Source organism: Neomonachus schauinslandi, chromosome 12, assembly GCF_002201575.2.
Source record: "Neomonachus schauinslandi chromosome 12, ASM220157v2, whole genome shotgun sequence".
Classification (NCBI taxonomy): Eukaryota; Metazoa; Chordata; class Mammalia; order Carnivora; family Phocidae; genus Neomonachus; species Neomonachus schauinslandi.
In genome coordinates, this window is record NC_058414.1 from 79,267,842 (window position 1) to 79,339,930 (window position 72,089).

General features: G+C 35.8%; 1 non-coding gene across 1 annotated transcript; it reads right to left on the bottom strand.

The window, feature by feature from the left end:
• Nucleotides 1–47,611: 47,611 nt before the first annotated feature.
• Nucleotides 47,612–47,742, bottom strand: LOC123326431. The gene has a single exon (XR_006541091.1). It is a non-coding gene; the product is annotated as a small nucleolar RNA SNORA63 (small nucleolar RNA).
• Between the last annotated feature and the right edge of the window lie 24,347 nt (nt 47,743–72,089).

Genomic DNA, 72,089 nt, shown 5'->3' on the forward strand with positions numbered 1-72,089 from the left:
ACCAATTTTATTTTATTTTATTTATTTTATTTTATTACTTTATTTTTTATCTTGGATGATGGAGAGTAGTAAAGTGAATAAGCGAAAATAGCTCTTAGTGAACAACACATAGACTCCAGGTATCCTTCATAAACTGAAACAATGATCTAAAATTCTGAGGTGTATATACCCCCCCATTCTCCAAACTCCTATCAACACGTCTGTGAAAGTAGCACTCCTGGTCTTTACCAGGTAAAGGAAACATTTGTACAGGAGTAACGAAATTCTGAAAAGAGCCCTTTCTCCCCAACAAAGACTGCATGAAGCTTTCTGGCCGATGCCTCCTAAACAAGCAACAGAAAAGTAAACAGATGGGGCGCCTGGGTGGCTCAGTCATTAAGCGTCTGCCTTCGGCTCAGGTCATGATCCCAGGGTCCTGGGATCAAGCCCCGCATCGGGCTCCCTGCTCCCCTGGAAGCCTGTTTCTCCCTCTCCCACTCCCCCTGCTTGTGTTCCCTCTCTCGCTGTGTCTCTCTCTGTCAAATAAATAAAATCTAAAAAAAAAAGAAATTAAAAAAAAAGAAAAGAAAAGAAAAGTAAACTGAGCAAAATACCCGAAGCCCCCAAATGCAACTTGGCTAGAAACACAGACCTGTCAGGATCAGAGATGGAAAGGAGCATGAAGAAGTCATTCACAATATTTTAGGAGAAATGAACTGTTTAGATCCAGTGAGATTCAAAGAAATGGTCTCACAGGCATCCAAAAACACTAAACCACCCTTCCCAAAAAGAGATACAACATAGGAGACAGAAAAATTTTGAAAAAGATGTTAGCTCCAAAACAGAGAAAATGTTCCTACTAGTGTTTTATAGCATAGGAGAAATGAGTAAGAATGAGGATTTAATACATAAAAAACCTCAAACACAAGATAATAAAACAACAGAATGAGATCAAAACAAGAAATGACAGAATCAATTAAATGATTTGAGGGTCAAAATAAGACTATTACAGAAGTAAAAAAAAGAAAGTACAGAATAGATATGCCTTAAAACTGAGATAATAACATAGAGGAATGACTTGAGATAATTACAGTGACTGCAGACAAAAAGACTAAGCAATCAAAGCAATTTGCAAGAAAATCATAGATATTGAGGCAAGGCAAAAATGAACTAATATGAAGATAACTGGAGCTCTTAAGAGAGAATCCAACCAATTGATCAGAAAAAGAATTTGAGTATACAGTATCAACAAAAATCCCTGAGATGAAGGGATGTCTACATTAACAGATTAACAAAACCCACCTTTATCTCAGAACAGATGGTTCAGAATGATGACTAAGAGCTGGTATAATCTGATGACCTGAGATTCACAACTAAAGATGGAGAAGAAAGCAAAATTCTCAAGTGCAGTAGTATGGAGGCATTTAACAGGCAGGATAAAGAATAACTGCCCCCAAACCATCCTATGTATAAGACCCGGACTAGAATTCTGTAAGACTGGAATGCTGGTGAGACTGTCTCAGAGGCTGTGGGATGTTTAGACAATGGTGACCCAAGAGATGGTTTTCAAGATCAGAGTGGAAAGCCATGAGGGATACTGTGGGTGAGCCCTTTCAAGTTCCTTTACATCTTCCTTCTTCTTGGAAAAGTTGGGCAGCTATAAACAACATTCCAGAGGAATTCTGCTTCTATCATGCCCAAGTAACTGGTGCTAGACTTATTTTCTTGTGATAAACAAATAGAAAGCTGAAACCAGTAGTTTTCAGATATTGGACAAGAGGTAGCACAAGACTGTTATACTGGATAAAAAGGGTAATGAAGGAATGGAGTATTACAGTCCTCCTGGTTTTCTACCTCAAGGCAACTTCCTGACTACAGTGCAGGAACGGGTTGCCAGAATAAGCACAATCACAAAATAAGCACCATCTTCTGCTTCACCTATAAGAAGTGATCTCTAGGAAATCTGGTTTCTCCGAGCTTCAATTTCCTGACAAATATAATACCCTGGTTTAGAATTGTTGCAAAAATTACATTGTATACAGAATTAGACAGATGTATATAGATATACACCCAAGTCATGAAAAGTGCCCAATAAATCTTCACTATTGGGCGCCTGGGTGGCTCAGTCGGTTAAGCGACTGCCTTCGGCTCAGGTCATGATCCTGGAGTCCCGGGATTGAGTCCCGCATCGGGCTCCCTGCTCAGCAGGGAGTCTGCTTCTCCCTCTGACCCTCCCCCTCTCATGCTCTCTCTCTCTCTCTCAAATAAATAAATAAAATCTTAAAAAAAACTTCACTATTATTACTATTAATTAGATATCTCACAGTGTTTTTACTTATAGTGAGATTACTAAATTGAAGAAAATTTAGAATTTCATGAAACACATAGTATTTATCACAAGACCATAAAATTGGGAGAAATTTGTTAAAACTCACATGATGGCAAATCATAAGTGGAACTTTTAACAATTAGACTTTTCATGGGATAGAATAAAATGGAAATATTAAAAAATATTTGCAGTTGTGTTGCACAATTTATGAGCTGAATAATGAGGGTGTTTATTTGCAAATGGAGCCTAACAAAAAAAAATTCATACTACATCTTGAAAATAAACTGCACGATTTGGAACAAAACCCAGCAGCTGTGAGTCACTACTTGTAACTGAAAACACCAGGGTTGAGGCACTTGTGGAAGATCTGTACGTGAAGACTCCTTAGAGACACCATTCCTCTTAATTAGCCCAAGGAAGTGAAAGAAGGTTTTTTACATATTACTCTCAGGTGTTTGATAATGCTTCATTGACTGAAGAACCTAATCACATGAAAACTTTTATCTTCTAGGTGAGATCATTATCCTTCACAAATGGGTTACTCGAGAGCAATAATTCAACATTTAATTGTGTTTTCTTTATTTCTCCTAAGAGACAAATCTAGAAAAATATGAATTGCATTGTTGTTAAGTTTCAGCAGAACTTAGTATCAGAATAATGTTCCCAAATGACATCTTTCCTATTATTAGTCAACAATATGAGCTTTGACTATTTGAGTGCAATGTTTACGGGACATGGTGCCATAAGGTAGTATAGCTTTAACTCTGTACTCCCCTGTGAGGTTTTAACACCTTTGAAGTACTTCTGCCCTCTGGAAGCAGTAGAGCATGCATATACACATATTCTGCTATGGTGAATATGATCCTAAAACAATCACAACTATAAATTGCAAAATGGCTCAAATTCTTCACCCTTTACTAAGTCCTTGCCCTTTGCCAAATAGCCTTGTAGGGTCCTTCTACTTTGATTCTGGGGTCAAGCAAGGGTCTTGCTCAGACAAACAGGCTTGAAAACCAGTTGCCAAATTGGGTTTGTTCTCTTGCTCCCTGCCATCCATGAGAAGGACATGCTAAGGCTAGTTTGCTGGAAGATGGGACACATGTAAAAGAGATGAAGTATCCCAGTCAAGGCCATTCAAGATCACCCCAAGTCCAGTCCACCCCAGATATGTGGGACAGCCTAAGCACTAGTCAAGACCAGAAAATCCTCCCAGCTAACCTACAGATTTGTGACCTAATAAATGCTTTTTTTCTTAAGCCACTGATTTTGGAGAGGTGTGATATCCAAAATTTAGAGTGGTTAGCTTTCATCAAACCCAATTTTGGTCAACTGAATTAAATAGGAAATACAAGTCAGTTTCTTGGGGTCTTTCCCATCTTCAGAAACTACGTTCCTGCATGCCAGCCTTGTTTGCTTAGGTGCTGGTTGTAACTCAAGTACTCTGCAATTAATGATTTGGCAGAACAAATACATACTTCCTTTCCTATGTATCTCCAGCTTGATTTAAAAATGTTTCTATTGGCCTAAGGAAATCTTTCCAAATGGGGTTAAAAAATAAGTTGGATTATATTCGAAGAGAGCAGGGTAAACTAAAGCTGAGCGATCTCAACAAATATTCATCAAAAAACTGTAGAGTAAATTGGATGTCAAAACAATTATGTGGATTTTGGCATTAACTGAAAGACTTTTGTATCTAAGAAAGAAGACTTTCTTATTTATAATATGAAATTAACTCTGTTTCTAAAAATCTTGGGTAAATAATAAATACCCATAAGCAACCCATAAAAATTTTGTGAATTTAAAAAATAATATCTCAAAGTTAAATGCTATAGTTGAAGCATGTTGAGTGTGCACTCGCCCACAATTTATATAACTTCAGTACTTGATCTTATAGTACTTAGAGTTTATTTTTTAAATATTTTTGGGTATTTATCTTTTAAAGATAAGTATGGATGATATGTTCAGCATTAAAGTTGGAATATGTCTTTAGCAAGTAAAAAACACACAAATGTTTCTTAGAATTTGCATTGATGTCCTACATATAAATGTTAATCTCATTCACTTTGATAGGTTATTATGTTTCTCAGGTTATTAGAAGTCTTATTAATTTTCATTTCCTTATAACTGCTTTCTTTCATCTCTAATAAGGAAGTACTAGAATTTTATATTAATTTATAAATTACAAGGCAATATAGTTAATGTATGTCCAGTGTCACTGAAGATTCATGCAAGAGAAAAAATGTTTTTCTCTGGAGGTCTGATCACAAGTTAATTAATAAAATTATGTACTGAAGCCCATAATCTTAGATCACAGCTCTACAAGCTTACTTATCCATTCATAATCTCACTTTGCAGCTTTTCTTGCCAGACTTTTCAGCATGTCTTATTGTTTGCCCCAACTGATATTCTTTGTCTTAGGTAACAATAGCTAGGCATCTCTCCAGAGGCAAGGGAAACAAAAGCAAAACTGAACTATTGGGACTTTATCAGGATAAAAACTTTTACACAGGAAAGGACACAATCAACAAAACTAAAAGGCAACCTACGGAATGTGAAAAGATATTTGCAAATGACTATCAAATAAAGGGCTAGTATCCAAAATCTATAAAGAACTTATCAAACTCCACACCCAAAACCAAAAAATCCTGTCAAGAAATGGGCAGAAGACATTAACAGACATTTCTCCAAAGAAGACATATAGATGGCTAACAGACACATCAAAAAATGCTCAACATCACTGGGCATCAGGTAAATATAAATCAAAACCACAATGAGATACCACTTCACTGGTATCAGTCAGGATGGCTAAAATCAACAACTCAGGAAATGACAGATGTTGGCAAGGATGCAGAGAAAGGGAAACCCTCTTACACTGTTGGTGGGAATGCAAACTGGGGCAGCCACTCTGGAACAGTATGGGAGTTCCTTAAAAAGTTAAAAATAGAACTACCCTAAGACCTAGCAATTGCACTTCTAGGTATTTATCCAAAGAATACAAAAATAGTGATTTGAAGGGGCACATGCACCCCCAACGTTTGTAGCAGCAGTGTCCACAGAAGCCAAAATATGGAAAGAGCCCAGATGTCCATCAACTGATGAATGGATAAAGAAGATGTGAGATATATATATATATATATATATATAATCTCAGCCATCTAAAAGAATGAAATCTTGCCATTTGCAATGACATGGATGGAATTAGAGGATATTATGTTAAGTGAAATAAATTAGTCAGAGAAAGACAAATGCCATATGATTTCATTCATATGTGGAAATTAAGAAACAAAACAGATGAACATGGGGGGAGGGAAGGAAAAACAAAATAAGATAAAAACAGAGAGGAAGGCAAACCATAAGAGATTTTTTTTTACTTTTATTTATTTTATTATGTTAATCACCATACATTACATCATTAGTTTTTGATTTAGTGTTCCATGATTCATTGTTTGCACATAACAACCAGTGCTCCATGCAGAATGTGCCCTCTTTAATACCCATCACCAGGCTAACCCATCCTCCCACCCCCCTCCCCTCTAGAACCCTCAGTTTGTTTTTCAGATCCATCGTCTCTCATGGTTCATCTCCCCCTCCGATTTCCCCCCTTCATTCTTCCCCTCCTGCTATCTTAACTATAGGAAACAAACTGAGGGTTGCTGGAGAGGAGGTGGGTGGGGGGGATGGGGTAATTGGGTGAAGGGCATTAAGGAGGGCACTTGTGATGAGCACTGGGTGTTATATGCAACTGATGAATCACTAAATTCTACCCCTGCAACTATTAATACACTATATGTTAACTAAATTGAATCTACTTATTTATTTTTATAAAGATTTTTTTATTTGCCAGAGGGAGAGAGAGAGAGCATGCAAGCACAAGCAAGGGGAGTGGCAGGCAGAGGGAGAAACAGGCTCCCTGCTGAGCAAGGAGCTGATGCCTGAGTAGATCCCGGGACACTGGTATCATGACCTGAGCCTAAGGCAGACACTTAACTGACTGAGCCACCCAGGTGCCCCGAAAAAGTGATTTTATACTGCTAGGAGGGAAAATTTGTGTACATTTTCCAAGGAACAAATGAAAAACCTCCATAAAAAGCTTTAGAACTATGTATAATCTTTGACAAGCAATTCTACCTTTAAGATTTTATCTTAAGAAGATCACTGTGAATGTATACAAAGATTATTATCAAGGATTTTCATCACAGTCTATATGCCAAAGAACACAGAAGTGACCTAACTAACCCATAAAAAGAAATTTCTTTTTTTAGATTAAATCCATGCAAAGGAACACTGTATAGATATTAAAATTGTATTGTAGAAAACTAATAAATGATAAGAATAATGATTATGGCTTATTTTTGATTCCAAAAAATTCTAAAAGATAGTATATGCAGTATAACTCCTTTTTTATATTTTAAATAGGTATATCAAAATACATGAAATATATGCATACATACTAAATTGATAACTTTTTCTGAGTCATGGGAAATAGCTTTTTTAACTTCTCAATCTTTCTTTGTGTTTTACATATTTTCTAAAATAAAAATATATCCTTTCTTAAAAGAACTATAAATATGGATGTAGCTGTATATATATGTAAATTTATGACTGTTTAATTAATCTCTTCTAGGCATTTATCCAGAAGAAATTACCAGAATTGTTGAGAATTATTTGGCTGTAATTATTTTTGTCATAAAATTAGCCATAATAGCCAAAATTTGGATATATACTTAATCTAGGAATTTGTTACATAAATTATGCTGAATCTATTTTATGGAAAATCATGCAGCCATTAAAGTTCATATTCTCCTACATTATTTCATGACTTTGGAAAATGTTAAAAAAAACTAGAATAAGATAAATTATTTTATATCACATTATTTCAATCTTATATAAGTAAGAAGTGTGTGTGTATGCACACACAGAACAAAACTTTGACGCTGAGGAGAGATGTGGAAATAGCTAGAGAATATATACATGCTCTAAGTGAGTCTGGCATTCCAGTCGTAATGATTTATAGTAGTCCTTCCTTATCTGTGGGGGATACATTCCACGATCATCCAGGGATGCCTGAAACCACAGATAGTACCAAACACTATATATACTATTTTTTGCCTATATGTACATACCTATGATAAAATTTAATTTATAAACCAGGAATGTAAGGGATTAATAACAATAACTAATAATAAAATAGAAGAACCATAAAAAGGGACTGTAATAGGGGTGCCTGGTTGGCTCAGTCAGTTAAGCGTCTGGCTTTGGCTCAGGTCATGGTCCCAGGGTCCTGGGATCAAGCCCCGCTTCTCCCTTTGCCCCTCACCCTGCTCTTGTGCACGCTCTATCAAATAAATAAATAAAAAATCTTTAAAAAATAGATGGTAATAAAAATTATGTGAATATGATCTCTCTCTCTTTTGAAATACCTTATTGTGCTGTATTCACCCTTATTTTTGTGAGGATGTGAGGTGATAAAATGCCTATGTGAGGAGGTGAATTGAGGTGAATGGTGTGGACATTGTGATGAAGTGTTAGACTACTGTTGACCTTCTGACCATATGTTAGAAGGAGGATCATCTGCTTCCTGAACACAGTTGACTGTGGATAACTGAAACCCTGGAAAGTGAAACCACAGATAAGGGGGAACTACTGTCCCTCACAGAACGATGAAGAAATCAGCAGATTAATTCAATAAATCACCCAATTAGAGTAATCATCAATGAAAGGAGATAAAATAATGCTAGTGACTAATGTGTATTGATTATTAATTTACAACCTGAATAGAGGTGTCCAGCATGTCAACCACTTGGGTATTAGGCTTTGTCTCATCTACTTCTTTATCAATAGGGTTGTCATCATTATATATTGTATATTAAGGTGTATTTATCAAGTTTTCAGATGCCATAATGCCAAGATCAAATACTAATATATATTATAATAATTTACAGTTTTCAATATAATGGAGCAATGAGATGAAATACAACACAAAATTTGGCAGATAATAATATGAAGTCCTAGAATTCGATTCAAAAGACATCAGCACAATTATAAGATGAGGAAACCTACAACTTTTTGTAAGAACAAGTTGTTCCATTTCGCTCAGCATAATACCCTCATAATCCCTTCAGTTCCATCCACGTCATTGCAAATGGAAAGATTTCATTCCTTTTGATGGCTGCATAATATTCCATTGTGTGTGTGTATATATATATACCATATCTTCTTTATCCATTCATCTGTCGATGGACATCTTGGCTTTTTCCATAGTTTGGCTATTGTGGACATTGCTGCTATAAACATTGGGGTACACATGCCCCTTCAGATCCCTACAGTTGTATCTTTGGGGTAAATACCCAGTAGTGCAATTGCTGGGTCATACGGTAGCTCTATTTTCAACTTTTTGAGGAACCTCCATACTGTTTTCCAGAGTGGCTGCACCAGCTTGCATTCCCACCAACAGTGTAGGAGGGTTCCCCTTTCTCTGCATCCCCACCAACATCTGTCATTTCCTGACTTGTTAATTTTAGTCATTCTGACTGGTGTGAGGTGGTATCTCATTAAGGTTTTGATTTGGATTTCCCTGATGCCTAGCGATGTTGAGCACTTTTTCATGTGTCTGTTGGCCATTTGGATGTCTTCTTTGGAAAAATGTCTGTTTGTGTCTTCTGCCCATTTCTTGATTGGATAATTTGTTCTTTGGGTGTTGAGTTTAGTAAGTGCTTAATAGATTTTGGATACTAGCCCTTTATCTGATATGTCATTTGCAAATATCTTCTCCCATTCTGTTGGTTGTCTTTTGGTTTTGTGGACTGTTTCTTTTGCTGTGCAAAAGCTTTTTATCTTGATGAAGTCCCAATAATTCATTTCTGCTCTTGCTTCCCTTGCCTTTGGCGATGTTTCTAGGAAGAAGTTGCTGCGGCTGAGGTCAATCAGAGAAAGACATGTATCGTATGATCTCACTGATAAGAGGAATTCTTAATCTCAGGAAACAAACTGAGGGTTGCTGGAGTGGTGGGGGGTGGGAGGGATGGGGTGGCTGGGTGATAGACATTGGGGAGGGTATGTGCTATGGTGAGCACTGTGAATTGTGTAAGACTGTTGAATCACAGACCTGTACCTCTGAAACAAATAATACATTATATATTAAAAAAAAAAAAGAAGAAGATAGCAGGAAGGGAAACATGAAGGAGGGGATATTGGAGGGGGAGACGAACCATGAGAGACTATGGAGTCTGAGAAACAAACTGAGGGTTCTAGAGGGGAGGGGGGTGGGGGGATGGGTTAGACTGGTGATGGGTATTAAAGAGGGCACGTACCGAATGGAGCACTGGGTGTTATATGCAAACAATGAATCATGGAACACTAAATCAAAAACTAATGATGTAATGTATGGTGATTAACATAACATAATAAAACAAAAACAAAAGAAAAAAAAGAACAAGTTCCAATAAGAAAAACCCCAAAAAACTCAACTATTGTCATGGAGTTTAAGCCCAGTAGCCAACAGGCTAACAAGGCTCTTCCAAAATGAATACAATCTTAGGCTGCATTAATGGAAACATAGTGTCCACAAAAGGCAAATCCTATAATTCTTTTCGATATCTAGAATAGTACATTCTGCTCCAAAAACACTCTAAGACATTATGAACAAAGGATAGTGATCAGAATGATAAATGTTTAGGAAAACAGTCATCAGGAAAGATTGTAGGAACTGGGCATGTTGAAATGGAAAAGAGAAGCTGTATGTGAAATACAATGGCTATTTTAAATTGGAAGATTTGTCCAATGATGATGAGAATGATTATACATTCCACACAGCCCAAGAGCAGGAGTAGGAAAATTCAAAGGAAGATCTAGAAAAGCTGACTTCGCTTCATTATGAGAGCAAACCTGTAGAGTGAGAGGCGAGAACAATACTGACTTCTCCCTCTGCCTCCACAATATTTCATCGTGTCTCAGTGGCCAGATGCTGTGGGAACAATGACATCAGTGATAAGCACAGATTAAGGCGATTAGGCCTCTTCTGTATGGAAAAACAACCATTAGAAAATGGTCCATTTCGAGTTAACAAAGAGGTCTTCACTAAAGCTTAAAATAATAGGACCTCACCTATGAACTACTAATTTTAAAGAAAAAAAGAGATAGTTGTTAATAGAAAGCATTTGCTGAGCATAAAGTATGTGTTGGGAACAGTTCTAAAATGCTTTACCCAAATTGTCTCATTTACTTCTTACGAGAACTTAATGTGCTAAAAATTATCTCCATTTTACAGATTAGGAAACTAAAACTAAGAAATATTTACGAAATTGTTTTTAAGTTGTCCTTGGTCAAAAGCTAGTAAAAGGACTTCATTCTCAGGATTGTGACTTCAATGCCCATGTCTTTATACTTCAGTGTTGTGTCTTGTTGGCACGGAGGAGGTGGGTTTAGGAAGTATTACTGGCAGAGGCAAAAATAGGAATATGATTTTGAAAGAAGATAATGAAACCTAGAAAAGAGATCAGTGATTTACTCTTTGCAAGAAGTTTCTGGCGTTCAAGAGAGTGACCTTGAGACCTTCACTTCTATTGTTTCCTCAGGAATAGCACATATAATTCTATTTATAAAGCATTTTACATTAACATATTTTTTTACATTGAAACCTAAAGCAAATTTCTCAGAGAATCTGAAAACTCTGTTAACTAACACTTCCGCATGTTTATCACAATAAGCCATGTTGTCCCTGAGGTTTCTGCGTGATCTTGAATTGTCTTCTGAGTCATCCCCAAAACGTATGAATTAGGTTTAGAACAGTATTATGACTAGATATCATGCCCTTATTTCTTGAATGTGTGTGTATTTGACTTTTTCTGTAACCATTACTCAATTATACAAAATAACACAGAATTTCTTGTAGCACTTTATCCACCAGAAAGCAAACATTCCAAACTCTACTTTAAGAGATAGAAGTGAAAAACAGATTACAAAGAAAAAAAAAGTTTAAAAAAAATATAGAAAAGTTCATCGACAAAAGAAAAAAATACATTGTAGTATGAGACAAGGCTACTTGAAATATATATATATTTTTAAAGATTTTATTTATTTATTTGAGAGAGAGAATGAGAGAGAGAGAGCACATGAGAGGGGGGAGGGTCAGAGGGAGAAGCAGACCCCCTGCTGAGCAAGGAGCCCGATATGGGACTCGATCCTGGGACTCCAGGATCATGACCTGAGCCGAAGGCAGTCGCTTAACCGACTGAGCCACCCAGGCACCCTGAAATATATTTTTTTAATTGAGGTGATTGATTATAAGGCAGAATGGATACATCCTTGGTCAGAGAAACAAAACTTGATTGTATAAAACAGCTTGAACCTAAGTGGTTTATTCTTATGTTCTTATTTTCTCAGGTACTCTGATACTTGAAGATCTAGCCAACTGTCAGGTCCTTACCACTGATAGACTTCAAGACTGTGGGAACACATCTGGGGAACTTTCACCTCATGGCTTCTAAAAGCAACAGTAAAACAAACAACTATTTTTGAGAATTCTTGTAGGTAAGTCATAAATCCACACAAACTCTTGTGAACACCTCCTTCCTGATCATAGATTTTCCCACTTAAATGGGAGAAGGGTTTTCATAAGCAAAGTCTCAGTGTCAATTAAGGCCATCAGTTGGAAGAAGATAGGAAAACTTTTTAACTATTATCAGAGAGTTTCAGAGTAGACTATAGAGATCAGGTCTGGGAGACAGTGCATAGAGGAGTAACTTAAGGATAGATCAGAGGCAGGAAGCCTAAAATATTCTAAAGGTGAGAATGAAGAAAACAGCAGATGACTGGAGAGGTTTATATACTGGGTGGTGACCAGAGATAACAATAATATGAATCCTAGTGGATTACATTTACCACAGGGTTTCCAAGTGAATTGATTTCCGCAGTCTGTTGGTAGGTGGAGTGTAGTAGGCACAGGGAGTACCAAGGCTTTTTCAACATCAGGTGTGATCTTGCTGGCCAGAGGAAATCCCTATTTCTAGTGGACAGAGACATTCAAGTTTCCTTAGAAGGAGTCAGCAATGATCTGGATTGACACAACTATTAATATACTTACCTCCCTATTTTAGAAACAACATTGATATTTCTCTCAACTAAAGGTGAGGTCAGGGAATATTATGCATTCATCTTTGTGCCTCTAGTGCTTTGTAGGTGCTCAAAAGAATACATCACTAAAGTGAAAAAGAAGATGTGAAGAATTCAGAGAACCACAATTATTCATGCCAAGACTTCAGAAAATAATGACACTTGAATATAGGAGAGACTTTGAGATTGTCCCAACAGAGATTTTAAAATAATGATAGAGGACATAGGTTAAAAAGCTAGGAATAATGGTAAGCATTTAAAGGCATTAGTAATTACATACATGATTTTGAGGTGAAGGTTGTTTGCTCTGGGAGACGCTTCTCCTCTGGGTGGGAACTAATGTAAGAGCATGTAAAACAGATCCCAGGTCAAGTTCAAAAATCTCACTAACAAGTCAGTTAACACTGTGGTTGTGGCCAGTTAAAATGGTGGATAAAGCAAGAGAAAGAGAGAAAGTTTTTGCTGTAGTTACTTTTTTCTACCTAATTTTCTTGCCTCCCACCTTCTCTAAGTAGTAACTATTTAGATGAACCCCATCACTCCACGGTACACACTTCCCTAAATGTCTTAAACTGCCTATAGTGAAGCACATCAGCCATATTTTTGCTCTCCCAATGGTAGTAAATATTTCTTGCCTCTTCAATTAATACATGCATTATAAAATCAGCCTCTGAAATGATTTGGACATGAGTGGGGAAGGGTATGTGATTCACTATAAATGACTCTAATAATACCACTTAGTAACAAGTGAGTTTGAGCAACTAATAGGTACTCTATTACCCTAAGTTCTTCTCAAGTATAAAGGAGAGTTAATAAAAATATTTCCCCTCCCCATATGAGATCATATATGAGAAAACAGCCCAAGTGAGATCACATACGGGAATCACAGGGTAAATTATAAAGAGTTTGAATATGTTAGCTACTATTACCTTGCTGTGTACACTTTACCACCTACAGAAATGCCTGTTAATCCTTGTCATTCCATCTGCTAAGGACTCCAGATACTGACTATAGACATTGACTGTTGACCAAGGGTTTTAAGTGGAAAGCCATTCAGAAAAAAAAAAGAATAACACATAAAATACCAGTTTTTATAGAACTGTGGGGGGACAATAAAAATTTTGTTCCCAATCAATTACTTGAAGTTTGCCATCTTTGCTACGGGCAAGCATGCGAATATTTAAGAAGTATCTAATGAGAGCGAGCGACTGCACAGACTCTGCACACTGCTCAATTGTTCTCTGATGTGCCCTAAATGTGCTGACACCAGCTTTCCTTCAACTGTGCCCCTCTAGGCCAGGAACCTCATATGGCTCTCTCAATAGAAAGAACATTGTGCTGATTCTGATTCATTAAAGATGTACAAAGACTACAATTTTGGAAGTAGTAAAAAAAAGTACCTCTCAAGTGACAAGAAGAACACGGCAGTGGAAATATAAAATGAAATCCTGACCAACAACAAGGTTTTGATTGTTTTTTTTTTTGTATTAAAATAGTAACAACTATGAAACAAATTTTAAGCAGAAAATTGACAAATCTGAAATGCTTATTTACTTGACCTCATCCTGAAACTCTCCATCATTGAACCAGAGCATTTACCTCTCCTCCATAGATTTAATTCCATATACTGTGTTCATTTATTCATTAATTTTTATTCATTTAAAAATTTCATTATTGTTTCATTCTTTTGATTTTATGCATTGCACTAGTTGTAGTATCAACATTCATTAAGCAATTATTCTATTCCAAGCATCATAATAAGGGCTTTACACTAATTATCTTATTTAATCCTCCTAACAATTCTGTGGGATAAGCTTTATTATGCCCATTTTACAGATGAAGAAATTAAGACTCAGGGAGGTCACGTTACTTATCCAACTTCACCCAAATAAGCTAGTAAGTGGTGGGTGAACAATTCAAACCAGGTCTGTATAATTTCAAAGTCTGAGTTTTTCAGTACTATATTAAACTGCTTAGGTATTGGGGCTCTAAGCATGAGGGAATATGATCCCACTTATGAGTTCTAGTGGAGGAACACAGAGCAGAGCTGGGAGATATGGGGAGAGTGACTGAACCTCACCTGGGGTGAAGGATATCAGAAGAGATGAGAGAGGTATAAAGGGAGGTCAAAAAAAGCCTTAGAAGTTATGATACAGAGTTTTGATTTTTTGCTGAAAATCTGAAAGATTTTGGAAAAACTGAAGGATTAATCTTTTTTGAAGATCACTGTGCCAGATTTATGCTGGATGAACTGGAACAGGGCATGGCAGGATATATAGGAAGCAGATACGGCTATTGTGATAATCCAGACAAGAAGTGGTAACGATTTAGGGCAATGACTATGAGAATGGAGAAGAGGAATGGGAGTTGAGAGACAGGAAGAAAGCAAAGATATCACGTTGCAAAGACTGGGTACAGGTGATGAGGTAGAGGGAGTAATCTAGAATTCCTCCTGCTTGGAGACACTTGGTGGTATACTTATCTGTAAGATAATACAAGGGCATTGCAAATTTGGGGGAAATTAGATGTTAGCTGAGGAATCTACGGCACAGTACAGATGCTCAGGACAGTCAAGGCTTTAAGTTTGGGAGCCATTATCTTATACCCATGATGATGCATAGGATTTTTCTGAGATATCAGCTCTGATCCATTGATACAATGGCTGCCTGAAACTCTGTGTCAGTCAAGATGGCGGACAAGATGGAGAGATGCAGCCAGCAACAAGCACATAGGATTCTGTTTGAAAAGAAGGAAATCAATCTGCCTAGAAAAAGAAGCACTTGAAAACTGTAGAGAGTAGTAATATGAAGCCAGTAATACGGGAAGGTGATACAGTAGAGTGGCCCTAGAGTTGGACAGTCTGGGCTTGGATCTTAGTTCCCCAAGTATGACTGTGGGTTAGCTACTGAATCTCACTGTGTCTCCAAGTCTTTACCTGGAAAGTGAGTATAATTATATTAATACCTCAGAGAGTGCTATGGGAATTAGATATTCATGAAAAGTACTTTGCCATGTGAAAAAAAATCAATGTTGTTCATTTTGTAAACAAATAAACGTACATATATATGTATTGGAGATATACAGACATATATATGAGGATCTTAAGCACCAGACAGAAATTCAAAAGATATGACAGAAAACGAGACATTAAATGCATCATGTTAAAACTGAAAACACCGGTCACTAAAACAGACATTTTTCTTAAAGAAAAAAAAAAGACATTTTCTTCATATGAACTAATACAGAATAATGTGAATTAGAGATTGTTCAATCAATTTTGTTTTCTTCAGACAGTAAATTTGAGGCCCAGAGATGTTCGATAACATAACCAAGGTCACACCCAATCAAGCCAGAGCCCAAATCAGTACAATTTCCTAATCCCCACTATGATGAATTTTTTACTACATGATGCTAGATAATAATCCTTTTAAAAAAGGATCTATCAGCTGAGTAGAAATCTTTATAACATTTGTGCCTCATTTTTTTTAATCACTTATCTATCAGAAATAGCTTGTGTTAAGTTGTTTTTAGAATGTAAACTCTCCAAAGCAGAGATTTTTCTACCTTTCCAGAATTTATTTTTCCACCTTTCCAGAATTTATTTTTCCTGATAATGAACAATGTGCTCTCTATGCAGTAGGCAGCTTCAAATATAATAACAAGCATTTTGTTTATCTGATTGAAAGATAGTGAATGGGTATTTGTCCTTTGGTGAAAAATCACATACTGATAAATTTCAGTCTTTTTGTTGCCTGTCTCTAGAAAGTTTGAATTTCCTATAAGGCACTCTTTTCAAAGTATGTTTATGAATGGGTTGGCAAGATAGAAACAAGATGATGGATTGAGGATGAAGAGTACAAGTGAAAGAGCTGGGAAACCGGTTCTCTCATGTAATTGCCACCCTTCCCTCCCCTTCCCCTGCTGAGATATTTCTATAATTTGTGATTACATCAGGTTGGAGTGTTTACTAAATATAGACTATGAAATTTCACTTTAATAAAGCTAAAAATTCAGAGGCTCATTCTCCTTATGCAAAGATTTAACTATGTCTAATCAACTGCCATGAGTTTTGAAAACATCCTTACTTTCTCCAGGATATGAATTTGTAGAAAGGAAAAAAGCCTTTTTGCAAAATATTGTTTCAGACCTCAGTATGTAAACTGATACTTACTCTCACTATACTTTTCCATATTTCATATGTCATCAGTGGGGCTTGTTCTTTTAGTTTTTTCACACATTAGATTTATATAGTTCTTTATAGGTTAAACAAATTCAAGGATATAGGTACAAACTACTGATTGGGCAGTTTAAAGACATAATATATATCCTTCCCTTGTTCAACAGAGAATTTGGGGCATCCTAATAGGGAAAGAAAAATGTAACCTGGAAACCCAGGACAATCATTCCAAGAAATTCCAACAGCCACTCTAGAGGAATGACCTCTTAACACTTAGTGCTTTTTAGATGTTGCTTCAAGGAATTATTAAAAGAAAATGAGAAATAATCCAATTATGAGCTAATTCAGAATAAATGATAATGAATAAATAGAACCTATGATAATGGTCCTTAAATGCATGCTTAAATAATGAAGCATTTAGGGGCGCCTGCGTGGCTCAGTCGTTAAGCGTCTGCCTTTGGCTCAGGTCATGATTCCAGGGTCCTGGGATCGAGCCCCACATCAGGCTCCCTGCTCAGCGGGAAGACTGCTTCTCCCTCTCACACTCCCCCACTTGTGTTCCCTCTCTCGCTGTCTCTCTCTCTGTCAAATAAATAAATAAAATCTTTAAAAAAAAATAATGAAGCATTTACATTTACTGGAAAGGGTGGATGACTTCAATAAAATTGTTATTAGAGAATACTTATTTGGTACTTTGCATTTTAAAAGCGTGCTATTATTATTGAACTGAGGAAAAAGTTTCCAACACTTTATATGAGTAACTCTCACTCAGATTATGCATGACTAGAAAGTACATGAAAAAGTTGCAAAAAAATGCTATTGGTAAGTTTCATTTCTTTGTTAAGAAAAAAGAAAAATTGTGAATTTAAGGAGCTGAATGTTGATTTTAGAGAACTATGGAATGAGGGCCAGGAGAAGCAAAAACAGATCTTTTCAATCAGATTACAAATAATGACACAGGAACCCATCTGCCTATGTTTTATGGTGAAGAATGCTGTGATTATTTGATGAGTAGGAGGAAAAGTTTGGTGGGATGAAAAGATGGAAGAAAGCCAGGGAAGCTGGCTGCCTCAAGTTCAACAAGAAAATGTCAAATCAAATGTGTGTTCTCTTTCTGAAAAATACCCACCCTCATTATGCATCCATGTGTTGATGACTGATGCAAATGAATTTTTCAAGTCCTAAATAAACGAGTTGCCTAACTGATGTTAGCCTAGTGAGAGCAAATCCTTAGTAATATACAGAATTATATTTTTAGCCTTAGATAAAAGCATATAGACATTAAATGTTTGCAGGCTCAATCTTCCTTTCCTCTGTACTATGTTCCAATTTAATTAATGAAATACTGGAATTGGGACAGTTGTGGCTTTGGACTGGAAATTATGTGAATTCTGGCTATCATCTTTATGGACAAAACTAGGCTACTGGTACTTTCCTAAGGCAAACACATCTGTGATTTAAGCTAATCAGTCCCTGCGTGTCACTGTTGCTTCATACAATCAGGGTGAAAATAACATGTCTTTGCAATGAGAAGCTGTCATTTTAAAGAGAAGTCATATCATTTTGAGTAAAGCTCACCTTAATGGATGAAATATGTGCATATCAATTAACAATTTTCCAACTAAATAAGTGTTTTAGTCAAAGAGCATATGGGGACATTTTGACATATTGTCCATTAGATATAAACTCTGATTACTGTATTAATTCTACATTTTTATTTTATAAAACTGAAGATGGCTTTTTAAAAAGATTTTATTTACTTTAGCGAGAGAGTGTGCAGGCATGCGAGAGGGATGGGGAGAGGGGCAGAGCAGGAGGGAGAGCGTAAGAGAGAGAATCCCATGCAGACTCTGCACTGAGGGCGGAGCTCAATCCCATGACCCCAAGATCATGACCTGAGGCAAAACAACAGTCTGACGCTTAACTGACTGAGCCACCCAGATGCCCTGAAGATGATTTTTCTAGACAAACCTGAGGAAAGCTTGAATTCTTTTGTTTTAGTGGCTCAAATCAGGAATTAATCTTTATCAAAAAGTAATTGCGATTTTAGTGAATACTGATGTAAATGCTGAAAAATTGTACCATAAAACATTTAACCTTTACCAAAAAAAAGCATATATAGCTCAGGCATACCTTGGAGATATTGTAGGTTTGGTTCCAAACCACCGCAACAAAGCAAGTCAAATGTGGGGGTTTCCCAGTGCATATAAAATTTATGTTTACACCATACTATAGCCTATTAAGTATATAATAACATGTCTAAAAATATATATACCTTAATTTAAAAATACTTTGTTGCTAAAAAATGCTAACCATCATCTGAGCTTTCAGGGAGTCATAATCTTGCTGGTGGAGGATACTGATGGCTGCTGACAGATCAGGGTGGTGGTTGCTGAAGTTGGGGTGACCATGGCAATTTCTTAAAATAAGACAATAAGGAAGCTTGCCGCATCGGTTGACTCTTGCGTGCACTAAGGATTTCTCTGTAGCATTCAATGCTGTTTGATAGCATTTCACCTGCGGTAGAACTACTTCCAAGTGGAGTCAATCCTCTGAGACTCTGCCACTGCTTTGTCAACTAAGTTTGTATATTATATTTTGTTATCATTTCAACAGTCTTCACAGCATTTTCACCAGGAGTAGATTGCATCCTAAGACACCTGTGATCATCCACAAGCAGTACCTCCTCACCCGTCAGAGTGTTATCATGAGATCACAGCTGTTTGTTATCCGGGGGGATAGTTGTTCAGTTGCATTGTCAGGCTCCACTTCTAACTCAGGTTCTCTTGCTCTTTCCACCATATTTGCAGTTACTTCCTCCAGCAAAATCTTGAACCCCTCCAAGTCATCCATGATTGTCTTAGCTAGATCTTCTGGATAACACTGCAGCTTCTATACCAGCACTTGGATTGTTATGGAGACAGCTTCTTTCCCTAAACTTCAGGAACCAACCTCCACGAGCTTCAAACGTCTCTTCTGCAGCTTCATCACCTCCCTCAGCCTTCATAGGATTGAAGAGAGTCAGGCTCTTGCTCAGGATTAGGCTTTGGCTTAAGGGAATGTGGAATGTCGTTTGACCTTCTATCCAGATCACTAAACTTTCTCCATATCAGCAACAAAGCTGTTTTGCTTTCTTATCATATCACTGGAGTAGCACTTTTAATTTCCTTCAAAAATTTTTCCTTTGCATTCACACCTTGGCTAACTATCTAGCTCAAGAGGCATACCTTTCAGCTTGTCTCAGCTTTGGACCTGCCTTCTACACTAAGCTCAATCAGTTCTAGATTTTGATTTAAAGTGAGAGACATGTGACTCTTCCTTTCACTTGAGCACTTAGAGGCCATTACAGGGTAATTAATTACCTAATTTCAATATTGTTGTGTCTCAGGGAATAGGGAGGTCCAAAGAGAGGGAAAGAAACAGGGAATGGCTGGTCAGTGGACCAATCAGAACACGCATTTATCAATTAGATTCACACTCTTCTGTGGGCATGGTTTGTGGTGCTCCCAAACAATTACAACAGTAACGTTAAAGATCACTGATCACCTAATAATGAAAATGTTTGAAATATTGCAAGAATTACCAAAATAAACAGACACAAAGTGAGCAAATGTTGAAAAAATGGCGCTGATAGACTTGCTTGACACAGGGTTGCCACAAGCTGTCAATTTGTAAAAAATAAAATATCTATGAAGTGCAATAAAGTGAAAGTGCATTAAAAGGAGACATGCCTATAGATAGTTCAGTAAGTTAACTGACTTGTTTTCAAATTAAAAAATGCTTCATAACTGGAGAAAGTAATGAAAACAAATGCAAATACAAAACTTCAAAGGAAAGGCTTTGGAACATTACATCCAAATATTTTTTTTAAAATTAGAGTTTGAAATATTTAAAAATTTTTAGTGCCAAGTTTACTCATAATTATCATCATATATTTATTTTTAATAATTTAACTATTGTCCTTTCTAGCCATATATTTATTCCAATTATTAATTGAAAACTACCCAATAATAAAAATACCCAGTAGCAACTCTAACATCAAATACTAATATAGCATGTTGTTTAATCATAAGAAAAAAAAAAAGCTGAGGTTAATTTGCCCTGGGTTCTTTTGTCCTTTTCTTCACAAGCATGCAGTTAGGGAAGTCCTGTAAATGTAAATGCCAATAAAATAGTATCTCACTGTTCTTCATGGAAATTAGTGATGCATGATAATGCATGTCATTACTAGTCAAGAAAACCAATGGAGAAATCATATTGCATTTTAATGAATGAGTTAAATGCCTGGGATTGTCAACTATGTTAGAGGAATAATCTTCTGAGAAAAATTAATTCTGACATTTGGTAATTAGTAGTAGAAAAATTATAAATTTCACTGAAAGAACACTTGTCTAAAATATTTTATGCTATCTCAAATGCAAAATCCACAAACTACATTGTTTATAGAAAATATTTTATTACACAGTCAGACTATTCTGGGTCAAGGAATTATTTTAAAAGACCTAAAAACATCTTTATCCAAGTAATAATAGCACTAATAATAACAACTACATTCTCTATCAGAGGTAAATATTCATAACAATGACAAGATTACCTGGACAGTCATTTTTATTATATGTAGTTTAAAAATATATGTGATAAAACAAGAATTAAAACTTTGTTGATATTTTTTTCTGAAGTTACGAGGCCAGTAAAATGGCATTTTGAAAGTTTACTCATCACAGATTTTCTTTTAACCAGATTTGATATTACCAAATATATGCAAAAAATTTTTTACTTTTTTACTGTTTTGCCATTTGCAGCAATTGTGTAAAACGATGGTGGGCAAAACTGCTGGCGTCTTAGGAATCAAGGCAGGGCCACCAAAACGTACCAGTAGTTGCATTCTTCACTGACACCTACACTTAACAACAACAACAAAAAAGCCAGTATCTCTAAAGAATGTCCCAATAAAGCAGCAAAATTTATTAATTTTATGAAATCTTGACCCTTGAGTACAAATCCTTTAATATTCTGCATGATAAAATGAGAAGCATAAAGCATTTCTGCTATATGCTATAAAGTACAATGATTGTCTTGAGAAAAAGTACTTGTTGATTGGGGCGCCTGGGTGGCTCAGTCGTTAAGCGTCTGCCTTCAGCTCAGGTCATGATCCCAGGGTCCTGGGATCGAACCCCACATCGGGCTCCCTGCTCGGCGGGAAGCCTGCTCCTCCCTCTCCCACTCCCCCTGCTTGTGTTCCCTCTCTCGCTGTGTCTCTGTCAAATAAATGAAATCTTTAAAAAAAAAAAAGTACTTGTTGATTGAACTGGGAGCAGAACTAGACATTTTTATCACAGAACACAATTTTTACCCAAAAAACAACCAACAAAAAATATGGTTGTTCATAGGTAGATATTTGAAGAACCAAAGCAATTTTGAAAAAGAACAAAGTTGGAGGATTCACCCTGCTTGATTTCAAAACTTACCATAAATTTACAGTCATCAAGGCAGTGTGGTCGATGGCATGAGGACAGGCATAGAGTTCAATGAAATAGAACTGAGAAGCCAGAGATAATCCACACAATTATGGTCATTTGATTTTGACAAGGGTGCCATGGAGGAAGAAGAGTCTTTTCAACAAATGGAGCTAGGAGAACTGGATATCCAGATACAAATGAATGAATCTGGAACTGTCTCTTGTCATACATAAAATTGGCTTGAAATAGCTCAGACGCTTAAGTGCAAAGGCTAAAACTGAAATATACCTGGAATAAAATATAGCAGTAAATCTTTGTGACCATAGGTTAAGAAAGGTTTCTTAGATATGACACCAAAAGCACAACTGACAAAAGAAAAAAATAGATAAATCAGGCTTCATTAAAATAAAAAAACCTTTGTGCTTTAGAGGATATCACATAAAAACAGTGAAAAGACAACTCACAGAATGGGAGTAAATATTTGCAAATCATATATCTAATAAAGGTATAGTATCCAGAATATATAAAGGACTCTTAAAACTAAACAACAAAAAGACAACTATCCTAGTTTAATAAGGGGTAAAGCTTCTGATTAGACATATCTCAAAAGAAGATATGTAAATGCCAATAATGTCCATTAGGGAAATGCAGACCAAAACCACAATGAGATCTTACTTCACACATACTAGAACAGCTACAATAAAAGATAGGCAATAACAACAGTTGGCAAGGAAATAGAGAAATTGAACCCTCTCACGTTGCTTTTGGGAATGGAATGCAAAATGGCACAGACACTGGAAAACATCTAGGCAGTTCCTCAAAATTTTAAATATAGAATTACTTTAAGATCCCGCATTCCATTCCATTCCATTCCATTCCATTCCATTCCATTCCATTCCTGTGTACCCAAGAAAACTGAAAATGTCTGTCCACACACAAAAAAATGTACACAAGTGTTCAAAGCAGCGTTATTCATAATAGCCTAAAGTGGAACAACCAAATGTCCATCAACTAATGGATAAATAAACAAAATATGGAATATCCATCGGATGACATATTATTTAGCCATAAAAAATGATATACTGGATACATGCTACAACATGGACGAATCTTGAAAACATTATACTACATCAAAGAAGCCAGTCACAAAAGACAATGTATTATACAACTCCATTTATACAAAATGTTCAGAATGGAAAAATTCATAGAGACAGAAAGTAGACTAGTGATTATATAAGATTTGGGGATTGTGCTGGAATGGGGAGGGACTGCTAATGGATGTGAAGTTTCTTTCTGGGGTGATGATGTGTTCTAAAATTTACTGTAGTGGTTGTTCACTGTGAATGTATTGCAATCCACTGAATTTTAAAATTTAAATTGGTAACTTTTATTGTAGATGAATTATATCTCAATAAAACTGCTTGGAAAAAAGTGAGTATTTGGCAGACATTTTTTCAAAAATGAATGAAGTGAGCCTGTCACTTTAAGGAAAACAACTGACAGTATTTGTTGCCAGTGATATAATTAAAACTTTCAAGCAAAAATTCAAATTAAAAAAACTTTTATCTGCCACCATATGCTTAACAGTTTCCCAGTGTTGGATTTTTTTCTATGGAGATTAGTGGGGATATTAAAAAATGTGGTTTTTTATATTTATGAAATGTGTTAATACTTAGAAGTTCTGCACAGTGAGCCAGTATTTTTCAAATGGCCAATGAATGAGGTTATAAAGTCATGCACACATGGATAAAAGATTCATTTAAAGTGCAAAAGAAGCCATTGGATTTAAAAGTAATAGAGTAAGAAAAGTTTATTGACAGGGTATAAGAAGTTGATTAAAAGATACGGCTTCAAATCCACATTGCAATTAATCTTTAAGAAACTACCACTTATTGAGTTTTGGTATAGTTTTAAAGAGGAATTATCTGTGGGGTGCCTGGGTGGCTCAGTCGTTAAGCATCTGCCTTCAGCTCAGGTCATGATCCCAGGGTCCTGGGATCAAGCCCCGCATGGGGCTCTCTGCTAGGCGGGAAGCCTGCTTCTCCCTTTCCCACTCCCCCTGCTTGTGTTCCCTCTCTCGCTGTCTCTCTCTCTCTCTCTCTGTCAAATAAATAAAATCTTTAAAAAAGAAAAAAAAGAAAAAAAAAGAGGAATTATCTGAAAAGGCCATTAATGTACTTCTTTTTCCAATTTCATGTCTGCCTACAGTTAGACATCTTTTTTATACTTCAAGCAAAACAGCATATTATAATGGGTTGGCTGCAGACCAGATATAAAAATCTAACTGGCATCTAATAAGCCATACATTAATGAGATTAAAAAGTAAAACAACACAATTCTTCCCACCAATAATTTTATTCTTGGAAAATAGTTATTTCTCATTAAAAGTATGTTATTTATGTTAATATGTAATGAGTTCAATATTATTAGTTAAAATTAATTAAAAATTAATTTCTCAGTTTAATTTCTAATATAGTAAATATTGATAGCTATAACAAACCTAAACAAAAGCTCTTCAAGATACTCAGTAATTTGTAAGAGGATAATGGGACCTTAAAACTAAAAAGCTTAAGAATTGCTGCTCTAGGGGCCCCTGGGTGGCACAGTTGGTTAAGCACCCAACTCTTGGTTTTGGCTCAGGTCATGATCTCGGGGTCGTGAGATCGAGACCAGCGTTGGGCTCTGTACTTAGCGCAGTCTGCTTGAGATTATCTCTCCCTCTCCCCTCTGGCTTGTGTGTGTGCTCACTCTCTCTCACTCTCTCTCAAATAAATAAATAAATCTTAAAAAAAAAAAAAGAATTGCTGCTCTAAACCTTCCCATCACTTTCTAGAGGGGTAAACTTCACTCCAGGTGTTCTGAGGGGTTTAATACAGAGGTAGGGCATTAGATAAACAGATTATGGAATATCTGGAAATACAGAGTTTTTACAAAAGTTTTTAAGTTCAGTGTTATAAAAGAAACCCATATGTCTTCACTGATAATAAATAACAAGAACAGAAAAAACTTTCTCAGCTATTACAGACAGCTGGACATGTGGTCATAAACACCCAGCCTAGGAGTCCAGCAAAAAGATAGAAAAAACGATCATTACAGAGACAATTCAAAAAGAATTTTGAAAAAAAAAAAAAAAGAATTTTGATAGCACGTTAGCAGGAATTGAGAATGGGTAGATATGGGGAAAAAGATGGATTCCAGCTCCTGGAAAAATCTTTTGTACCATTGACAAATAGCTTGTAAAGAGGAAGGACAGTTCTATAACCATGAGTTTCAATTTGGCAAAAATTCTATTTGAAAATGGGATAATCATTCAAAAGGGTAGGAGTAGATAATTAAGTGAGCTACTTGGACTGGTAATATAGACTGGATTGACATAGGCTTTATACATATATATATTTATATATAATATAAATTATAGGCTTTACATAAATTTATAGGCTTTATAAAATTTATATAAATACAGGCTTTATATATATAATATATATATGTTTATATGAGATGTATATATGTATATATATGTATAAACTTAGAAAATTTCATTACAAAACACCAGATTTACTAAAAATTTATTATTTAATAGTCAGGAGCTGAGATGAGAATGGGCCATATTCAATGGTAAAGTAGAAAACACCTAGCAGTATTCTAAAAATAAGATCAGATAAGTTGATATAAAACTTTTGGAAATTTTCAGAAAATGTTCTACTGATATTTGGACTTTTGGTATTTTAGGAGAAGAAAAGTAAATCTCAAGTTTCTTTATACTGAGAACTGGCATATTGATGAGGCCATCTGGGTAGCTGCAAAGGTGTGAGGTGAGTAACTTAACCTTTTTGTAACCTAATCTTAAGAGTGACAGCTCATCACTTTAGTCATATTCTGTTTGTCAAAAGTAAGTCACAAAGTCCACATTTGTGCCACAACAGGGCACAAATACTAGGGATCATTGAGAACCATCTCAAACCTACCTCCCACAGAGTTCGATTTTAGGTTCAAATCATTGCTAGGAAGATTTTTCACCAACATTATGTTACAAAAAATGACAAAAAACTGAGGAAGTTTTCAGATTAGAGGAGACTAATGAGACATGACAACTAAATGCAGTATGTGAGCTTGGATTAGATCCTGCACCAAATGGAAAAAGGTATTATAAAGATATAATTAGGTCAGTTGACAAATCTGGAGTATGGGTTGTAGATTAGGTAAATTGTATCAGTATCAAATTTTCTGAAGTTAGTAACTGTTCTGTGGTTAGTTATCTTAGAGAATGTCCTTGTTCTTTGGAAATACACACTGAAATATCTAGGGATGAAGAGGCATAACGTATATAATTTTTACTCTAATGGTTCAATATAATACTATATGCATATCATACTTACACATGACACACATATAGGTGTATATCAGAGGGAGAGAGCACATGTAATAAAGCAAATGGAGCAAAATATTTTAAAAATTGTGATGCTGGGTAAATGGTATATGGAGATTCTTTGTACTAACATTGCAGCTTTTTGGTAAGCTAGAAATTTTTATTTTATTTCCAAATAAAAGATTAACTAATAATAGTCAAGGTTTTATGGAGGGGTTATAAATAGCCCAGTAAGTGAAGGAACTGTTCTTTAATAATTTAAAGCATTTAGGGGGCTGGGGGATGGGTTAGCCCGGTGAGGGTATTAAGGAAGGCACGTATTGCATGGAGCACTGGGTGTTATAGGCAAACAATGAATCATGGAATACTACATCAAAAACTAATGATGTACTGTACAGTGACTAACATAACATAAAAAAAAATTCCAAAAAAAATAATTAAAGCATTTATTTTAGTACAAACCACATAGTGAAGATAGTTAAATATACTGTCTTTTATGTGCCAGGTACTGTATAAAATGCTTTATTATGCTATTCAATTCAAATTTAACCACATTCTAATGAAGTGAGAATTATCATAAATTCATAGCTTATTTCATAAACAAGGAAACTTAGGCTCAGAGAAGTTAAGTAACTTGTGGGAGACTGTAAAGTTTTTAAGCAGACCAGCCTGGATTCAAACCTAGAAGGAGCTAACTATAACCAATAAGATAATTATTTATATAATAATTAAATAGCAAACTAGGATTCAAACCCAGATGATTTATATATTATTGGTTCATTAAAAATCAGCTACTATTACCAGCTAAAAGTAGATTAAAAATTAGTTCATGTGGTTTTTGCAAATAAAAATAATGACATTTTCTTATAAATATTTCAAAATCAGGAATTTGGTAATTTAAAAATAACTACCAATATTTTAGCAGAATTTTGTATCTTTGAGCAAAATCTTTAAAATTCTCTACTGTATCATTTCAAAAGCATTCTATTTCAAACACTGTGAAAAAATCAGTCTAAATAATCAACCTGAAGATTAGTATCTAAAAGCAGAGAACAAAGAATTCTCTCAAAGGCTGAGAAGGGCAGCTTCTCTTTAAATCTGTGCTCCTCCATTTTCACCTACATATCTTTATAATTACCTTCAAGCCCAGGACCAAAAAAATCAGCCATTCAAGCCTGGTGCTGCAAACAGTGGGTTCTGGCATGGGAACACCGTAGATGGCAGGAGGGCAGGAAACCACATGCTTTGTGGACGTGGGGCTGTCTTTACCAAGGAAGAGCTTTCAGGATGACCTGCTGTTGGTCCTGCCTGTGACTAAGTTTCAAGTCTTCTTTTTTGACATTCTGCCCCAAACTCCATTTTTCATTGATGGAGAGAGAGGTGAATGTAGATCAAGAATTCCTGCAGTGAGAGAGAACAAGCTTCTTTCTATGACAGTCTTGGAGAATATTTGCTGATCTTATTCTTTCAATAAAACGATTTGGCCTTTTGCTTGTGTATCAAAAATGATTATGACAATCTCCCTACAAAAACCCTGACCTTCTATCATTAGCATTTACAAATTAGCTAGCATTTGCTGAGCACTTGCTATGTGCCTGGCATTGCGTTAATCAATTACCTAAGTAGTAATTCAAGTGGCTGGGATTTAAACCCAATGCTGTTGATTGTTTGCCTAATGATTAATTTATATTTCTTCTTTATGAGAAGAGCCAGGAAGTATAGAAAGTTAAATCAGCCACGGACAACAGTCTCAGAAAGATTACAATCAAGTAGTGGACTTAATGTACATAACCAGTGAAGATACATAGTAAAATGTACCAAATGTCTTAAAAAAGGGTTATGGGATTTCATGAGCACAAGAGTCATCAATTTTTATGAATGAGGTAAGGCTTCATAAAGATGGGAAAATTTGAGATGGATATTTCAATATCAGACATAATTAAGTAAATGAACAAAATGTCATTCTCATTTAAAAAATCTTAAGAAAAAATGAGGTTGCTGGAAAATAGGAGATAAGTTTGAGAACAGCAAATATCTCACTTTGGATGAAATATTTATTTTGCATGAAAGGAAAAATTTGAGAACAGTTTATAGAATTTCTTGAATAGCAGTTTAAGGTATTCTAATGGTACATTTTAGGCAGAGCAAAGCCATTTAAAGTTTTGAGCAGAGGAGGGACAAGGTCAAGGCTGTGCTTGAGAACTGTAATATTCAGTGCAGAAGCCAGCAACACATGTAATTACCTAAATTTAAATTTAAATTAATCAAAATTAACTAAAATGAAATATTCAGCTCTCAATTGCATTAACCATATTTCAAATGCTCAACAGTGCCCAATACCTAGTAACTTCCATATCAGACAGGAAAGATATAGAACATTTCCATCATCACAGTTCTTTCTATTAGAGCTGCTTTGAAAGATTAATCTGGTAGTGCATTACAAATGGACTGGATGGGGGAGGAAACTAGAAATGGGAACTTGATTTTAACAATCAGGGTTAGAAGTCCTGAGTAGTTGTAGTAGAGAATAGAATTTAATCTATAAAATGCACAATGTTACCTTGTACTCTGCTGAGTTTTCTACAGATATTCATGATAAGGACATTTACTATATACTCCAGAGACACCAGGCAGAATTTAGATCCCTATATTCTTCAGCAGAAATTTTCTTTGGCACACATGAGAAAAGAAAAAAGACAAAATGACTCACCAGATTATGAATAGCTGGAGATCCTAACTTCCATGTAGAAACAGGGAATCCAAGCAGATGGGCTTCCTGAGATTCATCTTACGTGGGGATTATGGGTAACAACCGTCTGGCTTCCAATTTGGTTTGAATTTCAAGGGAGGTCCAAAATCATTCAGTTGCTCTTTAAAGTCTGTTTATACACAGAAAAATACTATTAAGAATTTACACTCTTGATTTTCTTTTCTCTTTTTAGTTTTGCCTTTGAGTTTTTCTGTACTCATTACAATCTAGAATGGGGGACTTTCTCATTTTATGTGTAAGGAAACTGAGGCCAAAATTAATTGATTTGGCAAGATTATACAACTAGTTAGTTGCAAAGCCAAGGCAATAACTGATGTTCTAGGATTTTTCCCCTGCTCCTTGGTATTTTCAGAGTAACTTAGAACTTAGACTATCCATTAATTTCCTTTTCATAGACTCACAGACTACCAGTAATTGTAGCTCTATAATTTAGCTTATGATCTAAATAGTGTCATATTCGATATATATTGTGTTGAGCATTTGCTTGAAATTGGAAGCATGAGGAATTAAATCTTGTGCATGGCCAAATGTGTGCATGCCCACAGAGGTTTACCAAAGCACTCTTCAGCATTCCGGGCCCCTTGAATACAGGCTAATTTTTTTTCAGAGTCCATTTAATTGATTCTTTTCCCCTGGAAACAAAAGCCAGCCTGCCAAAGGTTCACAAAGGTGAGTCTGAGAATCTCAATGGGAACCTTTGGAGTCCTAGAACCTGCCACACTGCGGGAAGAGAGGCTGGCTGTGCTCTCCATAGATGTATGGCTCCATTCTTGTATTGGCCAGGAGATGGGTCAGAAAACAAAACTTAGTCCTACCATTCCTATTTGTACCCAGAAAGAGCAGGTAGAAATTTCATCAAGTTGAATCAAATGGTTTGAAATTTAAAATACGTTTTCATGAACACTAAAACCTGAACCCAAACAAGATAAAAATCATTTGTCTTATTCATCTCAAGCATCAAATGATGAGGCCTAATATAGTGCCCCACTTTGCCTCTTGTACCAATTCAGCAAAGGGTGAATGTACATTGCAGATTCCCTCGTGATCCAAAGAACAGTGATCCAGATACAAAGAGACAATGTTATCCTTTGTTTTAGGCACTGCCATCTCATCAGTGCTCCCCACCTCCCTCCTTCCTACACAATCAGATTTCTGGTGACATCTCAGTAATTAGATGCATAAGGCACTAGGGCTCCCTGAGCTCCTTTTCAACTCTGTCCAGTTATTACTGTTGTTAGTGTTATGCTAACAAAGTTGGGGTGCAGAGATTATGTTTTTTGTGGCAATCAATGTTATATAAAGCCTGTTCTAAAAAATGCTTTTCTGTATCATCATATTCCCATCAGATGACATAAAAGAGCTCATAGCATAGAGAACTCATTCTTCATGAAAGAGTATTTCTCAAATACCTAATTAAGAACATATATCTACCCATCCCAAAGCAGTCAAGTTTTGTACCACTGCCTTAAAACTACCGTTTTGCTCCTAGGAGAGTACATTCTTTATTTGTATTACTGCATTCTAGGCAGTTCTAAATCCCACTTACTAAAACCATGTTAACACACTTAAGTACGGGCTGCAACATTGTGTCATCACCAAAGGGAAGGGGGAAGATCTTGTTAAAAGTGACATGACTTAACTAATTTAAGTTCAGTACACTTAACACAATTTTATGTTTACTAGAAAGACACACAGAAAGTCAATAATTGCTTTAAGCTTTATAATATGTTTAATGCAAAGAACAGTGCTACACAGGGCAAAAGCATATTCTGTGAGTAAAAGAATCCCTAAATACATGTGAATATGAGTTCAGATACCTAGTAACTTCTAGATTCTTGTTTTATTTCTAATACGAAGCACAGCTCCACTTTGTTTCAAATGGCTTGAAATGAATTTTACATACAAAAGCCCTGATTGACTTTTAGTGAATTTTATGTGCAGTTTTGCTATAATACAATATACATATTCCTGAAAATTCTTATACTATGGGAAAATCTCACAATAAAAATAACAGGGCTTCTGGGGGTGGTGGTGGAGGGCACAACCATCACAAACTTCACCCCTGACACATATATGAAAAAATAGGAGTCTAATAAAAGGGGTAATAGTTTTATATATGTTAAACAACTAAGAAATTCGTAAGTAGCATAATAAATATGACACTTTACTTTGAAAGTTATCTGAAGTTTGCTTGTGGAAACTGGAGGGGTCCCAGCTTGTTAAGTTTTTGTGACGTGGTATAAGGAGCATTGAAATTGGAAAGGAAATGTAGTACCAGATGTGGATGGCTGCGTGTCATAGCACAAAGAGAACTGAGAAACGATACGTGTGTCTATGTGAGTTTTCTGGATTTGTACACAGCTTACTTCAGCTGCATATAGTTTTCTGCTCTTACCTAGTGTATATCCCAGATGAAACTACACAAAAGCCAACAGAAAATTTGAAATTTGCATTATGCTCAAATCAGTCCCCAACATATCAATAGCACTGGAATAAATCTGTGTTTCAAAGCAAGTGTTATGGCAGAACTGACTGTACCGCAGTTTCCAGAGGCAGTTTCCAGGCCTTCCCTGGGAGCTCTCTGATAAGATCATTCTCCAGGTCCCTGTGGACAGACAATGAAGCATGTCTTGGAGCAGGAGGGGACATCACATTCTGGGCCAATGGTGTAGAGACTCCTAACTTACAGAACCAGACTTGGAATGTTCACTTCTCATCTGTTATCCAGACAAGTTCACTCACTATTGAACTAATCAGATACTAGGGTCCATTTTGTTTCTCTTAGGTACATTTTACAGATTTCAAAGATAGACCTTGGAAGATAAGTCTGGCTTAATGGAAATGGAAACATTAAAAATCTTTTGGAAAAGTTTTGAAAAGGCCTCAAGCCCATTGGGTATTCATGGTAGACAGAATCAATACCTTTCAGTGACTGACATGATTTTTTTTTAAGTGGGGAGCCTGAGAGAGACAAGACCCCACATTATTTGAGACAGGCCTGAAGCCAATTCTATGTCTGCAGAGTCACTTCCCCAAGTTCATAAACCCCCCTTGTGTGAGTCTGGATTTTCTGTCACCTGCCACCGATGGACTGATATGCAGAGAGAGAGGCTTCAAGTGAAGACAAAAGCCTCCCAGTGGCTCAGCCTGGTGTTTCTGATGGATTCACTCATGATTCCTATACATTCAGCACCTGTTCCCTGATGGCTCAAACAGGCAAGCCTCGATACAGGCAATTTCCCCTAGTGTTTGGGATCCAATGGCCACACTTTCTGGGAAACCTGAGCAGGGCTTTAGGGGGGTGTGAGCTGTCTTCCATGCACTTTCCTCCCCCTCAAACTCTCCCTCATAGTGGCACTCAAGGCTCACTCTAATTCCGTACTCCCCAGCTCTCTAGCCAGAACACCCTCCGCCCACTCTACTCCCCAGGAAGCAGGCTCTGCGTCCTAGCCTCCAAACTTTTCCTCTTCCTTTTCTTTCTGTCTGACGTTACTTTCTGCTCTGGTCAACCCTCATCTTTTGCTTGTTGAGGATCTACAGGAACAAAGCACATTGCTCCCCCCTCCACCCCACCCCCAACCTTGGAGATGTGTTGACTGATTCCTGTCCCCTGTCCCGCTAATTGGCACTTTCTCTGACTCTCACAGCCCAGGAGTCCTTGTTCTGAAGCCGGAGCAGAGATGGTTCTGTGAAGCCATGGGGATGAGGGACACAACCTGAGCCAGGATAGAGCTTCTTCTGGGTTCAGAGTTGGCACATCTAATGAGCCAGCAGGGCTGGGGAGGGGAGGGATCATGTGACCATTTTCAAGGCCTGTGGCTTCATATGGGCCCTCTCTGAACTTCAGTTTCCACATCTATAAAAGGTGGAAAGGAAATAATCATACCTACCTCATATAGTTATTGTGAGGTTAAAGGACATAATACATTCATGACATCACTTTCTAATGCCATTATATATAGAACAATACACTAATAATGATTTTCATATGTTCTTCCATCTGCTTCTTGATTTTATTTTAAAAGTTTTTTTGAAGTAAAATATATATAGAGAGAAAAGTACAAATCATAATTGTATCACTCAATAAATTTTTACAAACTGATCATATCTGTGCAATCAGCATTCAGATCAAGAATCAACACATTACCAGAACCCTATAACCCAAAAGCCTCATGCATATCTCTTTCCATTACTCTCTCTCAGCAAGGATAACAGAGCTACTATCTTTACTTCTAACAGTGTAGCTTAGTATTAACTTAAAATTTTTTTTATTTAAATGGGATCATTCAATATTTACTCTTTCATGTCTGGCTTTTTTTTTTTTTTTTTTTTTGCTAAGCCTCATGTTTATAAGTTTCATCTATGTTGTTGCATGTGGTTATGAATCTTTATCCACATTGCTGTATAGCAGTCACTGTGTTTATATACACAATATATCAATTGAAAAAAATATACTGTTGTCAATATTTGAACTATTTGACATATAAAACCAACAATTTGCACATGATTCATGCTAACATTAATCCACTCCACTATTGATAAGCATTTGAGTTTTCCAGTCTTGGTTAATATGAATAGTGGCGCTGTGAACACTTTAGCACACATCTTTAAATGAACATAAGCAGAATAGCTGGGTCAAAGTCTACACATATGTTCACCTTTAGAAAGTACTGCCAAACAGATTTCCCAAATGAGCATACCAATATACTCTCCCAACCACATCATATGAGGATTCCAGTTGATCCACACCATCATCAACACTAAATATTTTCTCTCATTCAGATTTTAGCCTTTCTGATGTATATGTACAATTACTGCATTATGGTTTCAATTTGCATTTCTCTAATGAATAATAAACTTTAGCCCATCTTTATATGTTTATTTGGATTTCTCTTTTTGTTAAAGATCTGTTCAACTTCTTGCTCATTTGTTTTTCAGCATATGATCTTTTGCTTATTTGTTTTTCAGTGTATGTTCTTTTTCTCATTGATTTTTAAGATAGCCTGACATATTCTGGATATGGGTTTTTGTCAGATATATTTTTTTATTTAACAATGGATAAAAATGGTGACAGTAGGCATACTTTTTTATCCCCTGATCTTTAGGGGAAAGTTTTCAATATTTTACCATTGAGTATAATGTTTACTCTGGTGGTTTAGTAAATATTTCTTACCAGATTAAGGATGTTCCCTTCTATAACTAGTTTGCTAAGAGTTTTTTCAAGAATGGATGTTGAATCAAAAGTTTATACTCCACCTATTGAGAAAATCATGGTTTTTTCCTCCTTTTCTATGATGATAAGGTGAATTAGATTGATTTTGAAATGTGAAATCAGCCTTTCTTAGATGGAGTAACTTCTGCTTTGTTGTGTAGCATTTTCCTTTTTGTCTATCACTTGATTTAATTAAAATGTTATGCTAATAATTTTTATACCTATTTATATGAGAGAGATTGGTCTTTAATTTTCCTTTTTCATAATGTCTTTGTCATTGGGTTATGTGGCCATCACTAAAATAAAAAAGCTAGTAAATATTTCCTCTGTTTTTATGATCTGGGAAAGATTGCATAAACTGGGTGTTAATTTTGTCCTTAAATATTTGGAACAATTCTCTGGTAAAGAACTTTCTTTTTTTAAGATTTTATTTATTTATTTATTTGACAGAGAGAGATCCAGTGAGAGAGGGAACACAAGCAGGGGGAGTAGGAGAAGCAGGCTTCCCACTGAGCAGGGAGTCTGATGCGGGGCTCCATCCCAGGACCCTGGGATCATGACCTGGGCTGAATGCAGACCCTTAATGACTGAGCCACCCAGGTACCCCTGGTAAAGAACTTTCTTTGTGGGAAGGTTTTTAATAATGGATTTCAAATTTCGGGTAATAGTAATTTATTTTTTCCTTTATTTTTGTTAAATGTTCTGCCAGAGCTTTTATTAATTTTACTAATTTTTTCTAAAAAGGTTTTATCTTAGTTGCTTTTCTCATTCTATTACATCTATTTCTGCTCTTAACTTCCTTTTCTTTTCTTTTTCATAGAATGGATATGTTGTTCCTTTTCTAGGTTCTTGAGATGGAATTTTAAATTATTAATTTTAACCCCCCTTTCTAATATATATACTTATAGTATACATGTCCCTATAAACACTGATTTCACTATGCTTTATTTGCATCCCACAAGTTTAAATCTGTTGTATCCTCATTATGAATCAGTTCAAACTAATTCTCAGTTTGATTTATTTTTATTTATTTATTTAATTTTTATTTTTTAATTGGCTCCATGTCCAAAGTGGGGCTTGAACTCAAGACCCTGAGATCAAGAGCTGCATGCTCTACCAGCTGAGCCAGCCACGCATCCCTCATTCTGATTTCTTAATTATTCATGTATGACTTAGAGATGTGTTATTAAATTTCCAGACAGTGGGGTTTTTCTTGTTATCTTATTACTGACTTCTTAGTTAATTGCATTGTGATCAGCAAATAAAGTCTAAACTATTCCAGTCTTATAAATTTCTGGAGATTCTTTATGGCCCATCAGAAGTTTGATTTTAGTAAATATTTCATGAGAACTTAAATTCTTATTGCTCATTGCATATGTTTCAGGTTTCTCAAGATTCCAATTTGTTGCTCCAGACCTATGCAATGGCAAAAGGGTTTCCCTCTCCCCAGCAGAGGTGCTGCACATAGGCCTACCCTGACCCTCAGCTCAAACCAGAATTAGCAATTCCTCTGCAAGAAAAAATAACTGGTGATTCAAAGCTCATTTGTATAGTTTTCCTCTCTGTAATTTTATTCCACCTAGTCCTTATTGATTCCATAGATTTCTCAAAACTTAAACAGTATGATTTTTGTAATTTATCCACTTTTTTCACATCGCTATAGGGGAAAACTAGCCTGTTGTGACCTACTACATCCTGCTTAGAACACGAAATCAAGACTCTTAAAATATTTGTAAAAATAAGTAAAGAAGTTTTTTGAAAAAGGCATCAAACCAAGCAACTTTTGCAATGCAAAGAATAGAGCTCCCACAGCCTTGATTTACTTTGGCAAACTTTTATTAATTATCTGCTGGTCACAAGCATTACACCATGTCCCCTGCAATTAACAATAACTTAGACAGTCCTGGTACCAGATGAACTTATAGTCCACAGAGGAGTCAGAAAAGGAAACAGATAAATTGCAATGCAATGTAGCACCTGTTACAACAGAGAGATAAGATTATCTCCTGGAACTCAGAGGAAACAAGGACTGCCTACCCATAAGATTCAAGAGAGAGTTTACACATAAATAAAGTTACACTTGACTCTGAATCCTGAGCAGAGTTGGGAGGCATAAAAGGAGGAGTCATATTCTAGGTAGAGACAGCATTTTCAACAACTTAGTCTCATGAAATGGTACGGAATATTTATTCAAGAGTAAGATATGAATGAACTAGAATAGAGTCATATGTGTGGGTGTCTGGAGTTGAGTGTATGGGTAAAAATAAGTTCAAAGAGGTAATTTCTGGCCACACTAAAGGGGTATTGAATGCCAAGCCAGAGGCTCTAGTGTTCACACTGAAAGCTATCTGGAGTTCATAGAGATGCTTAAACAAAAGCAAATCACATGATTAAGCTATTTAATAAACACAGTTCCAGCAGCAGTGGAGAGAGCAGAATTAAAAGTGAAGGACCTAAGGAGAAGGAATCTTTGCAGGGATCCCAATAATGAAATTTCTCTGCAATGTTATTTATAGATTAATTATAGATTTTGATATACTAAATCTTGAAAATGACTGATAAAATCACCCTCTAAAATCTATTAATAGAGACTATAATTGGCCGAAGCACAAAGTTTACCTCACCGCCTTGTCATTAATGTGTGTTTTGACGCCACTAAGTAAATAGGTCTCTCCCAAATAGAGTTATTTGTTTTTACAGTGACTCTAATTTTCTTAAAGATCCTGAGAGAAATCCAAAAAGCATCTTTTTAGACCTCTGTCTGTTTTGTATGCAATGTTTCTTAGTATCACCTTATCTTATTTAGCCAAAACACTTTCTTTCACTTAACTTTTCTATATAGAAAGTAAAAATGAGAGAGAAGGGAGAGATTGGTATGAAAGAAGAAAAAAACGAGAGGATTGTGAAGTGATGCAATGAAGCTTAATTTCTAGTGACCAGCTCTGCCTCTCATCCTGGCCTTTCATCTTGTTTATTAGAAATATCTTGCCAGCAAAGTTTCTGTAAGAAACCTCAGCTCCTTTGGTATAATTGGGGTAATATTTACCTTGCCAAACTTAAAAGTACTGTTCAATGCAAAACATTGGTACACAAAAGTAGCAAATAGAGATCATTACCCAGACTTTAGCCTGCTCATTTTATACTTTTTTCATGTAGAACACAGATTTTAAGCTGATTAAGTGATTCCCCACAGACAGATACCTCCTGTGACTGAGTTCGGCTCAGGTGAGAATAGATACAAATTCAGAATCTCATTGAGCTTCTGATACCCCAGATTGCATTTGATAAATACTTTTTTTTTTTTTTTTTGCTGCAACCGATTACTACATCCCATACTGTGATTTGACTGTTGGAGCCATTTCAACCTGCCTCTTCTCTATGAAGTAAATACTCAGGTGGTAGCTAGCTTGGAATCATTGGAAAATAATGTTATTATGTAATTTATAACATGAAACCCCCTTAAACATTCAGCATTCACCCTGTGAGGCTGTCCCCATTTTACTGAAGAGAAAACGAAAGTTCTAAAATATTAAATAATTCATCCAATGACACATAAGTCACACAGACAGGATTAGAAGGAAAAACTTTTGGTTTCAAATCCAGAACCTTTGGTTCTTTCCACATATTGCTTCTCATATCCCTGGTAGTCAACCAACCTGAAATCCAAGTTAAACACCAAAAATTTTCCTAATTTTGATAGATTGAACTCTTATTGTATGATTCCAATCCTCTCACTGAGAGAAGGAATCTTATGCTGACTTTGTGTAAATTCATATTCAACAGGTGTTGACTGTTGTAAATAGCATTAATATTTTATATCCTCTAATCTATGAGTCAAACTCATACATACAAGTGTCATTTCTTTTGTACTTGAGCCTTGAGGTGATTTTATCACAAAAAGTACAATTTTAAGAAATCTAATAAATTGACATCTGTGTGACCAGCAGCATTTTACTGATATAAGTAATATCTAGAATTGGGCTACCAGGTTGTAAAGACCATATAACAGCAACCACTTGCAAATACAGTGAAAACATCCCTAACTTCTTTCCAAAGTTTTAAGTATTTGTTTTGTAACCCTGAAGTTTAGTTGCTTGCCCTCTTTTCAGAATGAACCATATTCTCTGGGACCTACCTCAACATAAGTTTGGTTATAAATCTTAAGACAATTTCTAATTATTGTTCTCCTCTTAGAAGAATATGTAACCCATAAATTAACTTTGTAAAAGTTCCCAAGACTTCCAGTTTGCTGGGTTCAACTTCTAGCGTTGAAGAAAAATGGACTCAAATCCTAACCACATAAATGGTAGAAAACCCAGAGCATTCATGATATATCTAGGGAGTCACAATTTTCTATAGTTTCAAGTTTATATTTCCACTCCGTTTTCGGTCTCTACCTGTAACCTACATGCAGTAAACTTTTCTGAGATTCTGGGACACTGTGGGGGTTTATATTACAAAACACTGTAGCAAGCAATTCTTTCATATTGGAGTATAGTTGACATATAACATTAGTTTCAGGTGTACAACATAATGATTTGGTATTTGTCTCTGTCGCCAGATGATCGCCACAGTAAGTGTAGTTAACATCTGTCACCACACAGTTACACAAAATTTTTTCCTTCTGATGAAAACTTTTAAGATCTGCTCCCTTAACAAAAGTTTCAAATATGCAATGCAGTATTGCTAACTACAGTCACCATACTGTTCATTATGTCCATGACTTATTTATTTTATAGCTAGAAGTTTGTGCCTTTTGACCCCCTTCATCCATTTTCTCTACCCTCCAAGTCCCTGCCTCTGGCAACCACCAATCTGTTCTCTGTATCTATGAACTTGTTTTGTTTCATTTTTCGATTCCACATATAAATGAACAGATCATTCCACATAAATGAGCAAATAATTTTACATTGAATTTTCGATGGTACTTATAAAATTTGTTAAACACTCTGGGGTCTGAATTTTCATTGATAACCTTTTTTTATTGAAACCATAATGTTGCGACTCCCTCTTCTTTCTCTTTGGACCTCCTTTTCTCTTTTGCTCACTAGTTCTCCAGTTACGTATTTATATCTCATAGAGAGGAGTTTAATTCTCTTTTCATGTCTCTTCTTTCCCAAACTGCTGAGATACGAATGCTAAGTTTATAAGCAAAATAGTAGGCAGACTTCTAAGAACTCTTAATGACCCAGGCCCTTGTATAATCTCCTCTAGGTTGTGTAGTGGAGACACTTGCTTCTGTTCAGATGTGGTGATGGGATGTCACTCCTGTGATAATGTTACATCAGATGGCAAAGATAAAGAAGTAATTAAGGTCCCCAATTAGTGAACTTAAAGTTAATCGAAAGGGAAATTATACTGGGTGAGCCTCACTTGATCAGGTGAACTCTTTAAAAGAGGGTCTAGAAGTCAGAGACTCTGTTTTCTGGACCTAGAGAAGAAAGACACCTTGAATTTTACAGATTCAAATAAATGAATTCTGTCAACAAGTATGTGAGTTTATAAGAGGGCACTGACCCGAAGGCGAGGTCCCAGGCTCTGAACACCTTGACTGCAGCCTGTGAGCCCCCAGCAGAGGACTCAGTGAGGCTGCTGCACCTGTCTGTAGTCCTGACCCACAGAGAATGTGAGATAATAAAGAGATATGGTTTTAAGCTGATATAGTGTGGCAATTTGTTACACAGCAGTAGAAAACTAATACAGTATCTGTCTAATTCTATGGGGATCTTAAACTAGCCATTTCCTTTCCCTAATAAAATAAGGACAACTTTCTAAGACTGGCTTGTTTGGAATTCCTGATGGTGGAGCAGCATCCAATGAAAATCAATTGGATTGTGAGTAAAATGAAACAAAGATGAGCATACCTGAGGAATAAAAATAATCAGCCAGTCTGCAGAACACTTTATGATCATTTCATTTTTTTAAAAAGAGAGAGGGCAGGGGCAGAGGGAGAGAGAGAATCTTAAGGAGGCTCCACACCCAGCACAGAGCCTGACCTGGGGCTTGATCTCACAACGCTGAGATCATGACCTGAGCAGAAATCAAGAGTCTGATGCTTAACCAACTGAGCAACCCAGGCACCCCCTTGATGATCATTTCAGTATGATAATTGTTTAGAACTAGAGTGGTTGGACCATTGATCTCCACTTAAATAGGTTAATAGTTGGCATCTTCTGTTGAAACATCAACACACCCAAGCTGAAATAGATTTTCCATTCCTTTGTCATGATACAATCTTCTTTTATGAAAAATGACGTTGCAATAATGTCATCAGGATATCTGATTTATGAGGTTTCTTAATAATGGTAACAGGCTGTGTTTATGTAGTCACACTAACCTGAGTCCCCTGTATGACTAATCACAGTTACCTCCAAGCTGAGAAACCACTGTTAATTTCTAGCTTGAAAACAGAAGGTAATGAACAAACCTACATCTGGGCCAAGTAAGAGAATTTAGTCTGTTTAGAACCATAAAAAACTGAATTAATTCACAGACCCTTGCTACTTAGGTACATGCTTATCAGATAGCTGCAAAATCTGTCCTTAGACATATAGGATACTCATTTTTTATTTTAATCATGTCTTAGGTTTGCCAGATTTAAATCTGAATTTCATAAATGACATATTTTGTTAGTAGAAGTATATTCCATACAATGGAGCTCAATATTATATATTTTTAATAAGTATTCTGGGTGATTTTTTTAGAACTTTAGTATCTGATAACCCATGCACTTTATGTTAGGTCCTATGCTCCACTCTAGGGATGCAGAAATATTCTAAGATACTCTTTCCCCTGGAGCTTCTCATTGACAAGTGTGGGGTATGGGGAAATACAAAAATAATTATCTGATCTTCCTTCCACCTTTTACTGCCCTATAAAATATCACTAGTTTCCTATTTCATTAGTTTTATTATCAGAGTTTTACAGGATCATATTGTTAGCCTGTGACCTTACTCAAATTTTAGAAATACAACTGATGCTTTTTAAACACGTAGACTTAGAGAGTGCCAAGCAATTACCAATGAAACATCTATTTCTTTGTTGTTTTCAAAATATCCTGGTTGCTCTGTCCTACTTTCTCTAAGTTGGTTGTTATTAAAGATGAAAATGTCCCCAAGAAGGGAACATGCTCAAAATGTTCTTAACAAGAGATTTTGAAATATTTGACCTGTCAGAAACAGGGATTTCAAAGGGTGACAGTTAAGTTCATCCAATTCCCACACAACTGCGGTGCCATCAGAATTCAGTACTACTGTCTCCAGACTAAAAGCAGAAAAAACTATACATAAGACATAAGAAATTCTTTCTGCTGATTTGGAGTCATTCTCTGCTTTGAGAATATTCATGCCCTTATTAAAAGTGGTAGCATCAAAGAGAAGATTTATAACTGATATAATTCCCCCCATTTTCAATTCCCCTTACCCTGATGTATTTTTTTTTCCACAGCACTAATTCGCTTGTAACATACTATATCATTTACTTGCCCGTTATCCTTATTACTCATTGTTTATTTGTCCCTACTAGATAATATAACCTCCACAAAAGCAGAGGATTTTTTTTAAGTTTTGTGCACTGATACCCGTTAAGTAGCATACAAAAGGGGCAAATTAAATTTGTTTAAAAAGTTAACTAATAAAATAACATTCAATCACTCTTAGTCCTAATCCATCTCCAAAAAAATAAGGCTTTTTGGCACTTCTATGCTGGGTTTTGTCCAATGTGCTAGAAAACATTTTAGAAGGATAAAAATGTTTATCTCTGTATATGGCAAGGAGTTACTACCCAACCAACAATGGGCCCTACTCTTTGACCTCTTTGACTTTGTAGAGCTGTGTTTATGCTGATTTATTCCTATCCTCTCCCCTGGACGTCTTCTGACCAATGACCAAACTCTGAAATATTGTTGACATGCGTTAGAAGTCAATAGGTAAGAAGGTTCTACTCTACACATCAGCCTTTGCCTCTCAGTGACAACTCAATCCTTCCATTTGCTGTTTAAAAACCCTTATTACCCTTGATTCCTTTTTTTGGCCCACTTTCCATAAGTAAACCAAATACTAGCTTTAACTCAAAGTATATCCATACTGACCACATCTCATGACCAAGACTGCTACCCACCTAATCCAGGTCACTATCATCTCCTGTCTAACCGGTCTCTCTGCTTCCACCTTGCCCCACCACATTCTGTACTAACATTATTAGCAAAGTGATTCTGTGTAAGATGTAGCTCAGATTATATCATTTCTTGGTTCGAGCCCTCCAGTGCTTCCCATCTCACTCATAGTAAAAGTCAAAATTCCTACAAAGCCTTCCATGATCCAAATTCTCATTATCTCTCTGACTTCATCTGCAACTCTCACATTCACTGACTCACTCAGCTACAACTGCTCCCTTGTTGTTCTGGGAAGATGCCAGGCACAATCCTGCCTTAGGGCCTTTGCATTTCTTGTTCCCTCAGCCTAGAATGCTCACTCTCTCACTCTCTTGTAGTCTTTGTTCAAATGTCTCCTTCCCAGTGTGTCCTTCCCTGGCTCAACTATTTGAAATTGCAAACCACAATGCCTGACCCTCCCTCTTTGAAGCATTTCTCCACTTACGTTCTTCATAACACTGACTAATTTCTAACACATTATTCAATTTATTTGCTTATTTTTTGTCTTTCTCTGCCCACAAGTGTGGAAGCTCCATGTGGGCTGGTGTTGGGGCTGTTTTATTTTCTGATGTATCTATAGTTCCCAGAATAGTGCCTGGCACATAGTAGGTGCTTAATAAATGTTTGTTAAAAGAGCATTAGACATTAAGGAAAAATATCTTATTAAAAAAACTGACAAAAATCATACATTCACCTACCCAATTCAGTTTTGCTTATAATTTAAATAAGTAAATCCTTATATAGTCTTATTCACACATTTATTCAGTAAACTTTAAAAGCCAAACTCTGAGGGCACCTGGGTGGCTCAGTGGATTAAGTGACTGCCTTCAGTTCAGGTCACGATCTCGGAGTCCTGGGATCAAGTCCTGCATCAGTCTCCCTGCTCAGTGGAGAGTCTGCTTCTCCCTCTGACCCTACCCACTCTCATGCTCTCTCTCTCTCATTCTCTCTCTCCCAAATAAATAAAATCTTTTAAAAAAAAAGCCAAACTCTGGGGAATATAAATAGGAAACAATGTGCCAATTGAGGGAGTTTATAATTTAAAAGAGTAAAAGATACATGCATAAATAATTTCACATGACATATATTAAAATGTAGAAGAAATAATAACATAAAAGATATTTTATGTATTTAAATGCTTGCCATCCATAGAGTACTTTAAATTTTAATAATGTTACCACATAGAGTAGAATACCCAAGATATGTTTAGCAATATATTTATAAGCAAAGTCAGAGACTAAATAAATTAGGGAAACTCTGGATTAAATTAGATTAAAGAAATATCATTTCTGCAGAATTAATCAGATTATGTTAAGGTGCACTGTGACTCTATAAGAGGAGAAAAACCCAGATTTAATTTGGGTTCTGTTCCTCAGAACACTAGCTTTAATTAAAAACAAACAAACAAACAAACAAAAAACTTACAAAAAACTGAGGGCACCTGGGTGGCTCAGTGGGTTAAGTGACTGCCTTCAGCTCAGGTCATGATCTCGGAGTTCTGGGATCAAGTCCTGCATCAGTCTCCCTGCTCAGTGGAGAGTCTTTTTTGTTTGTTTTTTTGTTTTTTAGAACATGTTTTTTAGAACATTTAAATATCACAAATTGGAACTATTTCAGTATCCTTCCTCTTATGAAGAAGTTTGAACTCACCTCATAAATTAATTTGAAAGTAGTATAAAATATATATGCCCATATAAAACATGTTCTAAAAAACTATAAAGTTTTTTGTTTTTGTTTGTTTTTAATTAAAGCTAGTGTTCTGAGGAACATTGGAGCACGTGGACTTTGACTTTTTCATATTATTCTCAAAAGTGACTTTGGGGCCGCCTGGGTGGCTCAGTCAGTTAAGTGTCCAATTCTTGGTTTCAGCTCAGGTAGTGATCTTGGGGTCATGAAATTGAGCCCCATGTTGGGCTCCATGCTCAGCGTTGAGCCTGTTTGAGATTCTCTCCACTCCCTCTGCCCCTCCCTCTCATGCTCTCTCTCTCTCTAAAATAAATAAATAAATCTTTTTTTAAAAAAGTGTGCTATGGTGAGCGCTGTGAATTGTGTAAGACTGTTGAATCACAGACCTGTACCTCTGAAACAGGTTATTAAACTATCCCATGTGTCCACTATATGTTAAAAAAAGAAGAAGATAGTAGGAAGGGAAAAATGAAGGGGGGGAATCGGAGGGGGAGATGAACCATGAGATACTATGGACTCTGAGAAACAAATGGAGGGCTCTAGAGGGGAGGGTGGTGGGGGGATGGGTTAGCCTGGTGATGGGTATTAAAGAAGGCATGTATTGAATGGAGCACTGGGTGTTATATGCAAACAATGAATCATGGAACACCACATCAAAAACTAATGATGTAATGTATGGTGATTAACATAATATAATAAAATAATAAAAAATAAATAAAAATAAAAAATAAAGTGACTCCGACTGGACACCTGAAAATAATATAACACTATGTTAATTATACTAGAATTAAAGTAAAATGTAAAAGAATGTCTTAAAAAAAGTGACTCTTTGACTTAGTGTATAGATATACTTATTTAGCAGAGGAGGAAACTAAGGTTCAGAGTTAATAAATTTTCCAAGTCACTTAGGCAGTGAAACTTGTATGTATGATACTATAATGGTGGATACATGGGATAATTTAATAAGATTGTTCAGTGGAAAATCTGAGAATAGGATATAGAGTTTTGATTCCTAATTGAGGAATCTTCCCCAACCTAAATTAGGTACACCTTTCTTGGTATGAAAATGCATATCCCTCTTATTGCACTTGCTACAATGTTCAATGATTCCCAGTTTATAAGACGTTTGTATCTATTACTCTATTAGATCCTTATGAACAGTAGCTGTGAGTAATTCATTTTTACATTCTTGATGCCTAGTATTGTGTCCGGCATGGAGGAAGTGTTCAATAAGTATATGTTGAATCAATGAATACATACATGTATGTATAAAGGAACAAATGTATAATTGTATGATTGAACAGTTCTTTTTGATTACAAAACTCTGCTTCTTTGTAAACTCCTAAAGACTGTTTTTTAAAAAGTAAGATAGCTTTTGAAAAAAATAAGTAACACCAAAAACTGGTAAGCAACTACCTTATCTTTTTCATTCCAAGTAGAATACTTTTGTGTTTAGAGCCATTATGTGTCATTAGATATAAAGAAAAATGAGCAACAATAAAGCAAAATACTCTGAATTCTTCTCTGGCAGATTAGATCACTAAGCTCTCAAACCATTAAGACCTGGATATTTTTTCGTCTCTGATGTCCATTATTTTGCCTGAGTATCTGCTTTGCCTTTTTGGAATAGTTTAAAATTAAATATAATATTAAGCAACTAATAAGTACTAAAATAACTAAAAATATATGACAACTTGCATTGTAAGGTACTTCACATGACTGTTTAATTTTTTTAGTTGGGACGATTATAAAATATTTTTTTATTTTTATATGCACTTAGGTTCAGAAAACTAAAAAAATCAGGCACCCATATTAAATATCACAAATTGGAACTATTTCAGTATCCTTCCTCTTATGAAGAAGTTTGAACTCACCTCATAGATTAATTTGAAAGTAGTATAAAATATATATGCCCATATAAAACATGCTCTAAAAAACTGTATTAATGTCATTTATAATTAGAAAATGTAAATCTATAATTAGAAAATTAAGTCTTTTAAAATAGACTTCATATTTTAGCACAGTTTTAGGATCACAGCAAAACCGAGTGAAATATACAGAGATTTCCCATACTCCCCCTACCCCTACACATGCATAGCCATTATCAACATGCCTCACCAGAGTGGACATTTGTTACTACCTACACTGACACATCATTATCACTACCCCCCCCAAAAAGTGACTCTTTGACTAACTTTACAGATGTATTTATTTAGCTGAGGAGGAAATTAAGGCTCACAGAGAGTTAATAAATTGTCCAAGGTCACTTAGGAAACCCACAGGTTATCTAATCCATAGGTTATATCAGGGTTCATTCTTGATGTTGCACATTCTATGGTGTATGCACCATCTTATTAAACTATCCCATGTGTCCACCATTATAGTCTCATACAGACAAGTTTCACTGCCTTAAGAATCCTCTACACTCCACCTATTCATCCCTCCTTCCCACTATCCTTTAGTAACCACTGATCCTTTTACTTCTCTCTTTCCTAGGATGTCATATATTGGAATCAAACAGTACGTAGGCTTTTCAGAGTGGCTTCTTTCACTTAGTAATATGCATTTAAGTTTCTTCCACGTCTTTTCATAGCTTAATAGTTCATTTCTTTTTAGCACTGAATAATATTCCATAGTCTGGAGGTACCACAGTTTACTTATCTATTCACATAGTGAACGACATCTTGGCAGGGTTTAAGTTTTGGCAATTGTGAATAAAACTGCTATAAATATGTGTGTACAAGTTTTTGTGTGGACATAAGTTTTCAGTTTATTTGGGTAAATACCAAGGAGTGTGATTGCTGGATCACATGGTAAAACTATGCTTAGTTTTGTAAGAAACTGCCAATCTGAGTTAGGAAGTATTCATTCCTTCAGCTTCAATCTTCTGAAAGAGATTATAGAGAATTTATGTAATTTCCTCCTTAAGTGTCTGTTAGAATTCACCAGTGAATCCATTTGGGCGTGGTGTTTTCTATTTTGAAAGGTTATTAATTACTGATTCAATTTATTTACTAGGTAGAGGTCTATTCAGATTATCAGTTTCATTTTGTGTGAGTTTTCACAGATTGTGTCTTTCAAGGAATTTGTTCATTTCATCTAGGTTATCAAATTTATGGGCATAGACTTGTTCATAGTATTCTTTTTTTTTTTTTTTAAGATTTTATTTATTTATTTGACAGAGAGAGACACAGCGAGAGAGGGAATACAAGCAGGGGGAGTGGGAGAGGGAGAAGTAGACTCCCCGCTGAGCAGGGAGCCCGATGTGGGGCTCGATCCCATGACCCTGGGATCATGACCTGAGCCGAAGGCAGACGCTTAATGACTGAGCCACCCAGGCGCCCCTCAAGTCAGTGTTTTACTTGGTAAACATGTCTGAGACCATGCATCCCTGGCTGCTAAGCACCATGGCGGACAGGGCTAGAAAGGTAACAGCTTTATTTTGAGCAGGGGGCAAAGACAAGGCAGCACTTTACAGCTACATTGTAACTAGATCCTGCATCTCATAGTATTCTTTTATTATTCTTTTAATGTCATGGATCTCTAGTGATATCTCCTCATTTATTTCTTTCTTCCTCCAACTTTTTATTTAAATTCCAGTTAGTTAATATACAGTGTAATATTAGTTTCAGATGTAGAATTTAGTGATTCATCACTTATATACAACACCCAGTGCTCATTACAAGTGCCCTCCTTAATCCCCATCACCTATTAACTCATCCCCCCACCTACCTCCCCTCCAGTAACCATCAGTTTGTCCTCTATAGTTGACTTTGTTTCTTGCTTTGTCTGTCTTTTTTTGTTGTTGTCCCCTATGTTCATTTGTTTTGTTTATTAAATTCCACATATGAGTAAGATCATATGGTATTTGTCTTTCTCTGACTGACATTTCGCTTAGCATAATACTCTTTAGCTCTATCCACATCACAGCAAATGACAAGATTTCATTCTTTTTATGGCTGAGTAGTATTCCATATATATCCACATGTATATACACCACATCTTCTTTATCTATTCATCAGTCAATGGACATTTGGACTGTTTCCATAATTTGGCTATTGTAGATAATGCCGCTATAAACATCAGGGTGCATGTATCCCTTTGAATTAGCATTTTGTATTCTTTGGGCAAATACCTAGTAGCAATTGCTGCATTATAGGGTAGTTCTATTTTTAACTTTTTGAGGAACCTCCATACTGTTTTCCACAGTGGCTGCAACAGTTCATATTCCCATCAACAGTGCAGGAGGGTTCCCTTTTCTCCACATCCTCACCAATACTTGTTGTTTCTTGTGTTGTTGATTTTAGCCATTCTGACAGGTGTGAGGTGATATCTCATTGTAGTTTTGATTTGTATTTCCCTCATGATGAGTGATATTGAGCAGCTTTTCATGTTTCTGTTGGTCATTTGTTTGTCTTCTTTGGAAGAATGTCTATTCCTATTTTCATGACTTCTGCCCATTTTTTAAGTCGATTATTTGTTTTTTGGGTGTTGAGTTTTTTCAATTCTTTATATGTTTTGGATATTAACATTTATCAGATTGTCATTTGTAAATGTCTTCTTCCATTCTATAGGTCACCTTTTAGTTTTGTTAATCATTCCCATTTATTTCTAATAATATTCATTTTTGTCCTCTTTCTGTTTTCCTTAGTTAGCCTGACTACAGGCTTGTTAATGTTATTAATCTTTGAAAAGAGCCAGCTTTTAATTTTTTTTAATTTTCTCTATTGATTTCCCTTTTGATATTTTATTGATATCTGCTCTACTTTTTCTTATTTCTTCTCTGCTTATTTTGGATTTAATTTGCTCTTCTTTTTTAGTTCCCTAAGGTAAAAGCTTAAATGATTAATTTTAGATCTTTCTCTTTTTTTAAATATATGTATTCAATGCTATAAATTTTACTCTAAGCACTGCTTTCACTGTATTCCACAAATTTTGATAAATTATATTTTTGTTTTCACTTAGTTCAAAATATCTTTTCATTGCTCGACATTACTTCTTTGTCTCATGTGTTTTATGGAAGTATGTTGCTTCATCTCCAAGTATCTTGGGATTTTCCAGATGTCTTTTTTTTATTGATTTAGAGTTTAATTTAGTTGTGGTCTGAAGCCAGAATTTGTATGATTTCTACTCTTTTAAATTTGTTAAGGTGTTTTTTTATGGCCCAGAATGTGGTTTATCCTGGTAAATATCCCATGTAAGCTGGAGAAGAAAGTATATTCTGCTGTTGTTAGATAGTCTATAGACGTTCATTATATCCAGTTGATTGATGGTGTTGTTGAGTTCGACTATGTGTTTACTAATTTTCTACCTATTGGATCTGTCCATTTCTGATAGAGGGGTGTTGAAACCTCCAATTAAAATACTGGATTCATCTATTTCTCCTTGCAGTTCTATCAGATTTTGCCTCACATAGTTTGACTCTGTTTTAAGCATATACACGTCAAAGATTATTATCTCTTCTTAGAGTACTGGCCCCTTTGTCATTATGAAATGCTACTCTTTATCCCTGATAATATCCCTTGCTCTGAAGTCTACTCTACCCAAAATTAATATAGCTACTCCTGCCTTCTTTTGATTGTTAGCATGGTTAGCATATCTTTCTCCATTCATTTACTTTTAATCTGTATGTGTCTTTATATTTAATGTGGGTTCCTTGTAGACAACATGTAGTTAGGTCTCATTTTCTGATCCATTCTAACTATTTTTATCTTTTAATTGGTGCATTTAGACCACTGAGGTTTAAAGTGATTATTGATGTAGTTGGGTTAATATCTACCATATTTTTAAAAATTTTTTTATTGTGTTAATCACCATACATTACATCATTAGTTTTTGATGTAGTGTTCCATGATTCATTGTTTGTGCATAACACCCAGTGCTCCATGCAGAACATGCCCCCCTTAATACCCATCATCAGGCAAACCCATTCTCCCACCCCCCTCCCCTCTAGAACCCTCAGTTTGTTTTTCAGAGTCCATCATCTCTCATGGTTCGTCTCCCCCTCCAATTTCCCCCCCTTCATTCTTCCCCTCCTGCTATCTTCTTCTTTTTTTTCCTTAACATATAATGTATTATTTGTTTCAGAATTATCTACCGTATTTGTTACTGTTTATTCTTTGTTGCTCTTGTTCTGTGTTCCTGTTTTTGTCTTCTACTCTTTTTCTGCCTTTTGTGGTTTTAACTGAGCATTTTATGTAATTCTATTTTCTCTCCAGTCAGCATATCTGTTTTACTCCTTTTTCTCCACTTTTTTTGTACTTTTTTTAAGGTTTGCAATATACATTTATAAGTACTCCAAGTCCACTTTCAAATGACATTATACCACTTCATCAGTATAATACCTTATAATAACAAAATTATCCCAATTCCTCCCTCTTGTCCCTTATATCACTGCTATCATTCATTTCACTTACATACAAGTGCACATAGGTATATGTATGCATAGATAAGCATACATATACATACATAATATATATGAACAAAGTCAAATACATTGCTATCATTATTTTGAATAAACCTATCTTTTGGATCAATTAAGGAAACAAAAAATTAAAGTTTTATTTGCCTTCACTTTTCCTTCTCTGATTATTTTCCCTTCTTTATGTAGATCTGATTTTCTGACCTATATCATGTTCCTTCTCTCTGAAGAACTCCTTTTAAAATTTTTTTGGAAGATAGGTTTCTTGACAACAAATTCCCTCAATTTTTGTTTGTGTTGAAGAATCTTTATTTCTCTTTCACTTTTTAAAAGATAATTTCACAGGGTAGAGAATTCTAGGTTGATGAGTCTTTCTCTCTTAACACCAAATATGTCACTCTCTTCTTGGTTTCTGAAAAGAAGTTACATGTAATTTGCATCTTTTCTCCTCTCTAGGTAAGATGTTTATTTCCTCTGGCTTAAGGATTTTTTTAATCTTTGGTTTTCTGTGGTTTGTAACTGATATGCCTAGGTGTAGTTTTTTGGGCCTTTATCCTCCCTGGTGTTCTCTGAGTTTCCTGGACCTGTGGTTTGGTGTCTGACATTAATTTGGAAAAGTTCTTATTGCTTTACATATTTCTTCTGTTTCTTTCTTTTCCTTCTGGTATTCCCATTACATGTATGTTATATCTTTTGTAATTGTCCCACAATTTTTAAATATTCTGTTGTATTGTTTTCTTCTTTTTTTTCTAGTCATTTTTTATTTCTGTTTGCTTTTTAGTTTTTGAGGTTCCTATTGAGATACACTCAGGCTCAAAGACTGTTTCCTCAACTGTGTCTAATCCACTAAGAAGCCCATCAAATTTTTAATTCTTCATTTCTCTTATAGTGTTTTTTGTCTAGCATTTCTTTTTGATTCTCTCTTAGAATGTCCATCTCTCTGCTTATATTGTCCATCTGTTCCTTCATTCTGTTTACTTTATCCTTTAGACTGCTTTGCATATTAAACATAGTTGTTTTAAATTCCTGGCCTAATAATTCTAACACCCTTGCCATAGCTGAGTCTGGTTCTGATGCTTGCTCTGTCTCCTCATCCTGGTTTTTTTGCCTTTTAGTTTGTCTTGTAATTTTTTCATGATATGCCAGGTAACAGGAACTGCTATAACTAGGCCTTTAGTATAGTAATGTGTGGTAATGTGTTGGGGGAGGGGAGTCATTCTATAGGTCTATAGTTAGGCCTCAGTCTTTTAGTGACACTAGGACTCTGGACTGTGAACTATACAAGTGTTTCTCAGTTTATTTTTCTCCCCTCTTAGAGGTACAGAATGGCTAAATAGGCCAGAGTTGGGTATTTCCTTTCTCCCCGTTCAGTAAGACTCTGATAAAACCACAGGGCACTAGACTCTGGCATTAGATTTTCCTGAGAGCAAACATTTTCAAAAAGAACAGAATGCTCTGGTATATTTCAAAATGGCTTCTTTCCCCCTCCCTCTGCGGAAGCACAAAGGATTTTTTCTCACAGTTTTCACTGTGAGAACTATGTGGGCTTCCTTGTGATAAGCTCAGTAGTGTGGGGCCCCCATATGACTGGGTGCCCCTGCTGTTTCTAAATCTCAAAGTTGTCCACAATGAGCCTTCATCAATTTGCCAATTACAGTTCAGATCTTCCTACCCTGGCACTGACTCCCACAGAGATTTCAACTTGTGTGTTCTGCTCTAGTAAGTTGTGATTCTCTGTGTTCACCTGTTTGTCCAGTTTTGGAGGCAGCAGTTTCCCCTGTGACCTCTCTTTGTTATGAATCTAAAAACTGTTTCTTTTTTAGCTTATTCAGTTTTTTAATGGTTATTAGGACAGTGATGACCTCCAAACTTTTTATATGCCAGACCAATTCAGGAGGGAGGTACTTCATTAAAATGACATCAGAAAAAAAATGTGCTGTTGATGTCTGAAAGTTTTATTTAAAAAAGAAAGGCAGAAATGAATGGAAGGGTAACTTACAGATATGATTTAAAGTTGGCTAAATAAAACTCATGCTGAGATTAATATAAAAGATAAAATTTAATTGTGTTATGAACCAAATACAGCTGCAAATTAAAATGATTCTGATTTTTCACATATTTGTTCTACTTGTAAAGAAATCGACTTGGGCAAATTCAATGCACCCTGAAAGTTCTATGCTCCTTTTTCTCTCAAATACTAAGACTTTGTATCCTTGAGTTAGTAGACAGTTTGAAAATTAAAGGTACAGCTCAGATTTCTTTAGAAAATGTAGACATTGCCCCTTTATATTTTGGGAAATACAGATTGTATTTAGGAAAAAAACCCCAAACATTGACAGATGAGTAGAGTAAATCTTATCTAGGCACTTCAAAAGAGTTACCAGCCAATTTATTAGTTATTTATCAGCTCTTTTTTTCTGATAAAATTGAACAAAATACAAAGGGAATAACAATTCTGATATGTACTTATAAAGTACCTACTTGTTGGCTGACATTACTGAGAGCAGGGAACTCAAATTGAATCCATTAAAAATATTTATACTCTCCAAATCTTATCCTGTTGAAGAAGGATCATGAGTCCTTCCAAGCATGGCCAGGGCTGTCTGTATGGAATTTTAATGCTTCCTAGTCAATATGGTCCCTGGACTCAAGGCACGATTAGTTTTAAATACTTCTAATGCCAACAGCAGTAAGCAATTGCCCTTGAGTTTCTGCTACTGCTCTTGAACAAATTAGTTTGTTTTTCTTTAGCTACTATTCAAACTTAAATAGCACCCAATGTCCAGCTCGTTATTCTCATCCAAATAGGAAGAGTTGTTCCCAGAGATGACTTGGCATAGTTTTGATTAAAGACTATTTTCACACATCCAGGAAAATAGCACAGTTAGCTGTGGAGACATAGAGTGTGGCCCAGAGGATTAATAAAGACCAATGAACACTGACAAATGAAGCTTATTTGTTCTCTTTCTATTATTTACTCTTATTCTTTGGGCAGAAAGGCTGCCTAGCATCAGCAGAAGCTAAAGTCTAGAGGGATTTAAGCGTTAACCAGACATTGCAGCAAAGAAGAAAGAAAAAAGCAAAAATAAACTCATTGCGTAGCACAAATACGACTTTTACAAAGAATTAAAAATGATTATCTATGGAGATTTCACATATATTGGCTTAAAAAAGCAGCATGACAAAATTTTCTAATGCAAATGTACTGTATTTCTTAACTAAACAAAAACTTTTTTATCTGTCTTTAAGCAGCATAATAATTACATTGAATCTTGTAATCATTTATTAATACTTAACGCCTTTTGTAATGTGTGCTTCGATCAGTAGTAATTTCCAACAATTCATGCTACTTTTTAAAACTCTTTGTTTTCTGAAAAATTAATCCATGATTTCTTTTAAGCTTGTAAACAAATGCTTGTGATATTATTTAGACCTCCCTTTTACCCCAGTCCTCTCTTTCAGAGATTTTAAAAGTTGGGTATAAGGAAAGGCTTTAGGGGCTTTCTAAACACATTTTGGGCAAATGGGTAATTTTCTCAGGAATGTTCATACTACTTTCTAGTTCCTCAAAGATGTCTAATGCAAAAACAAAACATCAAGAACATGCTTAAAACATTTAAGTTGATGTATATTTATTTAAAGCACTTGGTCTGAAGATACAAATGTAATGATCCGAAGGGGTACGTACATCCCAATGTTTATAGCAGCAATGTCGACAATAGCCAAACTATGGAAAGAGCCAAGATGTCCACCAACAGATGAATGGATAAAGAAGATGTGGTGTATATATACAATGGAATCTTATGCAGCCATCAAAAGCCCCGAAATCTTGCCATTTGCAATGACGTGGATGGAACTAGAGGGTATTATGCTAAGTGAAATAAGTCAATCAGAGAAAGACAAGTATCATATGATCTCACTGATATGAGGAATTTGAGAAACAAGACAGAGGATCATAGGGGAAGGGAGGGAAAAATGAAACAAGATGAAACCAGAGAAGGAGACAAACCATAAGAGACTCTTAATCTCAGGAAACTGAGGGTTGCTGGAGTGGAGGGGGTGGAAGGGATGGGGTGACTGGGTGACGGACACTGGGGAGGGTATGTGCTATGGTGAGCACTGTAATTGTGTAAGACTGATGAATCACTGACCTGTACCCCTGAAACAAATAATACATTATATGTTAATAAAAAAAATAAATGAAGCACTTGGTCTGATGCCCAAAGCATTGAATTAGAATGACCCACTTGTTTGAGAAGAGAAAAAAGTTCATATTTGCAAAAATAAGTTCTTGTCAATTTAAAATCATTATTATAAGTTAAACAGATGATAATCTACTCACTTAATTTTTATTCAGTATTTGAAAATATCTCAGAAGAACAGAGGCCGGGTGGAGTGTGGGCAAAGTAAAAGCTTTAAACTTTGCTAGGGCCAGCCTTAAACTATGCAAAACACCATGGTCCATCCTTGGGCCAGTTACTTAACCAGACAAATTTTCAGCTTCCTAATCTAAACAGCATCTATCATAAGATAGATGTAGTACTTCACACATGCTAACTATCCAATATATATTAGTTTCAATCTCTTGTTTTCTTTCAATTGCCATAAAAGTACATAGTCTCATTTTTATTTATTTTCTCAGAAGTGACACTTTAGTTACTAATAACAGAGTGTAGTGACTGCCCCTATTTTTCTTAGTCTTTAGAAAGCACAAGTGGCAGGAAAAATGGTCAGTGCAGAAACTCACCAAACCTATTTGTACCTTGGCCAAATCAGTTTTTACAGATTACTGAAAGCAAATCAATTGGGCATGGCTAAATTTTGTTTACATTCTAGATTCAACTACACATTGAAAAAGTAGAAGTTTTATTTAGAGGTGGCCCTGGAGGTATGCCTCAAGAATCTCTGGTAAAGGAATTGAATTATGGTAGTTCTGCAATGCAGGATATTTTCTGGGGCCACAGGCTCAAGTATACTAGGTCCACATGAGTCCTGGGAAGAAAAGCAAAACTGGAAGTATTACAATCCCAGGTTTCAAGATATATTACAACTTTGTAGTAATCAAAACAGTATGGTACTTGCACAATAATAGACACATAGATCAACAGAACAAAATAGAGAGCCCAGAAACCATGATTATATAGTCAATTAATTTTTGACAAAGAAGACAAAAAAAAATACGCAATGGAAAAAGTCTCTTCAACAAATGGTGTTGGGAAAACTGGACAGCTACATGCAAAATGTTGAAGCTAAACCACTTTTACACTAGACACGAAAGTAAACTCAAAATGGATTAAAGACCTAAATGTGATACCTGAAACCATAAAAATCCTAGAAGAAAACACAGGCAATAATTTCTCTGACATCAGCTGTAGCAACATTTTTCTAGATATGCCTCCCGAGGCAAGGGAAACAAAACAAAAACAAATGAACAAAACTATTGGGACTATATGAAAAAAAAAAGCTTCTGTACAGCAAAGGAAACAACAAAACTAAAAGACCCTTGCAAATGACATATCTGATAAGGAGTTAGTACCCAAAATACATAAAAACCTGATAAAAGCCAATACCCCCAAGCCCCAAATAATCCAATTAAAAATGGGCAGAAGACGTGAACAGGAATTTCTCCAAAGAAAATATCCAGATGACCAGCTGACATGTGAAAAGATGCTCAACATCACTCATCAACAGAGAAATACAAATCAAAACCACAATGAGATAATCACTTCACACCTTTCGAATGACTAAAGTAAAAAACACAAGAAACAATAAGTATTAGGAAGGATGTGGAGAAAAAAGAACCCTCATGCACTGTTGGTGGGAATGCAAACTGCACATCCACTGTGAAAAACAGTATGGATGTGCCTCAAAAAATTAAAAAATAGAATTACTATATGATCCAGTAATTCCACTATTGGATATTTACCCAAAGAAAATGAAAAAACTAATTTCAAAAGATATATGCACCCCTATGTTTATAGCAGCATTATTTACAATAGGCAAGATATGGAAGCAACTTAAACGTTCATCAATACATGAATGGATAAAGAAGATGTAGGGTGTGTGTGTGTGTGTGTGTGTGTGTGTGTGTGTGTGTATGGAATATTATTCAGCCAGAAAAAAGAATGAAATCTTGCCATTTGCAACAACATATTTGGACCTAGAGAGTATAATGTTAAGTGAAATAAGTTAGTCAGAGAAAAGCAAATACCATATGATTTCACTCATGTGGAATTTAAGAAACAAAACAAACAGAAAAAAAAGAGACAAACCAAAAAACAGACTCTTACCTATAGAGAGCAAACTGATGGTCACTAGAGAGGAGGTGGGTGGGAGGATGGGTGAAATAGGTGAAGGGGATTAAGAGTACAGTTATCATGATGAGCACTGAAAACATACAGAATTGTTGAATCACGTTATACACCTGAAACTAATGTAACACTGTATGTTAACTATACTGGGATTAAAATTTTAAAAAATTAAAAATGAAGTAAAAAGCCCTGGGGATGGGGTGAATGAAAGACCTTTAAGACTAGGGATGTTCAGTTTTAAAATATTTGATGTTGGATATATAATTGCCACCATTATGCCCTCTTCCCCTCAATTTTACCAAATCTTTAATAAAGTCTTCTGTACTGATAGGCTTTGTGGGACTGACATTTTTATTTAATTTTATCTACCACCCCACCCTCAATCCCAAAATTCACAATTCCCATTTTGTCTGGCATGGTGCAGAATAGAAACAGAAAGGGTGGGACTGAAGCATTTTAGTAGAAATAGAACTCAGCATAAGGGATAACTATTAAAATATAAGTTGTACAAAAATCTGCAGGGATCTTAGAGTACATTAGAATGTTCACATGTTGCAGAAGAGTATTTTTATTAAATCTTATGAGATCTTAAATAGCAGGGTGCACTAGCAGTCATGTTATGATGTTGTGGTGGGTGAAATATGGGTCCCCAAAAATGTCCATGCCCTAATGGCTGGAATTTGTGAATATGTTACTTTATATAATAAAAGAGAATTAAGATTGAATATGCAATAACATTTGCTTATCAGTTGACCTGGAGATGTGCAGATTATTCTGGATTACCTAGCCCCTGGATGAGTTCCCTCTGGACCAGGTATCTTTCTCTGAACAATTAGATGTGGATAGGAAAGGACCAAGTTATATCCTAGAGGCAAATATACTACTAGTTCAGAAATGGGTATTAAGTTCTGGTCATATACTCAGAACTCTGTTATATCAGGGAATTTAAGTTAATAATAAGTAACATGTTAACTCTCATCTCCATTCCACATGTCTATATGTCTCAATTATCCTTAAAACCCTTATTCACAAGAACCTTTCCTCCCTGCCATCAGGTTTTCCATTCTTATTCCTGCCCTATGAATCCTGCTAAAAATGGTTAATAAACATAGAGACTGGTGTCACTAAAAATTTATAGTATCTGATTTTTACTTGGCTTACTCCTTCTACCATTTCCCAAAGAGGCTATACCAAGCACTTATCCACCACTCACTCCTCAGGATGTCTTTATCCCATTATCTCCGATTTGTGATAAATAGGGTAGAAACTATAAGTTAGGAAGTACCTTAAGGCTCTTTCTTCTCTCCCCACTGTGTGTATCTACTTCTACAGTCTTTACAACCTCAAAAGAAAGTGGCTTACTTCCCTCTATTCAAATACTATCCATCCATCCATCTGAGCTCTTAAATCAGGCTTTTTTGAAAGATTTTATTTATTTATTTATTTATTTATTTATTTATTTATTTATTTATTTATGCATTCATGAATGGGGATAGGGGGAGAGGGAGAGGGAGAGAGAATCTCAAGCAGACTCTGCACTGAGTGCGGAGCCTGATGCGGGGCTTGATCTCATGACTCTGAGATCATGACCTAAGCCTAAAACAAGAGTAGGACACTCAACCACCTGAGCCACCCAGGCACACCTCAAACTAGGCTTTTAAGAGACTGTCCTCTCTCTACTCCATTATCCACTCTTTCCTACCCTGAACCTTGTTATTTCAACTGACTCACTCTTCTGAATACAATATGCATAAAAACGCCCATATTAAAAGATATATAATCTATCTGCCTCTATGTGCATCTTTATTTTCTATAATTAATGACTCAGAAATCTTTATCTTTTGCTAAAATTAGGCTAACTGAATTGTAGATAGTTTGAGGAGATTTCTCTCTCATTTCCCACTCCAAAATAAGCGCTAAGTCCTGTCTATACTGCTTTCTACATATCTTCTGATTCTGTACGTTTCGACCTTCATGTGTAACTTGATCTAGGCCATCATTTTTCACCTGGACTATTGTAACTGTCCAACTATACCAACAAAAGTGCATCTGTACCTATATACATTTTCCATCTCATTATAATGAATAACTTTGTCTATGTTACTTTCTAACATTAAATTCCATTTTACAGTGGATCCAGCATCCTCTAATTACTCAAGGCCTTTGATCATTTTTATCTCCTGCATTATGAATTTTGCCCTCTTGGCACGATCATTTCCATCAATGTACAAGCAAGCTCTATTATCTTACATTGTTTTTTTTTATTATATTATGTTAATCACCATACATTACATCATTAGTTTTTGATGTAGTGTTCCATGATTCATTGTTTGCATATAACACCCAGTGCTCCATGCAGAATGTGCCCTCTTTAATACCCATCACCAGGCTAACCCATCCCCCCCGACTCCCCTCTAGAACCCTCAGTTTGTTTTTCAGAGTCCATAGTCTCTCATGGTTCGTCTCCCCCTCCGATTTCCCCTCCTTCATTCTTCCCCTCCTGCTATCTTCTATTATCTTACACTGTAAAAACTAGAAACTCTCTATTGACTCCCCATAACCCTCCAGCCACTGTCCCTATTCTCTCTGAAGAGCAAAACTCTACCTCCACTTCTTTTGGCATTGTCTCTTCTTCCTCTTTTTTAAATTCTCTTTGAACCCACTTCAAACAGGCTTTTGTCCCCACCACATCATCAAACTGTTATGGTCAAGGTCACAAATAATCTACAAGTATAAAATCAAATGGTTTCTTCTCATTTCTTCTCTTCCTCCTTCTATTAATAGCATTTAATATTGTAGTTTTACTCTTTCCTTTTTGAAACATGTTCGTGTTTGATTTGTGGAATATGGGTTTCTCCTCCTGCCAATAACATTAGCTACTCCTGGTCATGCTCCTTTGCCAGATCCTCTTTTTATTTCCAACCACGAAATGTTGGAGTGCTACAGCACTTAGTACTTGAGTCATCTGCTCAATATATACTCGTTCCCAAGGAAAATGGCCCATCTCCTTGGTTTAAAATACGCTGACAATTCCCAAGTCTATATCTCCCCAACCCAGATCTCTCCTCCAAATACAGTCTCATAAATCCCATTTTCTATGCATAATCTCCACCTGGATGCTTATAGAGATCCCAACAGTAACAGTGAAACACATGACATCACCACCCCTCTTCCTAAAAGGGTCTCTTCAGCATCTCAGCATAGCAGCTCCATCCTTCCAATTGCTCAGGCCAAAAACCTTAGAGCTGTTCTTTCAGTCATGTTAAAGTCAGCAGCAAATCCTCTCAGCTTGCATTCCAAATATATCCTGAAACAAGTATTCCTCACACCTCCACCATCACTATGACCCTTGTTCAAGCCACCCCTACCTCTGTCCTGCTTAAGTGCATTACTCCTCTAACTGGTATTCCTGCTGTTCTTACCCACATAGTTTATTCACTCCAAGGAGATAGAATTGTGCTTTGAAAATGATATAGATTATGTCATTTCTTTGCTCAAACTTTCCATCTCAGTTGGAATAAAAGTCAAAGGACTTACAATGACTGAGAGGACACTGTGTGATCCAGCTCCCAACCACTTCTCTTATCTCTGCTTATCTACTTGAGTGATCTTCCTGAATGAAAATCTGTGGGTGTTACTCTACTGCTTTGAATCCTCCAGTGGCTATCTTTATCCCTGCCTTCAAAATAAAATCAGATTCCCTAGAAAAGCATTCAATATTCTTCAGTACTTTCTAGTCTCAGTTCCTGCCATTTCCTTTTCCAAGGGCTCCCTACATCCCAGCTACACTGAACTTCTCTCTTCCTCATTAAATGGCATACTCATGGCTCCATTTTGTTGTTGTTTCTCCAGCTTCAGATAACCTCTGCATAGAATCCCCTTCACCACCTGCCCAAGATGCCCCTCCTTCAACTGAATAACCACTTTATTGGATTCCCTTTAAATTTCTAAAGAATCATAACTTTGGACTATGCTCCAGTAGAATTTTGATTATAGAGTCTATTTGTTACATCACTTTTTATCACATTGTATTAAAATTTTTAATCTAGTTGCCTCCCTCCCTCTCTGAGCAGTAAGCATTTCATATGCTCATTGCAAGTGATGGGAAGCATATCTTACTTATCCTTAAGCCCTTAGCATTTAGCACAGTGCTTGACATATGGAAAGTTTTCAAAAACATCGAATGATGTTTTCAACCAATACTAAATGTAAGTATGACTATGTAAGATGAGTGGCATCTTTGAAATGTTAACCATTTAACTATTTGATCATTTAATTTTTGAATCATTTATTCCAATTTAGCCAAATTAGAATGAAAAGATGGTAATCTAAGAAAATAAAGGGTGAGAGAGTGATTTATACTTTGTTTTGTTTTAATTTTTAATTCATAGCAACCACAAGACAATATCTTTACAAATTGGGTTATTCTTATCTTTAAAAAGTATTCCATTTAGGGGCACCCGGGTGGCTCAGTCAGTTAAGCATCTGACTCTTGATTTTGACTCAGGTCATGATATCAGGGTTGTGAGATCAAGCCCCATGGGGGGCTCCACTCTCTCCCTCTGACCCCCCTTCACTCTTCTTTAAAAAAAACAAAATAGATAGATAGATAGATAGATAGATAGATAGATAATATTCTATGTAATAATTAAGAAAGTAAAATTTCTAAATAAAATCCTCTAGGAGACTATAATACTCTCTTTGCTCTCTTTCTGAGAGTTTGTAATCATCGAACTACTACATAATCTCCAATTCTATTTTCCTTTACTTTAATACAATTCTAAAGCTATACTAGATAACACACACACACACAAAATCAAAGGAAAAGACCCCAGTACCCAGTGATAGATTACCAGCCTGTTTCACAATTCTCTTTAACATAGGAAGGACTTGACTGACTTGAACTGTCACAAAAGCATCTCTGTTTCTCTTGCCACAGTGCTTCCCTCTTTATTGTGATAGGCATTAGGTGATTATGAAAGAGAAAAGGGGGCAAAATTCAAAAAAAAAAAAGGTTTTCAGCTGATAATGTGGCATGTGCTGCCTCCAGGTTGGTGTCAAAATGCTTTAAACCATTATTCCTGCCACTTTGGACATTACTGGAGCTATATAGTATTTGTGAAGATCATGAAACTGTGTGGGCGAGGTCAACTGTTATCACAGCAGTGGGTATCAAGACTTTCCTTTGTCACCTCTCCATCCGGACTAAGTGCTGCTGCAATCCATGACCTGTTTTCTTCATTTTCTTCTTCTTTAGCTCCATCTGATACACTCCTTCCCTAACAATGTTTTATTTCATTTGGATGACACTTTCCTGTATCTAAAACACTTTCACACAAATTCTCTCATGGGTCTCATGATAACCCTAGGTGGTAGGCTGGGTTGGCATTGCTGCATAAATTTAATAAGACACCAAGGTACTGTTTGTAGCTATCATGTATTGAAAACCTTCTTGATACCAGACACTTTAATAGGCACTTTATACCTTACTTAGTCTCATAAACACATATTTTACAGCTGAAGACATAAAGTCTAAGCAACATGTTCAAGGTCAAACAGTAAAATAGTGGCAAAACAGAGCTTTTTATGGCAATATGTATTATAGACACATGTACATACATATATGTATATGTGAATATTATATATGCACATGCTGGTGTGTCTCTTTGTATGAATATATATTTACTCTGGGTCCCATGTAAAGGCCTTTCTGGGGCTTTTCAAAAAAATTCCTAGCTCAGCACCCTTTTACTCCGTCAGAGGTAGAAGGCTATTAGCTTTGACTTCTGATAAAATATATTACATAAAGTGAGATTCAGGACAAGGCGAAGCAAGGCATTTCCTTTCAGGAGGTCATCAGTCAGGAAAAGGTTTTATGGTGAAAGATATTTAAAAAAGAGTATGTCATGCCCTTTTCATCTGACATAGTCTCATTTCTGTTAATTCAAGAAGTGACTCAGCTCTCAGGTGGGGAAACCCTGGCTTATTCAAGGTTACAGACAGCTAGAGCTCAGGAATAGAATTGCTAAATTTACTAAATTGGCTAGAAAGCTTCCAGAGTTTTCTAAGACCTACCTGTCTGCTTTGCCTAGGTCTTTTCCTGCTGTAACGCTAATAGACGGGACAGCTGAGAATGAAGAATGAGAGCAGATCTCTTCTGACTAAGACATAGAAAGTTAGCAAGTGACATAAAATAGTCTTCCATTCCTTTGCAACTCAAAAAATATTCACAATGTCCACTGAAGCTAAGAGTGCTTAGTGCTGAGGGACTTTGGATATTTGTGGCAAGGGGTAGAGAGATTATTCTGACATCATATTTAATGGTAATCATAGAGAAGCCTGCCTGTCTACTGAAATATGGCTTTAGGTCATTGGGTGGTCCCTGTTAAAGAATTTGTATGTCCCAGAGTTCTTCATCCAATAGAACAAGATGAGAAATTCACTAGGAACCCAAGATTATATATATATATATATATACATACATATACATAAGATTATATATATATATATATATATATATAAATTACACACATATAATATTACATATATATTATATATTATGTATATATTATATTATTTCCATATATTATTATATATTCCCCATAATATATATGGAATAATATATTCCATATAATGTATTACATATATTTCCATATATATAATATAGAAAAATCCATTCAGCTCAGACATTTTCAACAACCATATCTGCACAAAAATATTTTGAAAGGCAGAAAAATTAGCTTATATTGTTTTATTGTATTAAACATTCATTCGTTTATTCATTAGTATTAGTATTTTTTTGCCGTTTGGTTATTATAGTCCATATTCCTCATTTAGGTTGACATTTTATGAAAAAAATTTAGAACTCTTTTGGTACTAGAGACTAGTATTTAAAATGCTTTAGGTAGCATATTAAAAGTCATATCATCTCATTGTTACAATTTCCCCTCGAAGGTTTTTGATACTCTGGAACACTAAATTTCCACTAGGTCTAGATGAATTTCAAATTAAATAAGAGTAATATGGACAATTTTCTAAACTTTTGATAAATTGGCATTTTTTGTAATTGAATATGATCCAGTGTCAAACTTGTATTGCCTAAGAGAAATGGTATAATTTTGATGCATTCTGTTGCTTTTTTTTTTTTTAAGATTTTATTTATTTATTTGACAGAGACAGCGAGAGGGGGAACACAAGTAGGAGGGAGTGGGAGAGGAAGAAGCAAGCTCCCCGAGGAGCAGGGAGCCCCAGCGGGGCTTGATCCCAGGACCCTGAGATCACGTCCTGAGCCAAAGGCAGACGCTTACCTGACTGAGCTACCCAGGTGCCCGCATTCTGTTGCTTTTACAAAGAATTTTAATTCTTTATTCTTGCAAACGTTCAATGTTTCTTCTCAGTTCTGCTAAACCCTGGATTGTAGGGTTCTGTACAAAACCCACTCATTTTAAAGACAGTCCCCCTTTTAAGTAATTCAAACAGGGATGCTAAACTTATTCTACAAGTGGCTTTATATGTTCTGAAAAAACACTGATTGCACTGAACAATAATCTTTGTCTTTTAGAGGGAGTGATTAAGATAAGTAAGTAAAATAGACATAGCCGTTTAATCACCAAGCAATTATGCCATGCTAACAAAGAACTCCAGAATTTCAGTGGTCTCAACCAACCAAAGTTTAGTTTTCATATGCTCTATGTCCAATGCAGGTCATCTGGGATCTCTGTTCAGTATAATTATTAAGGACTCAGGTTGATTGGTGTTCTGTCTTAGTCTATATTATGCCACAAGGAAGCCAGGATCCACATAGAGTTACTGAACATTTGAAATGTGGCAAGTTCAAATTGAAATATGCTATAAATGTGAAATACATATCAGATACTGATGACCTAATGCTAAAAAATAAATGAAAATATCTCATTAATAATTATTACATTGATTACATGTTGAAATATTTGAGATATGTAAGTTAAATAAAATATATTATGGGTGCCTGGGTGGCTCAGTTGGTTAAGCGACTGCCTTCGGCTCAGGTCATGATCCTGGAGTCCCTGGATCGAGTCCCGCATCGGGCTCCCTGCTCGGCAGGGAGTCTGCTTCTCCCTCTGACCCTCCCCCCTCTCATGTGCTCTCTCTCATTCTCTCTCTCTCAAATAAATAAATTCTTTAAAAATATATATATATATATAATCAAAATTAATGTCACCTTTTTCTTTTTCCTTTTAGAATGTCACTACTAAAACTTTCAAATTACATATATGGCTCACATTATATGCCATTTGGGTAGTGCTTGTTTACACATTGTTTCCATAATTGTCACAGCAGGACAAAGAGAATGTAGTAAATCATGCACCAGTTCAAGTTTTCACCTGGAAACAACACTCATCATTTGCACTAGCATTGCATTGGCCGAAGAAATTCATAAGGCCATGAATAATTTCAAGGAGTTGGAAAATTTGAGAAATACAGACCTACCATGTGCTTAGTAGGAGAATAACTTTGAACATGACTACAATATATATCCTCATAACTATGATGTATACACTTAATCTGTGCATACAACTTTGTAAGCATATTAACCAAAAATACTTTTTAAAAATTGTTTTAATTGCTTCAGTGCTCACCATAATATTCTTATCCTTGATTGCCTAGCCTTGATTGATATTTAACCAGCAAACTAGAGTACTCCCTCAGTTAATTCTATAAACAGCATTATATAGATGGTCCTTATAGGGAGAACAAACACCAACAAAGGAATTTTGTTAGTGCTCCTGAAAAATGAGAGAGATAGGAAAAGAGGAAAAGTGAAAGAGAGAGAATGAGAAGAGAAAATTAAGATCCATTCAGGACAGAAGAAAGTAACTTTGGAGGAGGGGTTACTGATCAAATCACTCTTCAAAAGAAAAGGAGAGAACATCCTAAGAATTCTGATGAACAAAAATTTTCTACTACATTACATTAATAACCTAATTTTCTCCTTTGATGATAGGAATTTTAAATTGTTCTTTTAATTCATAAGCTTTTCCAGGTGTGCCATAGGCTAAATCCATTTTCATTTATTCTGCCTCATAATGTAGTAAAGCCTCTCAGTCTCTTCTCTCAGCTCCAGAAATGTATCTTCCAATTTGTCTGTATTTCCTCTCTTGTAATTGTTAAGTTTTCTTCCTTAGGAACACCTAAAATTATTAGATTATCTCTCTGTTCTTTATCTTTATGTGTGTATGTATATGTGTGTCTGTGTGTGTGTGTACGTGTGTGTACATATATATACATATATATACACGGGCGCACAAAAGCATATGCTATCTTCATGCATCTTTACTTTCTCTCCATTTAGGTGGAAATTTTTGTAATTCATCTGCCACAAACTGAATTTAGTCTTCTACAATTCCAATTCTATTTTCTATTGTTTGCAATATTGATTTTAATTATTCAATTGTTCTCTTTATTTTCTTACACTTGAAATTTTTTAAGCCAGTTTCCCTTTTATTTTTAACTCTTCTCTCCAAATGGCTTTCTGTGTTTTTGTTTAGAGCAGCACTATCTGCTACAACTATTCTGTCCAATGCTCTAGGCACTAGCCACACATGACCATATGTGACTGAAAGGTGACTAGTGAAACTGAGGAAATGAATTTTTACTTTTATTTTTTTAATTTCCTTTAATTTTAATTTAAATAACCACATATAGACATCACGAACATAGAATAAATGCTTTCTCAAATATTAATAATGTCAGAAAATACTTGCTTTGAGCTCCTTTAATACGTTATCTTCAGTATTATGCTCTTACATTGTTATGGATGATATTACCATCATCTGCTATATTTTGTTGTAGCCTCTATATTGGGTGTTTCCATATAATCATCTTGGAATGAAGAAGAGGCTTCCAGATCTGGTATTTGCTAAGAGACAAGTTCATAAATTATTATTATTTTTTACTTTGTATACTCTCTTCTAATAAGAGTGTGGGAATCCCCTCAGACTTACAGTGATATCTACAACTGGGACATTACCTAACCCAGCTTCCAATGTCTAGAACATGCATTCATTTGGTATGCTCTAATGAAATAGGTCAGTGTCTTTTTTTAACTCCACTATCTGATCACTGATGCTCAAACTCAGTGAAATGCATGCAAATTTATAATTTCTAACATAGACTCTTCTACTCCTCTCTAGAGTAATTAACATATTGGGATTAAACTTCCCAGAGTACAATGTGTCATTCTGGCTCACCTCCCCATCTCTACATCCCTACTACCTGCGTTATTATTTTCTGGGAGTTGGTATCCTAATGGTTTCTGAGTTTTTCTGGACATGACCCTAGTAGTTAGTCCTGCCTTCTGATATGACAAGTTGTTCAAAATTCATATTGGGCATATCTTGCCCCAGACTTAGAATCACTAATTCTTCAAGGAGCTCTGATTTATTTTAGTGGAAAATCAAATTAGGAGCGCTCACTGCTATTGCACCAGCACTGTCCCCTCGGCCTTTTCAGTAGCAGAACTGGAAATAACTACTTATTTGCTTTATTTGCTTTATTCCATATTGCTGACACAACAGTCATCACAACAGCCAATACTGTCATCAACAATAAAACTACTGAAATATTTGGGGCACCTCAATCCCAGAGTCCTGGGATTGAGCCCTGAGATGGGCTCTCTCCTCAGTGGGGAGTCTGCTTCATGCTCTCTCTCTCAAATAAATAAAAATGTTTTTTTTTTAATTTATTTATTTTTTAAATTTTATTATTTATTTGACACAGAGAGAGAAAGCACAAGTAGGCAGAGAGGCAGGCAGAAAGAGAGGGAGAAGCAGGCTCTCCACTGAGCAGGGAGCCGGACGTGGGGCTCGATCCCAGGACCCAGGGATCATGACCTGAGCCGAAGGCAGCCGCTTAACCGACTGAGCCACCCAGGTGCCCCAATAAATAAAAATCTTTTAAAAAATTAAAAAATTACTAAAATTTGATTTTGGGGGAGGATGTTATTTTCGACATTAAAATATCCTACCAGGGGCAGCCACTCTGGAAAACAGTATGAAGTTTCCTCAAAAAGTTGAAAATAGAGCTACCCTATGACCCAGCAATTGCACTACTGGATATTTATACCAAAGATACAAATGTAGTGATCTGAAGGGGTACATGCACCCCAATGTTTATAGCAGCAATGTCCACAATAGCCAAACTATGGAAAGAGCCAAGATGTCCATCGACAGATGAATGGATAAAGAAGATGTGGCATATATATACAATGGAATATTATGCAGCCATCAAAAAACCCCGAAATCTTGTCATTTGCAATGACATGGATGGAACTAGACGGTATTATGTTAAGCAAAATAAGTCAATCAGAGAAAGATAAGTATCATATGATCTCACTGATATGAGGAATTCTTAGTCTCAGGAAACTGAGGGTTGCTGGAGTGGTGGAGTGTGGGAGGGATGGGGTGTCTGGGTGATAGACATTGGGGAGGGTATGTGCTATGGTGACTGCTGTGAATTGTGTAAGACTGATGAATCACAGACCTGTACCTCTGAAACAAATAATATATTATATGTTAAAAAAAAAAAAGAAGATAGTAGGAAGGGAAAAATGAAGGGGGGGATATCGGAGGGGGAGATGAACCATGAGAGACTATGGACTCTGAGACACAAACTGAGGGTTCTAGAGGGGAGGAGTGTGGGGGGATGGGTTAGCCTGGTGATGGGTATTAAAGAGGGCACGTACTGAATGGAGCACTGGGTGTTATACGCAAACAATGAATCATGGAACACTACATCAAAAACTAATGATGTATGGTGATTAACATAACATGATAAAATAAAATTAAAAAAAAAGATACCCTACCAGGACTGAATAGTCATATTATTTCATTTTAAAGTCACTTAGAACAATCCTACAAGGCTATTTTACCACTAGGTACAAATCTAAGTCTATGTGTTTTATTTTATTTTCCATTTTTAGTTATTTTAAATTTTGATATTATTTTTTAATTATGTAAAACATAGCACCTTAAGAAAAATAGAAATCTGTAAGTCTACACACATAAATCAGTAAATGAATAAATAAATGGAAAGAAAACCTTCAAACCTTCCTTACAGTAGAATGCCAACTAATAATGTAGAAATAATGATGGAACCAGAAAATTAGTATTTGACACCATTACAGTAATAATTAACTCATGCATAAAATACCAATGGATGCTAAAACTTCTGGGTGGAAGTAGGATGAGAAATAGGACCTTGCATAGTCTCAAAATATCTACCCCTCAAAAAAGCTTTAATTAAAGAGGGAAAAGAAGTAGCTTTACATTGGAAAAACCTGCAAATAAGTGACCAAAACCACAACTACAAGTAATGATGATCAACGTCATGTGCTACCTGGTAAAGACACAATGGAAAGAACACAGCATCTCTTCTGTGACATTCCAGCCAAAACTACATAATCTATGTCTAATCATAAGGAAACATTAGACAAACCCAAACTGAGGAATAACAAAGAGAGAAAGTAGCCTATAATCTTAAAAAAATATATCAAAGTCATGAAAATAAGGGAAAGACTGGGGAACAAAACTGTCTTTCAAAAAAAGATACTAAAAAGACATAATCAGGTGGAATACATAATCCTGCATTGAATTCTTTTGCTATAATGGATCTGATTGAAATTAGTGAGGGTTGAAGTGGGTCTCTGGAAAAAAGCTATGTGGGTGTTCTTTGTAATACCTTTACAGCATTCTTGTAAGTTTGAAACTGTTGGTTGATTGGTTGGTTGTTGGTTTTTTAACTACATGCCTCCAAAATCAAATCTACAAAGCTTTGTTTTCTTTTAACTTTTTCTTTGATTTCATAAGTAATTTGAAGGAAATTTGAGAGAATACTAGGAAGCCTTTTTTAAAAGATTATTTATTTGAGGGAAGAGGGGCAGAAGGAGAGAGAGGGAGACTCTCAAGCAGACTCCCTGATGAGTGTGCAGCGGGACACAGGGCTTGATCTCATGACCCTGAGATCATGACTTAAGCCAAAACCAACAGTTGGATGCTCAACCAACTGAGCCACCCAGGAGCTCCTAAGAAGCCATTTTAAGCCAGAAACTGAGTTTGTGCACATTTTTGCAGAAATTTGTCTTTTGCAACCAATGAAGTATATGTTTATTTTGCAAACCACATTTTTGCTGCTTCTTTAAAATACATATCTCTTGGGTGCATGGGTGGCTCAGTCAGTTAAGTGTCTGCCTTCAGCTCAGGTGATGCTCCCAGGGTCCTGGGATCAAGTCCCGCATCAGGCTCCCTGCTCCGCATGGAACCTGCTTCTCCCTCTGCCTCTGCCTCTCTCTCTATCTATCATGAATAAATAAATAAAATCTTAAAAAAATAAAATACACATCTCACATAAGAAATAGGAATCTATGGCAAAAAAAATTAGCAAATATAAAAATCATCTTTTGGCTATTACTGATAAGACACTGACAAAGAAAATTTAAGACAATATTACAGAAGTCCCTACAACTTAAATCAAGGTGGAAATTAAGTTTTAGTATATATAGTTTGAAAATTTAAAAAGAATCAAGGATCAAAATTTTTATTCTATTGGCTGACTTGATGAGTTTCTAGCAACATCTTTTTATTTTGGATGATTTGAAAAAGCAAGAATTAATATATTTCCAGCTATCTAGACTCCCCTGAAGTATTATTTCCAAGCAGATAAACATAATTTAAATCACTAATGTTCCCCAGCAAGTCAGTTAAGCAATTCTCCTGCATTAGAGGAATGATGTCATCAATATTAATCTATCCATTAACCTGACTTCAGGGATTTCACATTATAGGATTCCCTTCTCTTTTCTAAGAGCTTATTCTGTTGCTTCCTTCTTAAAATGATAAGGTTTTCATATCAAAACTTGAAGAAATTAGGGTGCCTGGATGGCTCAATTGGCTAAGAGACTGCCTTCAGCTCAGGTCATGATCCCCGGGGTCATGATATGGGATCGAGTCCCACATCAGGCTCTCCCTGTTCTGCGGGGAGCCTGCTTCCCTCTGCCGGCCACTCTCCCTGCTTGTGTTCTGTCTCTCTCTGTCAAATAAATAAATAAAATCTTAAAAAAAAACCTTAAAGAAATTATTTTTCTGTCTAGAATTTTAAGTTGATTAATACCTTATTTTAAGATAAATATTCATAAAATTGATCCATGGTTTCCCTAGGACCTACCTTTACTTACTCATAGATATTTGGTACCACTCCTTTTTAATGTCTTCAGGTTTAACTCATTTTCTCATTTATTCATCATAAAAACTTCTATTAATTTATACTTTCTTCTAATTGCTTCCCCAGATTTAACTGTAATTTATTTATGGTTTAATATAATAACCAAAAAATCAAACACATGAGAAAATAATATAATAATTTAGCCATTCACATTGCACTAAATTCTCAAACTCCTGGAGGGATTAATTACATGGTCTTATGCTTCCTTAGCTAGAGACTGTCAGGTAACTTACTTGGGCTGGTTTTATTTCATTTTTCATTTTAATATATTTGAAATACAGAGTTTCCAGCTTACAGATTTGCTTTTATTGAACTAACTCCAATTACAGAATATTAAATTAAAAACTCAGAAATGTTTAAATTTAGAAGCAATTCTTTAAAGACTTAGGTACTAACTCCAAAAATTCGTTATTGCAATAAAATTGTACAATTTGGGGAAAATGTAGACAGGACTTGGATTCAGATTTCCCGAGTTAGGTCTCAGGTCTGTAAGTATCAGCTAACTAACCTTAGAAGAATCACTTAATCTCTTGGAGAAGTTCCTTGTCTATAAAATAAAGATAATAAAAACTTCATACACAGATTTTTTTCAGGAGCCCACATGGAAGAAGTATTTGACTGTGTCTAAGCTCTGTCGCCAAATTTTGACTAGCAAAGAAGACTCCTGGAATAGCAGGATAGTCCCATAAGTTCAGGGATAAATCAATGGACAAATACCCCACTCTGGATGAATCCTAAAAAGTGATACTGAATTATCTCCCTCATATTTATCCTCAATAGGGAATAATCCCTACAGTATTTGAAAAGAGTATAAAAGTTTACCGAACACCCATTATGGGCAAGTCACACCTGAGACATTGT